General features: G+C 42.8%; 2 protein-coding genes and 1 pseudogene across 3 annotated transcripts; all 3 read right to left on the minus strand.

Moving 5' to 3' along the window:
* Window positions 1–5,291: 5,291 nt before the first annotated feature.
* On the minus strand, window positions 5,292–35,769 carry LOC147444304 (Cox19-like CHCH family protein). Its single transcript, XM_086526975.1, has 2 exons — window positions 35,467–35,769; window positions 5,292–5,462 (listed from the first exon to the last, which is right to left on the minus strand). Exons 1-2 carry the CDS (start codon window positions 35,605–35,607, stop codon window positions 5,388–5,390), a joined length of 216 nt encoding a protein of 71 aa, XP_086383101.1. The 5' UTR covers window positions 35,608–35,769; the 3' UTR covers window positions 5,292–5,387.
* Window positions 35,770–52,362: 16,593 nt separating this feature from the next.
* On the minus strand, window positions 52,363–54,070 carry LOC147444305 (uncharacterized). Its single transcript, XM_086526976.1, has 5 exons — window positions 53,935–54,070; window positions 53,774–53,854; window positions 53,618–53,686; window positions 53,274–53,435; window positions 52,363–53,117 (listed from the first exon to the last, which is right to left on the minus strand). Exons 2-5 carry the CDS (start codon window positions 53,799–53,801, stop codon window positions 53,041–53,043), a joined length of 336 nt encoding a protein of 111 aa, XP_086383102.1. The 5' UTR covers window positions 53,802–53,854; window positions 53,935–54,070; the 3' UTR covers window positions 52,363–53,040.
* Window positions 53,544–58,022, minus strand: LOC147444306 (uncharacterized; annotated as a pseudogene). Its single transcript, XR_015190038.1, has 10 exons — window positions 57,448–58,022; window positions 57,334–57,395; window positions 56,165–56,337; window positions 55,834–55,855; window positions 55,713–55,750; window positions 55,185–55,241; window positions 54,971–55,105; window positions 54,662–54,881; window positions 54,507–54,577; window positions 53,544–54,003 (listed from the first exon to the last, which is right to left on the minus strand). The product of XR_015190038.1 is annotated as an uncharacterized LOC147444306 (transcript).
* Window positions 58,023–72,089: the final 14,067 nt, after the last annotated feature.

Genomic DNA, 72,089 nt, shown 5'->3' on the forward strand with positions numbered 1-72,089 from the left:
GGGCGCTTGGGGTGGGAACCCAACCCAAGGTTGAGTGGCTTAAGGTGTGCAAAAGTCAAATCCAATCCCTAGAAGGAGGGGGCTAGCCTTACAAGAGGTGGGATGAGAGAGCACACACACACTCACACAAGGCATGATTGGTACAAAGAAAGCAAAAGGAACACTTGTCAAGTTCCTCCTCATGTTGCCCTCATGGTGTGCCTGAAGCGTATTGGTTGGCCACCCAAGGGGTCCAATGATAATTAAGAGATTTAATTAATTGATTTGCATTTATCAAGTCCTCTCTCTCAAAGGGGAAAGGGGGACACTTGTCCCAAGGCTATCCTTGTTACTTGATTTATCTCCTGCTTGTGATTGGCTAGGTCTGGAGGGGTCCAATGAGCTTCAAGCATGAGCTACAATGGGGGGTCAACCAAGGAAGCTAGGGGCTTGCTTAGGGGGTATACTCTCCCACACGCACTCACACACATGCTCATTGTGTGAAGTGAAAAGTGCAAGAGTTCCCTCTCCTTCTCCAAGCAAGTAGAGAGGTTGAGAGCCTACACCAACACTCTTGGCTATGGAGTGCAAATCCAACCAACATCATGCTTCAGTGCTTAAGCTTGTCATCTTCTCCATCTTCATTACTATGCTATTATGTATGCTAGCAAGAAGAGTGATGATAAGTAAGGAACTAATTCTTTCTCCTATGAAATGTTTCTTCTTCCTCTTCCCTACCCTCATTCCTTGCTAGCTCTCTCCACCTTTGAAGGTGTTTTGAGGTCTTGGGACTGAGGCTTGGGATAGTTAATGATTTCCACAAAGTTTATGTTATGCTTGTGATGCATGAATCTTTCCATCTTCATTGCATATCCTAGGTCATACGGAACACAAAGATTGTATTGTAACAAGTCTCTCTTGATGGGAGAAATCATAATACAAATGCCTATTGGAGGCGGGACCGGCTCCACATAAATCCGGTCCTCAACTGTTGTCATGTTCTCTAAATTCTTTCTCTTGCAAAAATATTATTCATGCCAAGTTAGCTAAATGCTATGTTTATGTTGCTAATATCAATTATGTTCACCCGCTATGCTCACAAAGTAAATTCTCAAAAGTACTCTCATTAATTTCCACTACTCTCAAGTTAATAGGCCAATTCCATTACACAAAGAGAGGGTGGTGGCACTTTGGGCAGAGAGTTTGGGCACTCATAGCACCCCTGCTAGTAGTGTGACCACTGGACTTACTGAGCTCGGTCGCTTCTTCCTCCAGGAGTCTGCAGCTCACTTGGCTATTGCCAAGGAGTAGGAGAAGCATCTCAGATGGGGCATTGCGTCCTTACAACACATGCAGGAGCGCCACCCTAATAGTCCTTGGTTGGAGGAGCAGATGCAACAGGCTCGAGAGGAGCTAACCACCATTAAGGAGCGGCGTCATGAGTTTTCCTTTCCTCGACAGGCATTTTAGTGGACCCAAGTAGGCATCACCTTACCATGTTCTCAGGGAGGGTTGGGGATCATTGACCCAGAGTAGAGCTCTCCTTGGGAAGCTTGTAGTAGCCAGAGGACTTCTTCCTAAGAAAGGAGCTCTGGAAGGAGCTATTGCTACATAGGATTCGTGTCCCTCATACAAACGGCCCTTGGAGCTTGTCCATCAAGTGGATTTTTACAAAGTTGCGTCGAGTTGGCATGAGCAAGAGCTAGGAGGACCGCTTTGTTGCGAGCATGCTAAAGTCTTTGGGATCATCTACGAAGTGGCCTAGAGCAACACCATGTCACTTGCATGGAGAAGCCCTTGAGACAGCCTCTTGTTTGGAACCCCATGGTTAGCACACAGAGAAGCCACTTGGTTGGTAGTAGGCCCCATGTTTATTAGGGTCCCATGGCAGAGGGTCCCAACCCGCACTCTCACTGACTGGCTACAGTTTTCTAGCCTTCCTGAGGAGATTCAGAGCATCCAACTATGAGGGATGAGGGGGGTGCAGAGCATGTGTCAGGATATCATAGAGGATGTACCAGTGGAGTGGCATATCCCTCTTGAGGGAGCAACTCCCAAATGGATGGGGACCTTCACTCGTCTGGAGGTCCTCATTGGAGTTAGGGCTTTCTCGGATTCAGTGCCCCACATGTTTTCTGAGATTCAGGGAGAGGGTCGTCTTCACAAGTGTCTCAGTGGAGGCACCACAAGTTGTCGAGTGTTGTTTTCGAAGGATCCGAATTGCGGGCATTTATGGGAGGACTCGTGTCATCGATCCTGGCCTGATCTTGAGTCAAGACACTAGCAGCTTTGGGCTTGGGAGAGCCGCCCTCTTGTACGAGTACAGTGGGACCCGGGAGAGTTCTCTTCAGCCGATCACCCAAGGACTCCTTTTTTTCAGTACACAACTCGCTAGGGACAACACATATACGAACAAAGTGAGGCTCGCCCAACTACAACACTTCATTCACAGGAGGGTCTCACAGTCGAGTGTTTGTGGGACAGCACACAGCCAAGAATAGTTACCATGTTTCAGTGGCTAGTTACGCACAGGGCTACAACAGTTGGGAGTCGATTGGTACATAGTGGCTTCTTGGCAACATGTGCAACTTGTGGCCATCCTTTGGAGAGTCAACGTCATTGTTTGTGGGACTGTCCCATGGCATATCAGGTTTGGCTTCAGGTTCTTCGGCTGATGCCAACCCTTTCCACAGTCTGACAGTACACTTGCGATGTTGCAGCTTAATCCACTCTCACGGGCCCAGTGCTCCATTTTGAGTTAGCATGGTGTCATGAACTCATCTACCACCTGACATTCTGCTTCATATAACGGGCCCGTTGCTTTCGCATCTTTGAGGCTCGCCCTATCCCACCAACAGAGACTCTTCGTGACAATTGGTTGGAGTTGATTGATACCTTGAAGGGTTAGTTTGAGAGACTTCAAGGTAGCTCCGATCACATGTGCGAGCACCGAGAGGCTTTCTTGCAACTTTGGCGCCTAGGGCCTTTCTTTACCATGGTTCAAGGTGTGCCTAGATGGCACTACAGGCCACCAATGTGGCTCTTTCCTCCTGATCTAGCCCTCATTGTACATACTTTGTTTTTCTAATTGGGAGAGTCTCCCCATGTTTCTGATGTAGCCCTCTCTCGCAGAGGTGGTTTGTAGCCTTTAGGCAGCTTTATTAACTAATGAAAGGATCTTTTTCTTGCAAAAAAAAAAACCATCCAAATAAAAAGATTTACCATTATTTAGGTATGGGGTAGGTCAAGCCTCAAAACTAAACCAAGAAAATAAACAAGCGTCTATAACTACGGTAGCATGAAGGATGTTGCTAGATTCTATTTTGAAGAAATCTCTAATTTTAGATCACCCGGAAGAAAGAGAGTGTCTTGGTTGATACTCTCATTGGGTTGAATTGCTCTCGAGTACTTTTAAGAGGTGGCCGTTGATTTTTGGGTTATGAGCTTTGTTTCATATTGATGGCAACCCTTATGTAATGCTCTACGGCTGTGTCTTCAATCTGGTTGTACCGACAGACTTGGCACCTTGGGTAGTTGAAGTTTGAGGCATCATCTCTAAGAGAACTTAATCCTCAACAATTTAGCACAATCAATCTCTGTACATATTTGACCTCAAAGCTAAGTTTTGTTCTTGAATGTTTACAAAACTCACCACATTCCTTTTGCAATGAAGGATCTTTGAACCGGAGCGTAGACAATGTTGCAATAGATTAGGCAACAGGGGAGACTACCGTTGAGAGCATGTATCCACCCCCCACCTCCTCATGCATGGCTCGTTGCGTCAACCTATCATTTGCGACCAAACAATTCATTTCTTTGCCCTTGACCACCAAAATGTGTGGTACAAGTTCAGAAACAGGAGCCCCCTTTCAAGTATTCAGTAACGAGATTCGCCTACAGCTTCCTTCTCCTGATCACATATGGTGGAGCATTTCAATGATGGGTACTAAAGTCTTCCAAAGTGAGTTGGAGATAATACACAATACGGGCTAACAACAGACCTTGGGGGACAACCCATTTTCAACCTTTTGGCAATCATTGATGCCAAGCAGCATCTCCAAAAACAACTTTGCCATGCATAAAACGATCGAGAAGCCTGAGAAGATTGTGTCACATTAGAATCGCGCAATGGCCTATGTGTTCAACCCGTATTACAAGGAAATTGTCGAGAGAATGACAAGGTGAACAGCAGATGACGGATTGCCTTGGAGCACCTTGTGCCTGATCCTTCCATTAGGTGCAAGCTGAGAGAGCAGTTCTGTCTATCGACAATAGATGGGCCTTCTAAATTGGCAGATCACTCCAAGATTGCCAACTGCTATGGTGGGAAGATTGGTTTAGATAGGCCTGAGTTGCAATGCCAAGTTGTCCATGTTCTCAACCAAGCGGTGAGTTCCAGTTGCTTAGAGCAATCCAAGCAACTTTGCAGTGTCTAAAATCACATTGACTCAAGGAAGAACCATCCGATGGTCCAAAGGGCTTGGCAAGGGCCTCACGATGCAAGAAAATCCCTTCATGGAGTTGGAGCAAGTCTCAGTGACGGTCTATGTTTTAAGATGTTAAGACTCATACTCCTCGTGAGAGGAATAACTCAGGCACATGATCATTTGTCCCCTTACTGCTTATCATTTGAAGCCCTTGAAGTGTGTACTTATCATTTCGTATCCGTCATTGTGCCGCCCTTGAAAGCTGGACAACATCATGTAGGAATCACCTTGAATTATTACAGGGAATGAAACTCTCGCTTATACGCTATGACATTTTAGGCTACAACAGTTGGCAAAAAGACCTGTATAATTTTCAGTGAAAAAATTATGCAGCAACAAAACCAGACTGAGTGGGCATCTTCAACGATAGCCAAGGCCAGCGTCCAGGGAGCAGCTCTGGTGGTGGTCACTGGGACACACACAGCTGACAAGGCACTTGACCATGCACTCTCTCTCTCTCTCTCTCTCTCTCTCTCTCTCTCTCTCATACAGATAGATCTCCACTTTAGTTTTGTGAGACATTTGTCATCCATTCATAAGGACCAAAAATGCTGCTCATTACTATGAGTTATATTGAAAGCCAGCCAGCATGTTCTATGAATCGCATGAAACCAGTACATGCCTATTTTTTTATGTAATTCCTTACAATGTGATTTTTCAATTCCTTACCAAAAAATTTGAATTACAGAATGTTCAATAAACACCGATCACTGTCCCTGTTAAGTACAGTACCCAAAAAGGAAGACCACATATTATGTATTAAGCCTTCCAGAAAGTGTTTACCTTCACAACATACAAGACGTGCTTACATTAGAGAGTGGAAAAGGACGGTAGCATGTGTACTTTAAACCCAGATACGGGACTTGCAGCTTATTTACAAGCAGTGCCTCTCAGAGCTCTGGAAGTGTTTGCAACAAGAATTCACCCACAGCTAACAACAAGCACTAAAGAAACTGGCGTACCGGAACAAACCCAACCGTTAACTTCCGCAAAATCCTAAGCAAGGATAGCAATGTAAATGTGAAGTTAATATGATCACTCAAAACTCAAGCTCCACGCCATCTCTAAACGTTTAATTAACAAACATACTGGAACAGCAACATGAAATGGGCCATGATAACTTAAAGCTCTTCCTTTTTAAAGAAGAACAAAGTTCCTTTCACTTAAATATACACTTTTTTCTTTTTCGACACACCAGAGGGCCCACATGGGGAGGTGCTTATCCCTTCCAAATATTAGCCATGTTATATGGTCGGGCAAGGGGGCAAGAGCCACGCGAAGGTATCACCATGGCATCAAACTCTAGTTGAGGGATCTTTGGGAAGTGAGAACTTGACTACTTTCTGCAACCCAAAAATTCACAATAAGGAGGGGCCTTCAAAACGCATACTTCAATCATATTAAAAAAACCAAAGTTACATTCTGGAAAATTAAATGTTTTTCAAGAGGAAAATGCTAAAGGTGTCCCAGAATTTAAAGTTCGCTGTTCAACCTTCCTTCAAGTCTCTGAAGACCATGAATCGAACGTATGGAGGGAGCCCCATACCTAGTGGCATCCTTGCATGTGTGCATGCCGTTGGAATTAACCCTCCCAATGTGTGTGTGGGGGAGAGAGAGAGAAAGATGAAATGAAATGAAATGTTATATTAACGTCTTCAAAAGGCCAAAATAACCTATGAGACCAAAACGTTACAACGCGGTGAATTTGATACAATGTCTGAGTACTAAAAACAAAAAAGGAAAAGAGAATCCTAAACTGCTAGATGCGAACCCTGGAACTATGTACGATATGAGTAGGGGGGTGAAAGTAGTGAATGAGGGCTAATACAACACAATGTGGATGTGTGTGGGGATATAATGGGTAAGAGCTAGTACAAGATGAGCAGGGTGAACAATCCCTAAATCACACGAGATCCATCATCGGTCGTTGGTAGATCTCATCAATCTCCTCCATGGTCAGTAGTCTGACCAGGCGTCGTGCATGTCGGGCCAAAGTGATCCGAATCCTCTGATGCAGCCGTCAATGTTGTGTAGTCCTCCACAGTCGTGGGCGTCTAGATCTCCCTAGCTCCGTTGCTCGATCAATCAGCGTGCCGCTGGTGTGAGGAGAATGTGAGCTCTGATGTGGTAGCTGCGCCTTCGGCTGCTCAGTGTCCGCTCTAAAGAAGTCTATGATCCGTCTCTGAGACTCACTAGCCTCTCCTCTCATCAGACTCTCTCTGTGTCTGCGCAACTCGAGAAAAAACAGTCCCAAACATCTCTGATCCTTATACCCCATGACTCTAGAGAGTGGTCCAAAGCCCTCTCTGAACAGGCAGTGAAAGCGGCCTCGTATCTCATAGTAAACTGGGTAGTGGCATGTGTAGTGCAACCCTGTGTCAAGCTCCATGTGACATAGGGGACATGTCTTGGCCTCTGCTGGTACTCCACTATATCTACCAGTCTCGATCCGAAGCTGGTGTAAAGATGTGCGTATCTGGCCAATAGCACATCATATCCCATGAGATAAGTGGGTGTCCATGTATTTGGGCCTCGTCACAAAACCATCCTAAGTAAGCTGTAGAAAGCCATCTTCGTGCCCAGCTCCTGTGCCGCCTGTATCCAAGTCCTCTTGGTATCTACCTGAGTCAGGTCCTGATGGATGAGCCTAGTGAGTGCTCCATTCGGCAGAGTACCGTGCACGTTGTCTTCTAGTCCTTGGTTTCTTGGCCCATTTCTTGTGGCTTTGGATGGTGTGCTCTAGCCAGATGTAGAGGCAGATGATGGCGGTAGCATAGCGGCTTCTTGGGCTAATCATAGAGTGAAATTCAGCCAGTAGATGATGTTGAAATGAGGATGAAAGGGCTGGATTTAAAGGTGTGGTTGTTTTATGAACAAAAAGGGTAAGCTAGGTAGCATGGGGACAAAATCCAACCACATGTCAAGAAATTGATACATGTGTTGACACCCCTCTTGTCGAAGCACTAAGCGACAAGTATCCACCTTCTAAGAGGAATACGACAAGTGTCCTGCCATTTGTCACTTTGTTGTAAACTTACTGGCACGTGCTAGAAACTTCCTTCTAGGACCTTCTAGAATGTTCCTTCTAGAATCTTCTAGAACCTTTTAGAATCTTCTGGAAGCTTCCTTCTTTAGCCGAAAACTGCTGATAAAGAAACATCAATATGGGTATCAAATGAAGCTCTTTTCGTGCATATCACGATTTTAACTTCAAAATATAAAACCAAGATACTTATGAAAACATACAAGCATTCAACCCACATATGCACAATGAGGAATCTTTCATGATCATGCCATTTTATTGATTGTAACTGTCGTTTTTGGTGGATCTAGACGACACTCCAAGACATCGATCCTTTCTATGTGCAACTATGACCCCATATGCATGAGCTACATGTCACAGGCATCCTTTCAAGTTATCTCGGTGGGAGTTGTGCATTATCAATGTTCTAACCCATTGCGTGGACTCACTTTAACTTGTGACTACTCATCGATGGCCATCCTAAGTGCACGACACCACATATGTTGAATTCAAAGAGAAGAGACAATTTTGAGAATAGAAATTATAAGAACACTTGAAAAAGGATACAGATCTGTTTCAATTGAGTTGTGACACTGGAATCCTTGACTTCTGGCTTTCCACTCATCTTCTTTTCTTCTACAAGCAGAGATGCCTACTAATTTAGAGAGAAGAAAATGGGTTAAAGTTGTGACTATGTGATCATAGCTCAGAGAAAGGGATTTGAGTAATACAACAATAGCTATATCCTCGTCATCCTTTAGAGAAATGCCTGCAAGTTGAGTCATAAGACTAAGCCAAAAACATTTAGGGCGCCATTTCAAGTTTGAAAAATTCAATGAGAAGCCGAAATTTGCTTGGGCACCAAAAAGGGTGTCAAGTTGATCCGAAGTCTCATCAGCGGTCTCACATCCATCCAAATGATGGATATAAGTATCATCTTGATGACAGCTTGTGCAAGTTGCCCAAGCAGCTTCTGTAGTTGGTCTTCATGGTTTTCGTTCCTTGCCATTGGTGATAGCCCAAAGCACCTTCTTCATGAGCATTAGTTTAATGCGAGTGTGCGACGTGTGAAAACTATGGCCTTTGAATCTTGCAGCTGGAGCTCTAGAATCTTTAGACGAGGTCAATGTTGCTTGCTTATGAGATTCCCTCTTAAGAGTTTAAGAAACTCGCACTTGAATGAGAAGGTCTCTGTAGCTTCACCAAAGAGAAAACTCATTATAGAAGGAGATTACGGTTGTGTAAATATGCACACAAAGCAGAAATTGCCAACGCTAACATGTTGAAGCTCAACCTGAATGGGCACGCATGAATTTGGAGGCCAAATGCTTGTGTAATAGCCACCGAAGGGCAACCACTTATGGGCCCAAATAGCAACGCAGGGCAGCTATGAAGCTTATGCGAGATGAAAGGGGAGCTCAAAGCTTTAAGGGAGAGTGCTGCCCCCTTAATTGGAGCACTCCTTGAGAGCTTCAAGCTCTCAAGCGATAGAGAAAGGGTAGAGCTTCAAACTCTTAGGCAATGAAGGGTGTCATGTCCACATTGTACTCGATCAACAAAGACATGCTATTGCTACTGATAAGCATCATTCTTAGTATAGCCTAGGATCTAGTTTGGTACTTTGTGAGCCTCTCAAAGGATGTGCGTGACTAGAAAGATCAATAGTGCATACCCCACTTAGGCATGGGAACAGCCACTTAGGACATTTATTACAATAAAAACCCCTTTCAAGTGGAATCATGGGACAAAAAACACTGCTTGACCTCCCTTCAGAATCCTATATACGTGAACCTTTGGGTTCACCCTTGCAGCATATCAGTCGGAAGCACTCGCATGGGCAGCCAGCACCCCATCTCAGCAACCATGCCTCACCTTTAAGAGGGGGATGTCACATGCGCAATCCTATATACGTGAACCTTTGGGTTCACCCTTGCAGCATATCAGATCGGAAGCACTCGCATGGGCAGCCAGCACCCCATCTCAGCAACCATGCCTCACCTTTAAGAGGGGGATGTCACATGCGCATTGCACTTGAGCCATGTGGGCATGCTACTGCTACCGGTGAGGGCCATTTTCCCAAATCCTAGCCATCGTCCTCTTTTCCGCAAGAACCGATCAATAGGCCCAAAGAGAAATTTTAAAAATTCAATTTTTAGGAGGTGGAAATGTGCCACCTCTTTCTCTTCTCTCTCCCGTTTTCTGTAAATGACAAGAAAAGGCTCTCTCTCTCTCTCTCTCTCTCTCTCTCTCTCTCTCTCTCTCTCTCTCTCTCTCCACCAAAAGACGAGGAGGGGGCTCTTGTAATAGACTTGGAAAGTCCAAGCCCAAGATCTAATGCAGCACATGAGAGAGAAACTGAAACAACTGAACAAAACTGGGAGAGAGACGACATGGCACGGCGGAGGTCCGCGTCCAGATATAGCGACCCCAAAGATTGGTGCCATTCTGCGGTATTTCTTTATTTATACTTCAATAAGTACAATGTCTGAGGGTCCTCTCTATGTGTAGTGCTCCCAAGCAAATTTGCCAGAAGAGGAGGCCCTCCCACACTAATAAAGGCCCTCGGCCTGGCTCAAAAGCTGTTACATGAAAAGCATCAGTCTAAAAGCATCTGGAGCCCCAAAAGCTAACGCTCCCTAGGGCTGTCCATACAGCATCCACGTCAGCCAGTCAACGCAATCTTCACCGCAAATTGCGGGCGTGTGTACAATCTGCCACGTCATCAATTGGCTACACAATTTTGGTTCCATGCTTTTATTATTAAAGTTTTAGGCCCCTAGGTCGGGGGTACCATAAGTTGGATATCTTTTGGGTTAGGTATTTACCCTTTTGGGCCCCTCGACAGTAACCAGGTCCTCTTCTGTCCGGGCTCTATCCTTTAGGCCATGCCACATTATCACTTTGTGACGTACCCCTTCTTGCAATAGTTGTAATCGCCCTCGATTACGCTTGCAAAGCAGACATAAGACAAAAACAGTTCAGTAGACACCGACTCTAAGTACCACCGTACCAGACCACACATATCGAGCACTTGCACGAAGATGGCAGTCATCACTGAACATTCACATCACATTCCCGTCACTATCCCCATTGAGATCTTAGCACCCGTGGTAGCGTTGGCTCCGGGTCTTTTGTGTGTGTTTGTGCAAAGAGAGAGGTAGAGAGAGAATGATTGAGTGAGCTATTTTGTGTGTGGTCGAGGCGTGTGTCGCCTCCCTGTGTGAGTGCATTTGCAGATTGGGGAGTTGTATGCATCCAGTGGTGTCGGGATATGATGGTTTGTTGATAGGTTTATGGTACTGAAGTGCTCCTGTGTGGGTGTGGGTAGTCGTGATTGCTCGTAGGTGAGTCCTTGGTGTGAAGGTTGGCAGAAAGTGTGCGTGTGTGTGAGTTTCTGTGTGAATCTCGTTACTTTCATATCCACATTACCTCTCAGGTAAACAAAGACAAAAATGTTGCAATCATTCCATCTTTCAAACATGCACTCAAACAATATACACATCAGAGAGCACATGTAACAAATTCATTTTAGGAATTCCCATTTCAAAGTACTTCTTTACATAAAGTCATTCAACAGAATACAGTCAGCCTGTCGATATCCCTGAAATCTCAAAGAAATCGACGACTTTATTCCATTGAGGTAACCTATGACAAAGGAGCGGAATAACTCGCCTCTTGTGCAGTCCGCACCGCACCGAATTCAACCTACTCATTCAGCGGTAACTCTTGGAATAATCGGTGCTAGACCAAAAGCTTCAAGGTAAAGCTCTAATATCTGAAGAGTATCTGCTAGGTCTCCTCCTTTATCCACTTGGCAACCAAATCCCGATAGTTCCTGAACTTGACCAAATATGAGCGTGTCAGCTTACCTTTCACTTTCCTTTCCTTGTGAGCGAGGACCTAATCTGTAATAAGAATCTCCTCTCCACTTCGGACTGCTCCTCTGGTTTCTTGTCCACCACTAACACTTCACCTTTGAAAGGTCTCAATAGACTCAAATGCAACGCATTGTGAATATTCCAAGTATCTAGTAACTTCAATCTGAAGGATACATCATTTATCTTTTCTTAAATGTGCAAAGGTCCATAGTATCGCATACTTAGCTTTGGAAAAAGAAACTCCTTACCCTTCTATTTCAGTAGGCGTGCCTTCTCAAACCATAGTAGCATCCAATCATCTTCCTTCAACTGCAAGTCACGTCGATGCTTGTCTGCTACCTTCTTATGTCATGCTTGAGACTTCTCCAAAGCCTTCTTTACCTTGTCAAAAACGTGTCCAAATCTTGTATATACTGATCTGTTTCAAAAATCTTATATTTGGTGCTCAGAATAGGTGGAACCTTCTTGACACCCTCAATAATCTCAAATGGTGCCTTCCCTGTGGACGTATGTATTGTGTTGTTGTAGGCAAACTCTACCAAGGGAAAATACTTCTCCAATTGAGTCTTTGATCAGAGATATACGACTTCAAAGAGTCCAAAACCACTGAATTGGCTATCTCCGACTGCCGATCTGTCTGTGGATGAAACACGGACGAGAATTTAAGCCTTGTGCCTATGTTCTCTCAGATTGCCCTCCAAAACAAGCTCATGAAACGAGGATTTCTATCTGAGACTATAGATCCACGCATACCGTGAAAATCTGTGAGACAAACAGCTTAGCCAAGTGGTCGGCTTTAACTGTCTTCTTTACAGGAATAAAGTGGGCTTGTTTGGTGAATCTGTCGATGACTATCCGAATGCCATCATGCTGACTCTGAGTCTTGTGAAGATAAAAAATGAAGTCCATTCCTATACTCTCCCAAGGTCGGCTAGGGATAGGTAAAGATTGTAGAAGACCGGGTGCCTTATGCCGATCAAGCTTGATTTTCTGGCACACCAAACAACTGCGAACAAACTCATCCACATCCTTTTTGAGCCTTGGCCAATAGAAATATTGCTCGACACCTTTCAAGGTGGTGTCGATGTTACGATGCCCCGAAAAAGACGGACAATGGCACTCTGTCAAAACCTTGTTCCTTAATGCCTGAGTACATACAACATTGTTTTCCGCATTGAGTATCCTTCCTTCAGAGCATAGCTTGCAAATGTCTCCTCACTCTCCGACCGGTCAAAGATGTCTGCAAAATCTGGATCTATAGTGTATTACTCAACCATATCCTTGAAGTTCTAATGGTGAACCGCCAACATAGCGGAGCTCTGTGGATTGCGAGACAACGCGCCTACCACCAAGTTCTTATTTTCCTTAACATGGACGGTCTGAAAATGAAACTGCGACAAAACATTGCCCATCTTATCTGTTTGTCCTAGAGTTGTTTCTGGGACAAGAGGTATCTCAAACTTCGGTGATCGATGGAAACTATAAAATCGGCTCCAAGTAGAAAATGGCGCCACTAAGTAAGAGCATGGATGACTGCCAATAACTCCTTTTCGTAAATTTATGCGACCCATCGCGTCGCGAGAACATTCTACACTCATAAGTAGTCTTGAATGCCGCAATCTCTGATGGTCCCCAAGAAAAAGGAACCCCTTTGTGTGTCAAAATGTGTAACAGAGAAGCAATGTCTGCAAACTTTCGAGTGAACCGTAGGTAATACGAACATAAGCCCAAAAAGCTACAAACTTCATGTACAGTCTTCAAATATGGACAATCTCTAATGGTTTCAACCTTGGCCGGGTCCATCTTTACACCCTCCGCATAGACAATGTGTCCCAAAAGTGTATGTAACGTGACACATCCAACCCTATGTGTCCGTGGACAAGCTACTTCATGACCAGGGTTCAATTTAGTCAAATCAGTCTAGAATAGGAAGTGTTCTGGCACTTTTGTGAGTCTGTTCGCAGACCGTGCATGTCCAGGCACTTAAAGTAGATGCATATCCTCTGGTTGCACACAGCATGACCATCAGATTCCATCAGAACCCATCAAGAGCATTTTTACAATGCATAGACCTATTTTCCCTATTTTTGACATTTTTCGCTGATTATTTTTGCTTGTATATATAGAAACCTAGTGCTAGCAATTTCTGGCAAAAGAGGCAGCAGGAGCACCTTGCTCAACAGGCAACTTCTCAACAAGACCCCCACAGAGGCCTAGCGTTTTTGCAAGAAACAGCAGAACCAAGAGTTTTTGGATTCAAGACCAGCCCTGGCGTTTTGCACAGCAGATCAGCCCCGACGACCACAGTAGACAGCAGATCCCCCAACGTTAGCAGATTCCCCAAAAGACAGCAGATTCCCAGCGTTAGTAGATTTCTACCGCAGGAAGTAGAATTCAGCCTAGCGTTTTTGGTTTGCAGATCATCCTCAGCGTTTTGATGTTCCATCGCGACAAGAACCAATCAACAGCATTCAGTTTTCAGCCTTAGCTTCGTCATCGTCGTCTGCACCGTCTACCTCAACATAGCAGTACTTAGACTCATTGCACATTTCGGCCCCTTAGCATTCTCAGATTCAGCCCGTCTCGTCGTCGTCGTCGTCGTCGTCGTCGGCAAGTCCAAGCATTGTAGAGATTTGTGCAATCATAAGTACACCGCTCTCGCCATAGAGAGTGGGGCCTTTGGAGGAGAGTTTTGACAACATTCTGGTGTCGTATTCTTCTCTCTCTATCTCTCAGTCTCATGCACCTTCATTCACAGTGTCATTCACTTTGTTTGTGTCCATTGCACTCTCTTACTAAAGGAACGGAAGGCTCTCCCTTCCGTAAGTAAAAGGAACCCTTGAGCACAGTTCGAAGCACACATCTTGAGCAAAGATCAACATTCACTTCCGCTGCACCTTACAGTGTATCTCTAGCAAGAAAAACTCGCTCTTTTTCCCATTAGCCACCATTCGATGTTGCCGTATTGCCTGGAAAACCCGTAATAAATGGTGTCTGTGCTCTGCCTCACTCTTGGAGAATACAATGATGTCGTCAAAAAAGATATCCACAAATGACCGGTACTCTCTAAAAATCATGTCCATAATCCTATTGAACGTTGCAGGAGCATTCGTGAAACCAAAACGCATCACCAAATACTTGTACAATCCAACGAATGTCCTGAACACGTTCTTGTATACATCTCCAAGAGCGATCCTAATCTAATGATCGCCACTTGTCAGGTCGATTTTGCTAAAGCATGTAGAATCTTGTAACCTGTCCAGTATATCATCGATCTTCGCTATTGGAAACCTGATCTTGATGGTGATTTTATTAAGAGCTTTGTAGTCAATGCACATTCTCCAAGATCCATCTTTCTTTGAAACCAACAACACTAGGGAGCAATAAGGTAATATACTCGGTTGAATTAGACCCTTTTCGAGAAGCTCTTTTACTTGGTTTATAGTTTCCTCAATTTGGCTATGCTAGCTCGATAAGGTGGTTGGTTCGGAAGCGTGCTGCCTAGAATCAAACCAATCGTATGATCTTAGGGTCGCTAAGGAGGTAACTCTCCCAGGTAGCCTTCAAAGAAATAATCGGCTTGAGCTTGCAGAAAATCTTGTCGTTCCTTCTTGAGGTCAGACAAATTTGACGTTTTATTGTCATTTAACTCATTCAAGTCGATCGAGTAAACAAATAGACTAGATTTCATTAATTTCGAAACGACCAAAGTTGATACAAGTGGGACGGACTTGCCCTTTAATTTTACATCAAGTGCTATATCAAAATCCTTTTGGCTTCTTGATCTCGTACTTTGCCCCACGCTCTGCACAGCTCCGTACTTTCATCCATCTGGTCTAGGTCGGTCCTCACAAAATCTGCTACCAGTCCTTTTTTTTCTTTGCTCGCTCCTTCCGGATTTAGAACTCTCTCGCTTGTCCTCGGCCTGATCATTGGACGCTTGTTGGGGCACTTGGCAAGCACATGCCCTTGTTCCCCGCATCCGTAACATTTTCCCTCTTTGTAGTACTCGGTATGCTGTAGGGTAGGTAAGTGTTCCTGCATGTATAGCAAAACCTTGTTTGGCATGTCCCATGAGCCGTTGCATGGACTCAGTCTTCTTCTCCAAACAATAACCTTTGGGGAGTCCACAGCAGAACTCCTCAACTTGTTGCTTGATAGTTATCTTCTTGAAGGAAGAAACAAGTAGAAAAGAATCCCAAAACCTCAGGCAGTAAAGATCCAATGTGTCGTCCTGGTCATCCTCATATGCCACAAAGATGTGAAAACTCACTTGAACTACAACAACTCCGTCGATGCTTCCTTGCGTAACAGTAGAGTAGACCACTATGTATGGGTATTCCCTTTGAGATATGACGTTGCTCTTCGTACCTTGGGAGTGCTTATAGTGTCAGGTGCACCACAAGGGTTTAAGGATTTTAGCTCGGATCTAGTGCTTTGCAAAAACATAAGGTTACTTTACTTGTCACTTGACACATCCCAACCCTATGTGTCCATGGACAAGCTACACCACAGCAGGGTTCCCGTCAGTCAAGTCAAGTTTAGATTAGCAGTGATCTGGCCCTTTTGTGAGTCTATTCGTAGACCGTGCATGCCCAGTCACTTAGCTTAGATACATATCCTCCGGTTGCACACAGCATGATCATCGGAATTCCCATCAGAATCCATTAGCATCATTTAGGGAAATTTTCCAGTGCATTTAGTCTATTTTCCTATTTATTGGCTATTTTCACTTATTATTTTTAAGTGACTTTCCAACAAAAGTAGGTAGGGCAATTTTGCTAAGTTTGTATATAAGCAAACCCAAGTTAGCACTTTCTGGCAGAAGAGGCAACAGGAGCTTCCCGCTCAACAGGCAACTTCTCAGCAATACCCCCTCTCAGCACCCTAGGCCATCCTTGGCGTTTTTCCCGCGACCAGCCACCCTCAACCGTTAGCGTTTTCAGCATTCCCTAGCGCCAGGCAACCGCAGCAGTCTCAACGTTTCCAACCTCAACAGATACAGCACCAGCCAGCGTTTCATGCAAAAACGCCAGCCCCAATTGCAGACTCCAGCGTTTTTCAGCATGGACAAAAACGCAGATTGCAGCCATTGAAAAACGCAGATTTCAGCCCTTTACAAATGCACATTCTTAGCAGAGGAACGGTAGCAAATCAGCCCCGATTCAGTTGCCGAAGTCCCCCCAAGTTTACCCTTGAAAAACGCAGCCCAAACAGTCACTTTCAGCCACCGAAACAGTCCCCGAATTCAGCGATTAGAAGCCTACAGATTTCAGCCATCGAGTAGTCGCCGTCATCACCGTCGTCGTCATCGGCATAGTCCCATTGCATCAGTCCATTGCATTCGCATTGTGTCACAAAACGGGAGCTTACACGAGCACTTGAAAATCTGAAAAATAAAATACTTTGCAAATGTGAGAGAAGGGAGAAGATCGACACGGTATTGGGGACCAGAAGATGGGCTGGTCCCCCCCCCCGTTAAGAGTATTCTTTTATTCAGGGAGAATTCGTATACAAGCACGAGAACCCGAGGAAACCCCTCCGTTCTATAATCTTAGACCCGAAGGTCATGCTTTCCCGTAAAGGGCTTGGGCACAAGGCCGTTCCTTCCCGTAGGGGACTTAGGCGCGAAGCCAGACTTTCCCATAAGGGACTTAGGCGTGAAGCCGTACTTCCCCTAAAGGGCCTTCCCGCAAGACGGGAGATTCCTGCAAAACAAACCACACAAACACGCGACAACAATTTGTATGGCGAACCCACAATAGATACCTGTCGCTCTTGCGTGGGAAAAGCGACTTCCGTGCTTCGTAGTCTCACGATCTCTTGCGGCAGAGTCTTCTCTTGCTGACGTTGGTACCTCCCGTGAGTGAGGGCATGTGGTGCTTTTATAGCTTCCTGGCCACGGCACGAATAACTGCTCGCGTAGAGATCGCGGCCATGTTTTTTTTTTTTTTTTTTTTTTTTTTTAATGCGTTGTTCTACCCGAAATAGGGAGAGAGAATTCGCTAGCTGGTTTTGTTGCTTTATCTTCTAAGTGGCTGCCCACTTATTAAGTGGGTGGCCGGCATATTTTAAAATTGGTATGAACCTGCCCAAAAACTCAATAAAACCTTATAAGTTAAAACCAATGCATTTAACAACACTTCCCAGGCGTCCCTAGATGCAACCACATGCACGAATGCAATGCAAACATAGATTCCTCGCTGGAAAGCGTCTGCCTTCCCGCGATTGTTCCTGCTTTTCGTAAAAAGCTTCATTGAACCCATCTTTATTCTTGTGCTTGCGTTCTTACGCGTATTTTCTTACTCGGTTCGGATTTCCTCCTTAGCCTACGGGATGCCCCCTTACTGATGCACCCGTCACCCATCATGTGACGCATCAGGGACACTCGTAACCCGGCCCTTTCCACCGAACTTACGGAAACTCCTTCACAATGTTTACCGTCACCCATCAAATGACACTTCAGAGTTGTCCGTTCTTGATGGCAGTTCCTGTAGCTACAATCTTTTAACAGTTGTTAGTGCACACAATAAAATATCCTAAAAAAAGTGATTAATCATTAAAAATAAGAAAATAGTCCAATTAGCAACACATTGTACATCTTTGTGCAATCAAAGTAGACCACTCTCGCCGACGAGAGTGGGGCCTTCGGAGGAGGGTTTTACAACCTCTCGGGTGTCGTATCTCTTCTCTCTCCTTCTCTCAGTCTCATTCACTTGCATGCACAATATCCACTCACTTTGTTAGTGATCATAGCACTCTCCATAAGACGGAAAGCTCTCTCTTTCCCTAAAAAACTAAAAGGAACCTTGAGCAATAAAGATCACTAATCTTGAGAAAATACAACATTCATTCCGTTGCACCTTACATTGGTATCAGAGCTTTGAAAGTGTTCTGTATTACTCAAGGAAAGAACCACAAGAATTTTTTTTTTGCTTGTTGCAATCGCACGAACCCAAGTTTACTTGGGCGTGTCGATTCCTAATCGTGTTTTGTTGAAGAGTGACAGGAATCCCAAGAAAGAAGGGCTTGTCCAGCCTCCCCTTGTGTCTCTTTTCACTCATTGAGAGCGGACCGTGCACTTCGCGGCCAACCAATCGACGTGAGGTGGGAAAAAGCAACCTTGGTGTGAGCGCAAGGCCGCCAAGGGGTGCGCCCGCAGAAAGAAGTAGAACTCGGGTGAAGAGAAGATCCTTCTCCAACGCGATTTGCAAGCGAAAGAAAACCTCAAGAACCCAAGACCCTCAAGACTCAAGAACCTCAAGAACCCAAGATTCTCACGAATCAAGGACCTCGAGAACCTCAAGACCCTCAAGAACCCAAGTTCCTCGCGAGCTTAAGACCCCAAGATTATAGTGTATGGTCGTCACCCGAAGCGGAATGGATACTTCGCATACAGATGATGAGCATGAGAGAGGCGACGAAGACTCGTCCCCACCCGAAGATGATTTCTTCAACCCTCCCCCTTCGCCATCTACGCCACCAAGTGCACCAGACCCTATGGAGGCAATGGTCAAGCAGATGATGGCCATGATGGACAGACAGGAAGACAAGCACCTTGCTTTAGAACGCGAGCGCCTTGCTCAGGACCGTGAGCGCGACGACAGAATTGCAAGAATGGCCGTAGATCAAGCAGCCAAGGACCGCGAGCGCGACGAAAAAAACACAAGATTTGCCGCACAACAAGAAGAAAATCGACTTGCTCTCGAACGCGAGCGCGCTGAACAAAATGAACGAAAAGCAGAAAAGGAGGCCAAGCGTGAAGCTCAAAGGGGAGCTTCGCAATCAAAAATTTATTTCCCAATTGCTAGCCTCGAAGACCGAACCACCCAAAGATCGTGGGAGTTCGTCAAGTGGCAAGCCACAACGCGGATTCCAACCATCCAGTTACAGAAAAGTTGACTTTTAGTAAGTATGACAGTAAGATGGATGCTACAGTTATTCATTCTTGGTTGCATCAATTTAATGCTTATTTTGCGACAACTAAGAAGACAGGAAATAGCAAAGTTTTGACGGCAGCTATGTCCATCAATTGGTACCACGCATGGCAAGAGGCACAGCTAGCCGCGCACCTAGAGGCAGCCGACGATTTCACGCCCCTCTTTTAGTTGGGCTGATTTCCAAGACAAGCTCAAGGCGCGGTTTATGCCACCTCAGTACCTTGCACGATTGAAGGACGATTGGCGAGCTCTCAAGCAAAATGGTATGCCGGTTATGTCTTTTTCTAATCATGTTTTGCAGCTAGGTACCCAACTACGCATGTCGGATGAAGAGCGCAAAGAGGCTTTTCTCTTTGGAATTGGACGAGTATATCAAGTACGATGTCGAGGTACTCGATCCAATCGATCTCAACAAGGCGGTAGCGATTGCTCTCGCACAGGAGATGAAGCACAACAAGGGAAAGCCTAAGGAGAACAAGACTTCCACAAGTACCTCACAGACTTCTCAGAACCCTCAGAACGATAAGAACGGTAAGAATGGTAAGAATGATAACTCTTCTAACCAATCTTTCAACAGTCTCTCATCAAAGAATTCTTCCAATGAATCAAAGGGTAAGGCTAACACAACTGCTAAACCTAAGCTTACTCCAAATGAAAAGGTAGCACAAGGAATTGTAGGAGGATACATCACGTCGAAAGAACAAAGCACTTATTCTAAGGAAGGTCGTTGTTTTCATTGTCACATTAAAAGTCACATAAAAAGAACATGTCCTAAGCTTGAATCGAATGAATCTAAAGAACCCACAGCACCCACTACATCCGTCAATGCAATGAATGATAACACGGGTGTGCCCAAAGTTTCTCAGGATCCTCCCATTGATGATTCTCTCATTAAAGGTTATGGTCGTACGTCGGGGCACCGTTTTGTCATATTGTTTGACCCACGTAGTATGCATGATGTGATCAGCCCCTCTCTTGTTGAGAGAGCCCGCCTCGAAGTTAGTCCGAGATCTCCTATTGAGGTCTCTGGCTTTCGTCCTGGTATGGACGCTCTCATCACGAAGGAGTGCCTTGATGTGTTGTTTGCAATTCAACAGACTGCCTTCACTAGAAGATTTGTTGTTTCTCCTCTCTCTGGATGTGATATGATTTTAGGCATGAAATGGTTTCGTGAAATAAACCCTCTCGTTGATTGGGAGGCTAACACTTTAACTCTCAATGCCAAAAGTGATTCTCCTACTGTCTTTCATGGAGAGGACATTGCTCCTTCTCCATCTCTCATTGCTAATATGCAGGACAAGATTGAAAGGCTTCGGGATAAGGAGATTCTCTCAATCTCTTTGTCTTCACAGCATGACACACAGGATTTGCATGATTATGAGAAGCATGACGATTTGAATGATAATGATCTGCATGATGATTTGGATGAAAAAGACAAGCATGATGAATTGCATGAAGATGATGAGATTGTTCACAAGGATGATGTGTTAGACCATGGTTGAAGAAGGGCACATCCTAGACCATGGTTGAAGAAGGGCAATGGGTGCCAGAGTCGCACGAAAGCCTCTCTGCGCTCTTGCATGCGGTCGGAGCTGCCCTGAAGTCTCTCAAACTGACCGTTGAGAGTATGGATCAACTCCAGCCAAAAGTCTCAAACAATCTCTGTTAGTGGGACAAGGCGAGCCTTGGAGATGCGGAAGAAATGGGCCCACCAAATGTGCTTCCAGGTATCAAATCAATAGTGTGATCCTCAAGACGAGACCGTGACAACTCGCCTGGTAGGCCCTCAGAAAAGCAATTGCCATGAGTGTGGAGAAGATCTTTGCGTTTCTTATCAAGTTCAGACATGTTCGTTCTGTGTTCATCATTTAACTCTTTCAGGCAGATCGAGTAACAACAAAGAGACTGGATTTCATTAATTTGGAAATGGCCGAAGCCAATACAATAGGCATAGACTCGCCCTTCAGTTTTACATCAAGTACAATTTTTTGGCCCTTTTCATTTGTCAATGTCGCTTTCTTTGCCCGATAATCGACCACGGCGTCATTTTTATGGTACCAAGGGACTCCTAGGAGGACGTCACAACCTTCCAAGGGCATTATGTAAAAGTCCTCGTGCCCCAAATACCCTTGACAATGCAACCGAAGTTTGTCAATGACAAGTTTAATGGCTATGTCCCATCCGGGTGCCGCTAGAACTGCCTCTGTTGGTGGTCCCATCCTATCGTGTGTAATCTCGAGCCGCGTCGTCAATTCGGGTTAAATGAATTTGGCCTTGGCTCCTCCATCAAAGAAAATCAGGGCTTCTTGATCTTTCACTTTGCCCCAAGCTCGCGAAAGTTCTGTACTTCCATCAATCGTGCATGGGTTAGTACCCATGCAATCTGGAACCAGTCCTGCTTTTATCTTGCCTTTTCTGCCACGTTCCTCTGCTCCTCTCGAACTCTCTGGCATGTCTTCATGTTGTTCTTGCTGTGCCTTTTTGGGGCACTTCGCGGAGACGTGCCCATGTTCCGCGCATCCAAAACACTTCCCTTCTTTGATGTAATTGGCCCTCTCTCGAAGAGTGAGCCGGGGTCGTGTATCCTTATCTTTCTTTTCTTGGAAACTCTTTCTCTTTCTACTTTCATTGTGAGAGGTCTGTTGGGTTCTCTGAGTCAAGATCTCATCAATGGGGTAAGTCAAATTTCCCAAATGTATCGCAAAACCTTGTTTCGCATGACCCATCAATTCTTGAATAGAATTCGACTTTTGTTTCACGCAATAGTCCCGGATCATTGTAGGGAGTCCGCAGCAAAACCGCTCAAACTGTTCCTTAAAAGAGACCTTAAATGAAGAGATTGGTATAAAAGAGTTCCAAAATCTCTCGCAAAAAACATCGGCAGAATCTCCCTTGGTCATCCAAAGATCATTCCAAGCGGTCCGTATATTTCGTTCGTACTCCCGAGTCACCCAAGAAGAAATAACGAGCCTTCTGAATTTCAACCATTTAACTGGAGCTTCCTTCCTCAGAAGAAGAGTGGACCACCATGTTCGAGCATTTCCTTTGAAGAAAGATGTAGACCTCCTAATCTTGGAGTGCTCTGAGTAATGCCCTCCAGAGAAGGCTACATCAAACTGCTGAATGAAGGCCAAAGCCCTCATAGCATCTCGGAACCCAGAAAAGGATTCAAATTTAATCGGCTGTCCACCTTCTTTGAATTCTTTTACTTTCTTGCTTTTGTCTTCGAGAAAGTCATATAAGTTAGCTCTGTAAAAATGCTGCTTCTTTGCGTAAAACATGTAATCGTCGGAGTCCAAACAGTTAGAGGATGACTCCTTTGTAGAACTGTCAGAAACTGGGTGAAATCTAGGTTTCTTTGCCTTTTTCTTGCCCTTTCCGAAGCTTCGCTTTTTGCTTCACTTTTTACCTTTTCTGTCCTCCTCACTCGAATCAGAAGAGCTAGAAGAACTGTAAGAAGAAGAAGAAGACCCAGTTCTTCAAATTGTACATGCTTCTTCTGCTTTTTTGCCGATGCAAAAGAAGATTGACGACCCAAATAACCTGAGAAGTCAGTCCCTTTCTTGTGCTTTTTCTCTTGCTTTTTGGATTTGTTGTTTGCATCCAAAAGCCGGTTGATCTCTGTCTAAATCACCTCTTGTAATTCTTGCTCTGTAAACATCCTCGGAGAAGGAGATTTCTTGATTGCCGGTTTGATGGGTGGTTATGTGGCTTTCTTCCACTGGGTGTGCACTTCTGTGATGGATTGTTGAGACAAAAATTTTTCAAGCTGCGGATCCTTCGCAATTTTAATCATCTGCTTTGTGCACTCGTCAACCTGCTGTCGACATTCCATCTCTTCAAGTTCGTACTGAGTAGGCCGAGGTTGCCCGTACTCTTCCTCTGTTTGTTCATCAAAATCTTCTTCTGATCTCCTCCCGCATTAGCAGATGCAGAAGAAGTCGATTGATTCTTGTTGGAATCCATAAATGTCGCGAGAAAAGGATCGGATTTCCCTATAGAAGAGAAATCGGCCGCGCTCTGATACCATTGTAACAACCTTGGACACCCCAAGTCAAGATTCTACCGCAACACGACAGAGATTCACTTCAAAATAGTTCACAAAGATGACATGGCCCGGCGTAATTCCGTGCCAAGAGGTGTTGGCCCCAAAGACTGGCGTCCCTTTCGGTAATTCTTTTTATATTAATCTGTGTGCAAAGTACAAAAAGAGCCCGCGGGTGCTCACTCTCAAACTCTGCGTCCAGATGCTCTAAGAAGTGAGCCCCAAAGGCCACTTATAAAGAATTTACAAGGGATGCTAAAAGCAGCCCCAAAAGCTTCTCCAACTCAAAAGCAGTAATCTCCAAAAGCTTTTAAAATTTAAAGCATAAATGCCCAAAAAGCTTCTCAACGTGATTACCAGAAATCCATACAACTGTCAACGTAAAAAGCGAAACGTTCGTACTGTTGTCCGTACGGCCTGCCACGTCAGCATGTCAACGCGTTTTCCGGCAGAATTTTTGATGGCTGCCACGTCAACCTGTCGGTGCATTTTACGAGTCCTGCAGGATGCCACGTCATCAGTTTGTGACAGCAGCTCTTGCATCCTTTGTAAGGAAACAATGCCCCGTCGAAAACGCTTCTCCTCCTCCCTCACTACAGCCAAGCGAGTTACAGACTCCTGAAGGAAGAAGCGACTAAGCTCTGCCAGCCCAGAGCCCACTCTACCAACAGGGGTGTCCTGCATGTCCAGGTTCTCTGTCCAAAGTGCCTCCACTCGCTCTCTAAGCTCTGGATCCAGCAAGATCCTCTCGGGGATGCAAAGCATCGCACCCCCCCTCCTCTGTCTGTTTGTCACAGTGAGAATCACTGGCATGTGGTCGGAAAAAGTAGTCACTGTCAAGATGCAAACATACCTCCCCATGTCACAAATGTGGGCACTGGCGTAGAAGCAATCTATCCGAGATAGATTCACTCCTCCTACCCTGCGGTCAGAGGAAGAGAAAGACAGGCTGTTTGAAAAACTTGGTTCTTGTCTAATAGTGGACTTCTCCATACCTTGAGTAGACCAAATTGACAAGCTTTATTTCTTTCCAAACCACGGAGTGTGACTGTAGATAATGTGCTGTAGAAAAAAAAAGATCCATTCTTTAGCAACTTATGCAAACATTGAAGCAAATTAGCAGAGTCAAAATTTCATAATTATTACCGTGTAGTGTGTGAAGTGGTCTGAGCTCCAAGCACTTGTCATAGCTTTCTTGAATCTGTTCAACTCTTTCTTAAAGTTGGAGAGGTCATTCTTTCCCCAATGACTTTTATCATAGTAAGAAAAAACTGCATCCAGGGCTTCCTACACTTCTACCTTTTCATTTCTTTCTCTGCATCCAGTACCAGATTCCATGGCGTTTTCAGCCCTTGCTTGATCGCCCTCATCTCCCAAGTCCCCTAGCGTTTGCAGATCCACCCAGTCTGCAGCAGAAGTACAAATTGACCTAGCGTTTTTACTAACTCTCAGCCCACAGTCCAGCGTTTTTGTTTTCAGCCTGCTCTGCAGTAGAATACTCAGCGTTTTCAGCATATACAGGAGGTAGCAGATTCAGCCCCAGTTGGTTGCAGAAGATCCCCCATTTTCAGCCATGAAAAGGTAGCCAAAACAGTCATTTTCAGCCACCAAAACAGTACCGAAATTCAGTAGATAGAAGACCACAGATTCCAGCCCTTAGGTCGACTTCGTCATCACTGTCGTCATCGTCGACATAGCCTAGACTTGCATCAGTCTCATGCATACCATTTGTACCAGATTGTGCAATCAATAAGTAGACCACTCTCGCCGACGAGAGTGGGGCCTTCGGAGGAGGGTTTTACAACGTCTCTGGTGTCGTATCTCTCTTCTCTCTCTATCTCTCAATCTCATACACTTGCACGCACATTGTCCATTCACTTTGTTCGTGATCATAGCACTTTCCATTAAGAACGGAAGGCTCTCCCTTCCATAAGAACTAAAAGGACCCTTGAGCACACTTCGGAGCACTCATCTTGAGCAAAGCGCAAACAATCATTCCACTGCACCTAACATTGGTATCAAAGCTTTGGTAGTGTTCAGTATCACTCAAGGAAAGAACCACAAGAATTTTTTTTTGCTTGTTGAGGTCGCACGAACCCAAGTTCGCTTGGGCATGTCGATTCCTAATCGTGTTTTGTTGAAGAGTGACAAGAATCCCAAGAAAGAAGGGCTTGTCCAACCTCCCCTTGTGTCTCTTTTCATTGATTGAGAGCCGACCGTGCACTTAGCGGCCGGCCAATCGACGTGAGGTGGGAGAAAGCAACCTTGGTGTAAGCGCAAGGCCGCCAAGGGGTGCGACCGCGGAAAAGAGTAGAACTCGGGTGAAGAGAAGATCCTTCTCGAACGCAATTTGCAAGCGAAAGAAAACCTCAAGAACCTCAAGATCCTTAAGAACTCAAGAACCCAAGAACCCAAGACCCCCAAGAACCCAAGTTCCTCGTGAACTTAAGAACACACAAGAACCCACGACTTCAGAATGATCATCACTCGAAGCGGAATGGATACTTCGCTTGGAGGTGATGAGCATGAGAGAGGCGAAGAAGAATTTTCCCCACCAGGAGGTTTTTCCGACCCTCCCCCTTCCACATCTACGACAAGGATTGCGCTAACTCCTATGGAGGAGTTGGAACAGGAAAGAAAAGCAGAAATAGAGCGTGAACACAAAGAAAGAATGGCAGCCATAGAGCGTAAGTACACAGAAAGAATGGCAACCATAGATCGCAAGAACAAAGCAATAAGGCAAGAGATGTTGCGACTCTTTTCTTGAATGCAGGCACAGATGCAACAGGATCGGGAAAAGGAGACTCTCTCAGTCTCTTCTTCTCCAAAGCATGACACACAGGATTTACATGATTGTGTGAAGCATGATGATGATTTGATTGACAATGACTTGCATGATGTTTTGATTGACAATGATAAGCACAATGATTTGCATGATGATAAGCATGATGATTTGAATGACAAGCATGATGATTTGCATGATCAAGATGTGATTTCTCACAAGCATGATGAGTTGCATGAAGATTATGTGATTGTTCACAAGGATGATGTGTTAGTGGATGCTTTTTCTAGTGCAGCTAACCTCGTTGTAGATTTGATCAATCACGAAGAACCGATCTTGGCTTTCGAGTCAAGGTCCAAAGAACCCCCACAGGACGATCGATCATTCAGGAAGGATCGATCTTGGCTCTCGAGCCTAGGTCCAAAGAACCCTCACAGGAAGCATTATGTGTTCGTTCAACTTCGCATGATTGATACGCACGCATTGTTCGAGTGTTTCATTCGTGATCGTTTCCTGTATTTTAGTCAGCATCGTTATGTGATCCCTTTTACTAGGCATGACATATTGTATGTTGAGCACGTTTCTGTCATGGATGAGCACGAATGTATGCGGATTGTTCATGAAAAGCTGAAAAGTATGCATTCAAGGACGTCACATTCCATGTCTCTTCCTTGGCATGACACAGTTGTAGAAAGAGCACATGAAAGTGTGAGCACCAAGCATGGGCATTTCCGTTGTGAATTGCCACAGTTGATTGCTCTAGATCAGAAGAGAAAGATTCGATCTCATTGTTTGCATGTGGTTGATGAACGGGTTGTCACTCGGTCTCTATGTTCATCTACATTGCATACACAGTCTTTAGAGAAGACAAGATTTCTTTCCTTCACTTTACATGGAATGGGTATGTTCATGGTTTTGTGTAGGAAGTGGTTTCAGGAATTTTCAGCCATGGAGATTCTTGAAGAAGAAGGAAGCATGACTCTCAACGAAGTTGAAGCATTGAAGGAGCCACAGAAGACTTTGTCGCTTTCGGCGCGGCCCAAAGAAGCAAGCATTGCAGACCTTTATGAAGTTCAAGTACCGCAGGACCCACACATCAGAGTGGGTCGGAAAAGAGTCCATTCCAGGATTCCGGATGCTATTGGCGCTCTCTCTCGACGCCATACAGTTTGGTACCAGTACCTCACTTTGAAAAGGAGGGGATGTCAAGTGACACATCCAGCCCTATGTGTCCGTGGACAAGCTACAGCATGATCAAGGTTCAGTCAATCCAGTCAGTCTAGATTAGAAGTGATCTTGCACTTTTGTGAGTCTATTCGTAGACCGTGCATGCCCAATCACTGAGTGTAGATGCATATCCTCTGGTTGCACACAGCATGATCATCAGTATTCCCTTCAGAATCCATCAGATTCAGTCAAGGGAACTTTCCAGTGCATTTAACCTATTTTTCCTATTTTTGACATTTTTCACTTATTATTTTTAAGTGACTTCCCAACAAAAGTAGGTAGGGCAATTTTGCTAAGTTAATATATAAGCAAACCCAAGTTAGCACTAAATGGCAGAAGAGGCAACAGGAGCTTCCCGCTCAACAGGCACCTTCTCAATAGGAACCCCTCACCACCCCTAGCATTTTTGGATCCCCATCCTCGCCGGGCATTTTCAGATCTCTGGCGTTTCCATACTTTGCATGATCGCCATCACCCTCAGCATCCCAATGTTTGCAGACTCCCCATGATCGCCATCACCACCAGCTTGGTAGCGTTTTTGCATTTCCTCGTCAATACCAGATTCCATGGCGTTTTCAGCCCTTGCTTGATCGCCCTCATCTCCCAAGTCCCCTAGCGTTTGCAGATCCACCTAGTCTGCAGCAGGAGTACAAATTGACCTAGCGTTTTTACTGACGCTCAGCACAGTCCAGCGTTTTTGTTTTCAGCCTGCTCTACAGAAGAATACTCAGCGTTTTCAGCATATACAGGAGGTAGCAAATTCAGCCCCGGTTGGTTGCAGAAGATCCCCCATTTTCAGCCATGAAAACGCAGCCAAAACAGTCATTTTCAGCCACCAAAACAGTCCCGAAATTCAGCAGATAGAAGACCACAGATTTCAGCCCTTAGGTCAACTTCGTCATCACCGTCGTCATCGTTGGCATAGCCTAGACTTACATCAGTCTCATGCATACCATTTGTACCAGATTGTGCAATCAATAAGTAGACCACTCTCGCCGACGAGAGTGGGGCCTTTCGAGGAGGGTTTTACGACGTCTCTGGTGTCGTATCTCTCTTCTATCTCTATCTCTCAGTCTCATACACTTGCACGCACATTGTCCATTCACTTTGTTCGTGATCATAGCACTTTCCATAAAGAACGGAAGGCTCTCCCTTCCATAAGAACTAAAAGGAACCTTGAGCACGGTTCGGAGCACTCATCTTGAGCAAAGCGCAAACAATCATTCTGCTACACCTAACAACTGGACTATAGATGAACCCCTATCCAACTTTCCATGAAATCCCAAGAATGTTATGGCCTTCATCCCACCAATAGAAGCTTTCCTAGGGACATTATTTCCACCAGATGACCTTTTGGGGTCTGACTCAATCACAACATTCCCCATATGCATGGAATTTGGTACCAGTACTTCACCTTAAGCAGGAGGGGATGTCACATGCACATGGCTCTATGTGCCATGTGGACATGCTTCATCGACTTCTGCAGCCGTTTTTCCACTTCTTCCTAGAATCCTAGGAGGATTAGTACCGCAATTTTGTGTGAGCCTGTTCGCAGGACCTGCAAGTCCGGACGAGTCCATTAGATTAGGTTTTCTAGTTTTGGAACCCTCTTGCATAAATGGTTTGTACATATGTTTTGACTGATGTTATTACACTACGGTGGGCATCTAGCATGGCGTGCATTTAGTTCTAAATTAGAGGAATTCAACAAGCCATTCCCCATGTCGATCGGATCCCCGGGTGGGCAAATGTGCAACAGTTTCACCAAGAAAACTAACCCCCTGACCAATCTTAAAAAACCCATTTTTATGATTTATTTTGATGGGTGGTTACCTAGCCTAAGGGAGTTTATAACTCATATTTCAGCCCTATTAAGGGAGCACTCAGCCTAGCATTTTATCAGCAGATTCCTAGAGCTGGATTCAAGAGCATCTCAGCCCAGATTTTGCTCTCATTAACCGTAGCGTTTTCGGAGATCCAGATCAGCTATGGCGTTTTTGGCAATAACCAGCCAACGTTAGCAGATTCAGCCCTAGCGCCATTATTCATGTAGTTCAATCTCAGCGTTTTCAGATTTCAGCCCTTCTCCCTCGCGTAGCTGGCCGGAATCTGGCCTCGCAAGTCTTTGTAACAGACTTGGACACTCTAAGTCAAGAATCTACCGCGACAGCACCAAATAACCACTTCAAAACAGTTCACAGTACACAATTTAATTCGACACTGGCCCGGCGGAGTTCCGTGCCTAGAGATAATGGCCCCAAAGACTGGCGCCCCTTTTGGTATTTCTTCTTGTATTAATCTGAGTTCAAAGTACAAGAGTGCGGGCAAGCGCTCACACTCGGACTCTGCGTCCAAATGCTCTGAGTTGTGAGAGGCCTGCTCACATATTTAAAGTTACAAGGGTTGCTAAAAGCAGAGACCCAAAAGCTGAAATCAAAAGCTTCAAGTAAAAGCTTTGAAAATAAAGAAAAGTTCTTCCTCTCTCTTTCTTTTAATAAATAAAGCAGAGAGGCTTTCTCTTTCTCTCTCTCTTGCTAAAATAAAGCAAAGAGGGTTCTCTCTCTCTCTCTCTCTCTCTCTCTCTCTCTCTCTCTCTCTCTCTCTCTCTCTCTCTCTCTCTCTCTCAACAATTTGCATAGAAAAAGCAATGCCAAAAAGCTGCCCAGCTTTCCGTGGATCACGCTGATGTCCAGCAAATCAGGGTTAGGGTTAGGGTTAGGGTTAGGGTTAGGGCAGAATTAAGGTTTCTGGTTTTAGGGTTAGGGTTTTAGCAAAATTAGGGTTTTTGGTTTAGGGTTAAGGTTTCAGCAAAATTACGGTTTTTGGCAGCCACGTCATCACTTTGTGACATACCCCCCTCTTGAAAGCATTGTAATCGCCCTCGATTACGCCTACAAAACAGAGAGGCCATTAACCGTCTTAGCAGACACTGACTATTAGTACCTACGTACTAGGAACACACATCTAGCACATGTACCAATCGACAGTCACATCACAAGACATCACTAGAGATCACACGACATCACATGACATTCAACATTCATTCGGATCTTAAACCATGATTTATCGGCAATGTAGTTAGCAATCGCATCTAGATCCAGTCGGGACCTCTTAGATGCCCGATTGACTAACCCCTATTGCAACCATGTCCATTCGAGATCATTTAGACCAAAATGCTGCAGTCATTTTGTCTATCAGTTCTTGCAATTAAACAAGTCAAGAACAAGTCAGTTTCATATTTTCCGGAATTCCATTTCATAAAGTCATCCAGCAGAATACTGTCAGCTCTCAATATCCCTAAAGCTCAAAGAGACATCAGTGACTCTAGTATTTGAAAATCGAGGCATCTCTTGACAAAGGAGCGGAGTAACTCCCCTCTGTGCAAACCCACTGCACCAAATCTCCGGCCGAGCTGAATTGTAGGTTCCATTTGGAATAGACTATGCTAAACCAAAAGCTTCAAGGTAAAGATTCACATTCCAAGGAATACCTGCTAGGTCTTCCTCCTCCATTCGCTTCGCATCCATTGCGAAGTAGGTCTTGAATTTAACCAAGAACCGTCAGTTCGATTTACCTTCTTTCTTTCCTTTTGTGCCAATTTCTGTTCTGGAACGAGTATCTACTCGTTTTCGTCCAATTCGGGTTGTACCTTTGCCTTCCCATCATCGGGCACGTCGCCTTCAAAAGGCTTTAAGAGACTCACGTGAAAAACATTGTGAATCCTCCAAGTATTCTGGCAGCTTCAATCCAAAGGAGATATCATTTATCTTTTCGAAAAATCTGGAAAGGACCAAACTATCTCATGCTAAGCTTTCAAAGAAGCCGCTCCTTTTCCTTTTTTTTTTCTTTCTCGAGAGTGCCTTCCCATAATGTAAGAGCACCCAATCACTCTTCTTCAATTTCAAATCGTGACAATTGCGATCTGCTGCCTTTTTCCGTCCTTTCCCGAAATTTCTGCAAAGCCTTCCGGGCCAAGCCCCTCGTGAACTGGTCGGCTTCAACGAAAAATCTTATCTTTCGTGCTAAGGAAGGGTAGAACCTTCGTAGCAAATTTAAAAATCTCAAATGGCATCTTCCCCATCAAAGAGTCAAACGTGTTTCTGTAGGCATATTCCACCAAAGTTAAAAACCTTTCCCAAGTAGTCTTCTGATCCAACCAGAAGACTTCAACAAAGCCAGTACCACTGAATTAGCAATCTCTGATTGCCCGTCAGTCTGCAGGTGGAACGAGAACTACAACCGCGTGCATATGTTTTCCCAAATAGCCTTCCAAAACAAACTCGTGAACCTGGGGTCCTGTCGGAGACAATCGTCTCAGGTATGCCATGTAATCTGAAGACCTGGGCAATAAACAACCATGCCCACGCTATGTTCTTGGGAGATGAAATCCATTGCAATACTTTCCCGGGGCGGGTGGGTATGGGTAAAAGGCTGTAACAATCCCTGTGCTTTATGCCTGTCAAACTTGACCTTCGAGCATACCAAGCAACTGCGAACAAACTCGTCCACATCCTTCTTGAGTCTCGACCAAAAAAAAAGTATCGCTCTACCTCTTTCAAGGTGGTAGCAATGCATCGGCGACCCGTAAAAGGCGAACGGTGGCATTCGGTTAGAACCTTTCCCTTCAACGGCTGTGTAACGCACAACATGGTTTTCTTCATCAAGTAGCCATCCCGAATGGAATAATCCGCTACTATCTCCCCTTTCTGTATTCAATTGAATACATCTGCAAAATCTGTTTTGTGACGTACTGACCATAGTAACAAGGAATGGCCATTTTTAGGTTCCCGTTTCCCATTCCCATCCCAATTTCCCGTTCCGGATCCCCGTTCCGTGTTTTTCCGAAACAGGGAATGGCATTTCATGCATGTTGCCGTTCCCCGTTCAACGTTCCGATTTCCCGTTCCGGGTAACTATGGTACTGACCGACCATATCCTCAAAGTTCCTATGATGTATCGCGTAAATAGCAAGAACCAACGGCTTTCGGAACAAAGTATTTGCCACCAATTTCTTCTGTCCCTACACATGGACAATCCGGAAGTAAATCGTGAAGAAGTTTGCCCACCGCATCTGCTTTTTCCGATAGTTTCTTCCGTAACAAGAAGTAGCGTAAACTCGCATCATCTGTGAAAATCGTAAAATCGGCTCCGAGTAGGTAATGTCGCCACTGAATAAGAGCATGAATAGCCACCAAAAGTTCTTTCTCACGAATCTGTGCTATCAATTCTAGCCTTGAGAACAATCGGCTCTCGTAGGCATTGACATTGGCCTTCTTGCATTAAGACCGCATCCAGACTATGACCACAAGTATCACAATATACTACAATCGACTTCTACAAGTCCGGCAAAGTCAAAACTAGTCCCGTAGTCAATTTCTCTTTCAAAGTCTGAAAGGCAGTCACCTCTGTGGGTCCCCACGAGAAAGGGACTCCTTTCTGTGTCAAGATATGCAAAGGGGAAGCAACCTCTGCAAACTTTCGAATGAACCGCCTGTAGTACGAACACAGTCCCAAGAAGCTTCTAACTTCCTGGACATTCTTCAAATCGGACCAATCACGGATAGTCTCTATCTTGGCCGGATCCATTTGCACTCCTGTTGCTAACACAATGTGTCCCAAAAAGTGTATCTCTGGTAGGAAAAATTCACTTTTCTTCGCATTAATCACTAACTTGTGATCTCGTAATGCCTGAAAGACCTGAAGCAGATGACTATATGTTTTTACCTCATTCTTGGGAAAAACAATGATATCGTCAAAGAAAGTACCAAGAAATAGCCTGTACTCTCAAAAAATCATGTCCATCATCCGGTTAAATGTCGCAGGAGCATTGCCAAAAGGCATCACCAAAAACTCAAATAACCCAAAAGTCGCTCGAAAGGCTGTCTTGTAGACATCTCCCGACGCAATTCGGATCTGATAATATCCACTCTTCAGATTAATACTGCTAAAACATGAGGATCCTTGTAATATGTCGAGTATATCATCGATCCTAGGAATCCGAAATCTGTTCTTGATGGTGAATTTTATTGAGAGCGCTATAATCGATGCACATTCTCCAAGATCCGTCTTCAAAACCAACAACACTGGAGAGTGATACGGTGAAGTACTAGGCTGGACAAGACCCTTTTCCAAATTCATAATCTCTTCGTTTTGTGCTCGGCTCACACTCCAAGTCAAGAATCTACCGCGACAGCACCAAATAACCACTTCAAAACAGTTCACAGTACACAATTTAATTCGACACTGGCCCGACGGAGTTCCGTGCCTAGAGATATTGGCCCCAAAGACTGGCGCCCCTTTCGGTATTTCTTTTCGTATTAATCTGAGTTCAAAGTACAAGAGTGCGGGCAGGCGCTCATACTCACACTCTGCGTCCGGATGCGAGTTGTGAGAGGCCTGCTCACATATTTAAAGTTACAAGGGTTGCTAAAAGTAGAGCCCCAAAAGCTGAAATCAAAAGCTTCATGTAAAAGCTTTGAAAATAGAGCAAAAGTTCTTCCTCTCTCTTTCTTTTAATAAATAAAGCAGAGAGGCTTTCTCTTTCTCTCTCTCTTGCTAAAATAAAGCAAAGAGTGTGTCTCTCTCTTTCTCAGCAATTTGCGTAGAAAAAGCAACGCCAAAAAGCTACCCAGCTTTCCGTGGATCACGCTAATGTCCAGCAAATCAGGGTTAGGGTTAGGGTTAGAGTTAGGGTTAGGACATAATTAGGGTTTTTGGTTTTAGGGTTAGGGTTTCAGTAGAATTAGGGTTTTTGGTTTTAGGGTTAGGGTTTCTGGCAGCCACGTCATCACTTTGTGACAGTCTTCCCTGTTGTGGTCCGGTACTTTGGCAGGCCATCGAGCCTCCCCTCGGCCATTCGCTTGCCGGCATCAAGTGTTCGCATTACTATCCATGATTGGCATCAGCAAGATCTACATTTTCAAGCTTGCTTTACGCGAGAGATCCGCTGCGTTTTATGCTTCAGATCTGCATTTTTGCAACCAGTTTTCAATCCTTCATTCCTCTCACACCGGGAGCACAAATCAGCCCCAAATCTACCCCTTGATGGCAATCCGCAATCCCACATCAAGAAGGATCCAAAGATGCATCAAATCAGCCCCGGAGGTGCCTCGTCTTGAGGAGTTACTACAGAGACGATCATCATTCAAGTCAATAGTGTCTGCACTTGAGGTATTGCATGTGTGTACATTTCATTTACGCAAGCAAAAGAAAATACCACATCAGCAACGGTGTGGGGAGCTCTTGAGAGGGTTGGTTAGGATTCGAGAGTTATTCTTCTCTTTTCTCTCTCTCTCTACTTTCTGTTCTCTTTTCTATCAGTTGATTCCCTTGCTTCTTTGTCAAAATGTCGGCCGTTTTCCTAGAATTGAGAAATCTAGCCCTAAGAATTTTGATAATAAGAATTGCATAAGGAGAAACTTATCCCCTATTACAAAATAGGAATCCATGTTTTCACTATCTCATACCCAATGCTTCATCATGAATAAGTACATGCAAATTCCTTGCAAACACAATCGCATATTCATCGTACATGCCCATTCCTCATAATACACATTCAATGCATATTCATCAAAGGCTACAGAGTGGATTGTGTTTGGGTCAATGCTTAGATGCTCAATCACACCTCAAAACAAGCATTTAACCCACATCTATAAAACATCAATCCATTCATCCCCATTCAAGTTCTATAGTACCCTCTACCCTCCTGTTCTAAAACGTATTGTTCATCATCACGTTCTCTCTTATATGAAAAATATATAAACATGAACTCGAACATAAATAACCATAAATTATTTAAGCTTGAACTCTCATTTGTGAAAGACTACGGATAATCACAAACTTTCAACTGTGTACCCTGTAGATCATTTCTGTAGGATGGATATGTCCACATCGTGTATCTGCTTTCATAAGACAATGAGGTCTCATCCTCTAGAGAAACCAAACCAGTAAAGATTGAACATCCATTTATCATGACCCAAGAGAGGTGATGACCACCTTAGCTCAAGTATCAAAACAAACCGCATGGTAAAACTCCTTGCTTGCTTTCAAAAATGAAAAGCATGCTCTCTCTCTCTCTCTCTCTCTCTCTCTCTCTCTCTCTCTCACCTTCTTCTCAATGCAGGATCGGAGCGCAGAAAGGAGGGCAATGCACTTGTCGGCATCATAAGGGGAGGCGGCAACACAGTTCAGTAGGGCGAGGGCCTCTTCGCCGCAAGGAGGCTTCAGATTGGGGCTAGAGTTCGCCATGCACGGAAACGCGGCTTCTTCAGATCAATGGGAGCAATTTACTTCTACGTCATGATTGATAGGCCTGTGTGAATGCTTAGCTTCATTTAGAAGTGATGTTGCAGCCAACAGAATGTGGCAGTCCACAGGGACACTCAAGATTTAGCGTGTATGGGTGGACTTCGTACATAATATATTAAATATATTATGTACAAAAGCTTATGGCCAAAGTTGTTAAGGACTCAGGAGGATCTTGGCTAGATGCTCTTCTTTGGCAAGGGAAAACGGAACGTGTAGGGGTGGGCACACGTAGAGGTGTTGTTGTGCACATGCATGTACATTGTACCCACCAAGGCAAGGCTTCTCTTCGGTTGTGGAAACGCGAGACGCACACGCACGCATACACACGTGACATGTAAGCAGTGGCTAAAAGTAGTTGAAAGCATCAGTGCAATTGCAAATGTTGACGAGGGGAATCAACACAGATGAGAGAGAGAGAGAGAAGAAGAAGAAGAGTATTTTAACGTCGTAGGAAACTATCGCAAGAGACCTTAAAGATCTATCCGACGAGGAGAGTTGAACTCAAGACCTGTTATTCAAGAGGGAAATGGCATAACCAATCTACCACACTTGGGTGGTAGAAAGGTTATACCATTTTCCTCCTTTTATTAGCACATACCCACACACACACACACGAGAAGAAGAGTATTTTGACGTCGTAGGAAACTATCCAAGAGACCTTAAAGATATGTGCTTAGAGAGAGAGAGAGAGAGAGAGAGAGAGATATTTGTTTGCCATGTGTGGGCTTTCTCTCTGTGCTTGGAGCCCACTTCGCTAGGGTGAAAACAGGGTTACACACACGAGCATACACACAAAGCGAGGACGAGACTGAGTGAGCGGTGTGGTGGACAGAAGAAGAAGCCAGGGGGGGATGTGCATGTAGAGGTCCAACCATGGGGAGCGCGAACAAAGGGGGAGTGCGGGGGTTCAAATTTTATCAAAGTGAGGGTCAAAGATGGAGGAATCTCCATGGCTAATTAATAAATTGTTTTTAGAAATAGCCAATATGTGTTGGAATTAGGGTTGCAGAGAAACACACACAGCTTGGAGAAGACGAAGGAAGCTCAAGGCACACAATAGAGAGTGTATTCCTTAGTGTGCAATGGAAAGATAGATAGCCCTAGAGTGATGGGCGTATATACAATGCACGGGGGAAAAAACCTCCTAAAGAGGGAAAAAATGCCCCGGCGGTCCTAGTGTGTTCACACACATCACTACCACATGTATATGGTAACAAATCCCCCCTGGAGTGATGCGGTGAACGAGAGCTGGCACATGAGTAAAGGGAAGTGCCATGCCCTGAGGACAGGATCAGTCCACAAAGGGGAGTAAGCCCAAAGCTTTGCGGAAAGCTTCAAGCTTCTCACGAGACAATGCCTTTGTGAAAAGATCTGCAAGGTTGTCCTGTGTTGGCACATAAGCCAAGCTGATCTCTCCTGCTGAGAGCCTCTCCCTGACATAGTGGTAATGCACCTCAATGTGCTTTGTGCGAGCATGAAAAACTGGGTTCCTCGCAACTGCCAATGCGCTCTGACTGTCAGTGTAGATAGTGTTGGCAGTGTCCTGTCCAACACCCAAGTCAGCCATAAGGCGTCTGAGCCATACACACTCAACCGTAGCTGTGAAGACTGCCCTGTACTCAGCCTCACAACTCGAAGTGGCCACAGTAGGTTGCTTCTTGCTCAACCATGATATACATGAACTGCCAAGCATGAAACAAAAACCACTTGTGGACACTCGCGTGTCAAAACAACCAGCCCAATCTGAGTCCGAAAAAGCATGTAAGTCTGGCGGCAATGATCCCCCCTTGGGATAAAACAAGCCAAGATGTAAAGTGCCACTAAGGTAGCGGAAAATCCTCTTGACAGCCTGCCAATGCTTAGACCCTGGGCTATGCATAAATCTGCTGACCTGCGAGACTGCAAACTGAATATCTGGCCTCGTGTTGCATACATAAATGAGGCAGCCAACAGCAGTTTGGTAAAGAGTGACATCAGCAGGATCGCCAGCATCATGTAGACTCAACTTCAAACCTGTTTCCATGGGAGTGGTAATAGGTTTGCAATCCTCAAGTCCAAACTTACATAGCAATGTCTCTATGTAACTTTTCTGACACAAGGCAATACCACCATCACACTGCTTAAACTGTATACCCAAGTAATGATGCAACAGCCCCAAATCTTTCATCTTGAAAGTAGCATTCAAATCAGCCTTAAATTCAGCAATATGTCTCTCATTTGGTCCAGTGATCAGCAAATCATCAACATAAAGAACCACAATGAGAAATACATCATCCTCACGCTTTACATACAATGTGCTTTCTGTTGGACTGTTACGAAAGCCTCGTTTAACCAAATGAGTGTCAGCTTTCTCATACCAAGCACGAGGAGATTGCTTCAACCCATACAAAGCCTTCTTACATTTGCACACTTTGTCTCTTGTCCTTTTATGACAAAACCGCGAGGCTGCGTTACATAAACTTCCTCAAATATGTCACCATTCAAGAAAGCAGTAACAATGTCTGATTGATGTACATCCCAACCAAAATGAGCTGCCAATGCACATAGAAAACGCACAGTAGTCATACGACAAGTGGGAGCAAAAGTCTCTTCATAATCTATGCCTTTTTGTTGTGCATAACCCTTTGCAACAAGTCGAGCCTTATGGCGATCGATCTCACCATCCGGCTTGCGTTTCAACTTGTAAACCCACTTCGTACCAATGGCCTTTTTGCCAGGAGGCAAATCACATAAAGTCCATGTGTCATTCTCTATAAGTGCATCATATTCTGATTTCATGGCAGCAATCCAATTTTCTGAATTCTGTGCTTCATCAAAAGACAGAGGCTCCTCAACATCATGTAAACTAGACACAGCCAAAGCATAACAATCTGATGCATAAGATGCATGGCGAGAGCCTGAACGAGTACGACTAGATAAAGGTGCATCCAATTTACTGTCACGCAAAGTGTGCACCAGCCATTTTGGCATACCTCTAGCCTGCTCATTTTCAGCCCTTTCCTCATCAAGTACATCATGTACATCTGCATCAGTAATAGGTTGTTCTAAAACATTTTCAGAAACCCCCATAGGCTGTACATTTGCCTCATTGGAACTTACATTCGTATTTCCACCACTGAAAAGAGGCAACAAAGTGTCATAAATGTCCTGTGAGCTTACATTACTGTCTCTAGTACATGACAGCAAGGGTTGAACAGAATCTTCCACAAACACTACATCCCGTGAAACCAAAATACGTTTTGTTTGCGGATGATACAACCTGTAACCTTTGCTTTCAGCACTATAACCAACAAAAATACATTTGACAGCCTTATCATCCAATTTTCTGCGCTGCACTTGTGGCACCAAAGCATATGCCAAACAGCCAAAAACACGCATGTGCTCAATAGAAGGTTTTCTATCATGCCATGCTTCATATGGAGTAATAGACTGCAAAGCTTTCGTAGGACACCTGTTAAGTACATAAGTGGCACACATGATGGCCTCAAGCCAAAAAGAATGCGGCAAAGCTTGACTTTTGACCATACATCGTGCCATTTCCGTTAGTGACCTGTTTTTCCTCTCAGCAACACCATTTTGCTGAGGTGTATAAGGCACTGTACATTGGTGTTTTATCCCACGACTAGCCAGAAATGCATTAAATTCATGAGACATATACTCCCCCCCTCGATCGGAACGGAGGGTGCCCATAGTACATTTTGAGACATTTTCAGCCATAGCCAAAAATTGTTTGAAGCACATAAAAACTTCGGACTTTGCTTTAAGCGGGAATACCCATGCATGCCTGGAGTAATCATCAATGAAAGTCACGAAGTACAGGTAATTGCCCAAGGACGGAGTTTGCATGGGCCCACAAACATCACTATGCACAAGTTGCAACCTGCATGTGGCCCTAACTGAACCATCCTTTGGAAACTTAGAACGCTGCATTTTACCCAGAATACAGGCTTCACAAACATGTTTGATAGGTGCTTCAAGAGGCGGCAAAGAAGCAACCATATCAGATTTCTGCAAACGCAGCAAACTGGCAAAATTCAGATGACCAAAACGTGCATGCCAAAGTTTTGCATCTGAAATAGCCCTTGAATCTACAACAGCATTTGCAAAATTTTGTCCACACTTGTCATACAAAGTGAGCTTATACAGCCCACGGCACAAAAGCCCAGATGCAACAATTTCATCACCAAAATTGAGATCATGAACTGTACATCTGTCATCCACAAATTTGACTACAAGTCCAAGTCTAGCAAGTGCGGATACAGACAATAGATTCTTCTTGATCCCAGGTACATAAAGTGCATCAACAAGTGTGAAGGAACTGCCATTAGCAGCAGTGAGCACAATCTTTCCAACTCCCTGAACTGGATAAGAGGCGTTGTTGGCACAAGTGACTGAATTCCCATGAGGGACAGACTCGAGAGAGGTAAACAATTCACGATGTGAGGTAATGTGCTTTGTAGCACCACTGTCGAAATACCACACATGTGAATCTGCAGCAACTGACAAGCATGCATCATGGACAGCAGGATTGTAAGTGCACTCTGCGCTAAAAGCCCATTCTGCATCAACATCAACATCACAATCTCCTTTCACAGAAGACTCAACAATGGCTGCATTTGTAGTGGAACCAGCATTTGCAGTGGAACCACCCTCTTTCTTCTTAGCCTCTTTGGCCTTCAACTTAGGACACGACTTGATCAAGTGATCATTGGCTTTACAATAATGGCAACGCATCTTCTTTTTGCCCTTATCACCAGAATTGCCAGACGAAGTGCTGCCAGCAGAAGCATTAGGAACAGAATTTTTGCCACTCGCAGCAGAACCATAAGAAGTGGCTGCATTACTGTTACCACCCTTTCTTTGAGAAGCAATAAAAGCCTGTTCAACTGCACGCTGCCTAGTCCTGTTTTTTCTAGAAAGTGACTCTTGCAACAGCAATGTGCATAATGCATCAAACTTGACAACTTCAGGATTTCCTTGGGTCATCAGTCTCCAAGTACTAGCAAAAGTCTGGTAGGAATCTGGTAAGGCATCAAGAACAGTCTGCACAAGGGAACTGTCAGAAATGACTTCACCTGCAGAAATGAGTTGCTCATTGATATCCTTGACACTAGCAAGGAAAGTGTCCATATCATCTTCCTCATGCATAATCTTCGACTCTAGCTCTTTACGCAGCAAAGCAATTTTAGCCTCATTGCGGCTTGCATAAAGACCTGCTAGAATATCCCAAGCCTGTTTTGCAGATTTTGCTGAACGGATGTGAGGAATAATGGTGCGCTTCACAGACAACGCAATCAATGCATGAGCCTGCGCATCCTTAACATCCCAACGAGCTTGTTCTGCTGTAGGCAAAACAACTCTAACAGCTGCAATCCTTGCAGCAAGACCTGCAACATCCTCAATATCGCCTACATCTTCAGAACCAGGACGTACATCAATGCCCTGCACAATGTTCCAGACACCTTTTGACACAAGAACGTGTTGCATCATATAAGCCCACATAGGGTAGTTGTCCCCATCCAACCTGTCCTCAGCAGCAAACATCTTGAACACATCTGTGTTGTTGTTGTCAGCCATGGTAAATGCTGCACCTGATGTGAAAACTGCCCGAAAATAGGAGAAATGGAGTGGGAACAACTTGTGCTATATAGCACAAACCGTAGAAGACTATAAGGCACCTGTTATGCAGAAAACGGCACTGACAGAAAATCTGCACAAAATGACGAAATAACCTGTGCAGTACTGCCCGTAGTGGAAACGGAGGCCGAAATGAGCCCAAATCAAAATTCTGAGCAGACCAAGCTCTTCGAGCTTTCCCAAAATATTTGTCGACCTGCGAACGCTCGCCAAAGCTCACTGAAATCGGAGAAAGTGAGCAGGCGTGTGCTGGAGCAGCTGGCGACTAAGCCCGGGAGGACGTGACCTGCTCTGATACCAATTGTTGGAATTAGGGTTGCAGAGAAACACACACAGCTTGGAGAAGACGAAGGAAGCTCAAGGCACACAATAGAGAGTGTATTCCTTAGTGTGCAATGGAAAGATAGATAGCCCTAGAGTGATGGGCGTATATACAATGCACGGGGGAAAAAACCTCCTAAAGAGGGAAAAAATGCCCCGGCGGTCCTAGTGTGTTCACACACATCACTACCACATGTATATGGTAACAATATGTTTGTATGTCCGTACGATGAAGAAAATGCTTTATTAAGGGGAATCTTGGCTAAATGCTCTTCTTTGGAAAGGGAAAATGAAAAGTGGAGGGGCGGTCAAAAGCAGAGGTGTTGTTATACGTATGCATGTACCCACCAAGGTAGGGCTTCTCTTCAACTGTGGAAACACGAGACACACACGCACGCACTTGCAATATGTAGGCAGCGATGCTCTTGCAAATGTTGACGAGGGGAATCAACACACATGAGAGAGAGAGAGAGAGAGAGAGAGAGAGAGAGAGAGAGAGAGATTTGTTTGCCATGTGTGGGCTTTCTCTCCCCCTTGGAGGTCTACATTGGTAGGCATCCCGTGCTCCTACTCTTGAAGGCGGGGTTGATGTCCAACTATTAAGGCGAGTCTCGTGAAGAGGGGGAGGATCGCTTTGTGCAACCGATGCGTAACATGTTGATATCGAGTAGCCTTGTGCAGTTGATGCCTGACCTGCTTGTGCCAAGAGCAACACGTAGGCACACAACCGAGCATACACACAAAGCGAGCATGAGGCCAAGTGAGCTGTGTGGTGGACAAAAGAAGGAGCTAAGGGAGATGTGCGTAGATAGTCGTAGTCATGACGAGCGTGAGAATGAAGGGGGAGGACGGGGGTTTGATTTTTTTTTATCAAAGTGAGGATTGGAGATGGAGGAATCTCCACGGCTAATTAATGATTTGTTTTTAGAAAGAGCAAATATGTATGTGACCATGATGGTATGTCAACAAATGATCATTCTCCTAATCTACTTGTTCGAAATAAATTAGTAAATATTGCATCAAAGTAATAATACATACCCAAGTTGCAACCTTGGTGTGCAATGCCAAAGCCCCATTGTTCGATGTCTACATGTGCAATCTTCTCACTCGTTCATGTAATTATTTATATGTTTTGATGCACACGTAAAACTATGGATTTAGATTAGATTATCCTTGTAGCATGTACTCCGTTCTAATGGCATATTTTGATGCATGCATAAAGCTATGGATTTAGATTAGATTATCTTTGTAGCATGTACTCCATTTTAATGGCATTCTTTTTCAAGTTCTGAATGAATCTTGATCATTGAAAGTTGGAATGGCTGGAAAATTTGGACATTTTGCCATTCCATGTGGATTGGCAATCCTTAAATATGAGTGTCCATTAAAATTATAAGGTGCATGTCAAATCCCAACATTGTCAATAGGGATAACTAGAATGTCTTGCTATGAAGGAATTATTGTGACCCTTTTGGCCAGTGTTTTAAAAAATCCAATAAATAGTTAGATCCCCCCCCCCCCTCCCCCAACAAAAAAAGTGTCCTAGCCCCCCCTTGTCACCCACCCCTCGACAGCAAGCATGATCTCACCCAAGGTAGCAGTGGTGAAGGTAGCACTACAAAAACTCTATGTGGCAGCCTACACCAAATGTCACATGCACTTTGTGCCTCCTCCCCACATCCCCTCTTCCCCCTCTTGGATCCCCACCTCTTGAAACCCAATAGGCCTTGACTACCTTCTTTGCGAATTGCTAAAAAAGAGACTCTATGTCTCGGTAGCCCCCTTCACAACTGCTCAAAACATCATCGCGGACCTCTGGTTTGCTAAGCCAATGCGCCCGGGGGGGGGAAGAGATACACGTCCTTTGCTACAAATAGCACAGAGAGAGAGAGAGAGAATCTCACACACCTGTAATTTGTCGAGCACATGAGAGAGAGAGAGAGAGAGAGAGAGAGAGAGAGAGAGAGAGGGGTGGGCGGGGGTAAGAGAGACACATCCTCTGTTGTAAATAGCAAGGAGAAGAAGAGAGAGAGAGAGAGAGAGAGAGAGAGAGAGAGAGAGAGAGAGAGAGAGAGAGAGAGAGAGAGACGGGGGGCGGGGGGGGAGGGGGGGGTAAGAGAGACACATCCTCTGTTATAAATAGCAAGGAGAAGAAGAGAGAGAGAGAGAGAGAGAGTGTGTGTGTGTGTTACGAAACTCAGCACCCTCTTGTTATATGTGATTAACTACAATTGGGATTTATTTTGAGCAATAAATAAATTCCTCGATCATTTTATATTTGCATAGTGTTTTTAAGAACTAGCCCTAAAATGGTCATGTAACAAGTGATATGCTCAACTCATGCTAAAATGGACTAAGTGTAAAAGAGGGGCCTCCAATTTTTGGCACCAACAAGTAATATCAAAAATTAAATACCAAACTCCACAAGAGGTGCCGTGGAGTTTGGGGTTACAATCTTTTAAGCCATTCTTATGTAGATGCTCTTAAATTTTCCCATTCCCCTCTCTTAATCTATGTCTTGGGTTATGTAGTTGTGTCATCTTCTTGTGTAAGAGTGTATCTCTTTCCTTCCTTGTTTTCTTTGTGTACTATTATGTGTAGATATGTCAACATCTCCATCTCTTTCTTTATGTGTCAACATCTTTCCCTTCCATCTCTCTATTTTCCCTTCTCCATCAAGGCAAGGTCAAAGGTTATATTTCATGGCCAAGGGTGGAAACCCACCCTTGCTCCCAACAGTGGTATCAGAGCTTTTGGTTCAAGAGAATCGGCAATCGAATTCAAATTTTAAGGAGAAAATTGTGGATTTGTTGCATCAAGTTTAGAAATTAAAGCTCAATCGATGAATCGGTAAATCGACGATCAAATTCCGCTTATTGTTGATAGACAAACTTGGAAGGCTCGATCTCGGCAACCAAGAAGCTGATGTTAAGAAGGCTATAAGGTAAATTTGATTTTGCTAATAAAATTTCACTAACTAGATCAATGGTTGCAAAAAAACAAGGGCCTTGGTTGAGGTAATGGGCAACGACATTATGCAAGATTGAATTTTCAGTTTCAAAGTTCGATTAACTTCAACCGAATTTATTATCGACTAATATTGTGCAATTTTGATCGACAATCATCGAGAGAAAAAGAAAAGTTTTAGAAGTGGTTTGAGAGAAGTTGATTGAAGCTAAGTTAAGAAAAGCACAAATGAAGGAATCAAGAAAAAACAGATTTTCAATGAGTATTGGAAGAGCCAATCTCGGATGGGGAAGAGAAAAAAAATTTATGAGGCTTTTGAAAAGAGTTCGCAATGAAGGTTGCCCATGGATGCAAGCCTCACGAGGAAATCCAAGCTTTCTGAAATTTGAAGTTTGACTACTACTCTTACTCAAAGTGAACTTACAGGGCAAAGAGAAATTGAGGGGGGACTGGGGAGATAGAGAACTCTAAAACTTTATGTAACTCCCTTGCAAATCGGTTCAAAGCGGTGGGAATCATCGCTTATACACTCACTTCCATGGAGTTCGATCATCATCAAACTCTGCCCAGGTTGCATCAAACTAATTGCACAGCAGTTGGGAATGAATTTCGCTTCATGCATGCAGGTCGAAACTGCTCTACTGCAGGTCCCCATCTACCCTTTAGGTCATCGCACACTCGTTATCTAAGAGAGAGTTCACTGCCTCACGTTTTTACCTCATGCATTTTACACACTTTTTTTGATTAAAGGTGTGGCCTTAAGTCCGACCGCCCACTACATGTCACCCATTTAATTTAGCGGTCATTCACCCATTGGCTTCACCTCTTTGGTCAAGCTGTAAAAAAAAAAACTCCTTTGGCTGTCCCATTTTAGCCACTCTTGACCACCCATTACATGCCTAAGCTAAGGGGAAATTCACCCCTCCTTGAATCCCTCAGTTGGATGTATAGTCTTAACTCCTTTGCCAACACCCACCAACTTAATCCAACACCTTAGGCCGCCTATCATCAACTACCTTGGCCACCCATTTCCAAGGGCTCCCAAGTCATTGGCCGCACATTCTCAAGCTTTAATTTTAGCTTAAAAGATCAAAACACAAATTCGTTTGTCCATTTCGCATGCCTTGAATTAGATCTCTTGTGGCTTCAAAAGATATAATTGACACATCAAAAAACACATTCCAGTATTCTAGAGCTCGTGATCGCCATGGTTTCCAAAACCCCATTAGCAGTCGAATATTATCGAGCTTGTGTTAGCCATCACCAACTTACCCTACTCAACAACAAGGTAGATCAATTTAAACTTACTACATTTTGTCAAATTTTCCTGAAAATTTTGTAGACTAGGTTCCAAAAGAAAGAGAAAAGAGTGCATCAGCTACTACAGAAAGTTTGTACACCGCAAATGAATTCAAACGCTGATCTCTTGCTAATGGGATGATACTTCTATCCATGATTTTAAACAAGTTATATTAGATGAGCTTTGTACTACTAACCCTCCATGGAGTTTTCTCTATTTGTAAGTTGCAGAGATGGCACCAAGAAGACTGTGGCAGAATCCACTAGACACATGTCCGTATTTGAAGCCAATTGGACAAATTGACCACCAATACTCAAATTCCTCTACTAAAATCAATCAAATGAAGAGCTTGAGCCAACATGACTAGGATACGAATTCCATGCAACTGATATAAGTATTTTCTATCCAAATTAAAATGTCATAATCACTCTTCTATATCTTTAATTAGCATAGTTTTCAATAGTAGATACCTATCAGTAGAAGAAATTTGTGCTTATTAAGATCTTGATATGTTGTCGATTTTGATTTAGTTATAAGTAATAACTTCAATCAACTCCTATCATCTAGAATTTGAACTTTGTTAAGCTTATTATATTCTAGTTTTGATGCCAATTGTAAGCAGGTATCTTGAAAGTCTATGCCGACTGATCCCACCTTATCACGATCACAAATGCAATCACTTGTTAGTACAAATTCTCTCACGGATTGTGAGCTTCAAACTCCAACAGATAAGTATCCAATTTACAATGATTTACACTTTTTTCAAAAAGCCAAATGCCAAGTTATTGAGATGTGATAAAATTGCATAATTAATTTACTACTTATGTGCTCTAGCTTAATTCAAGGATACAAAGATGTTTGTATAATGAAATAGACCAATTGTTCTATAATGAATTTAATTATTTTATTCAACACTGCATATACTACCACATCTCTTGAATTGTTTACATCCAGACATCGGGCTTCCTAGCCCTATGAGGTACTAATTTTCAAGTGAAGTTTTATTTTTAGATATTCACACTTGTGGCCACTCTATGCGCCACTTTCTATGGATTTTATTACAAAATATACTAGGCAGGAGGAATGTTAAGAGTTTGTTTATTCTCTATGCCCTCAGCTCATGCTTAGAGAGTCACTATGTTTTGGCTCATGGTGTAATGCCCAAGCATATTTGAACATGATACCTAACCTTGTCCTGTGTTTTAATACTTCATTTCTCTTCTCCCAGACATAGTCACAATGCATTCCACATAATCTTTTAGAATCTTTCGAGGACCCCTATCTACACTTTCAGATCAAGAAGAGTAACTCATCCATGACCAAATACTTGATCATGAGACCACCACTACATGCATGGGAATGGTTTATAATCGTTACCTTTTGACTTTTGAAGGCCACCCTAGAGAAGATGCTAAATGGATGCCTGAATTTTTTTTCAAACTTCCCAGCTCTTCTCCACACATTTCATCACTCACGGTCCAAATGATTCTCTATTGAACAACTAAGGACAGTTTCTATCCCTAGAGGGTGGGATATTACAAGACTGGTAACCCTCCTATTGTATGTGGTTAACTACAATTGGGATAGTTGGAGCGTAATTGTTGATTATTGTGCTATCTTTCTATTTTTACTAATGGTGAGTTGATGACTTGTAGAGTTCTGGGAGTTGAGGAGAAGGCGCCATCAATAAATACATTCCTCAGCCATCTCATATTTGCATACCGTTTTTTAGATATTTTATCAATAAGCCACTATGGCTGCTTTGTAAATAGGATGGTGAGAACTCACCCTAACATGGTCATGTAATAAGTGATATTCTCCACTCATACTAAAGTGGACTAAGTGTAAAAGAGGGGTCAACAAATTTTGGCACCAACAAGTAATATCAAAAATTAAATACCAAACTCCCCAAGAGGTAATGTGGAGTTTGAGACTACAATCTTTTAGGACATTCTTATGTAGATGCTCTTAAAATTTCCCTTTCCTCTCTCTTAACCTATGTCTTGGGCTATGGGGTTTCCCTATGTCATCTTCTTGTGTAAAAGTGTGTAAGAGTTTGTTTCCTTCCTTCCTTGTTTTCTTTGTGTACTATTATGTGTAGATTGTCAACATCTCCATCTCTTTCTTTCTGTGTCAACATCTTCCCCTTCCATATCTCTCTTTTCCCTTCTCCATCAAGGCAAGGTCAAAGGTTATATTCCATGGCCAAGGGTGGATTCCCACTCTTGCTAGAGAGAGAGAGAGAGAGAGAGAGAGAGAGAGAGAGAGAGATTTCATTATGTCATCTTCTTGTGTAAAAGTGTGTAAGAGTTTGTTTCCTTCCTTCCTTGTTTTCTTTGTGTACTATTATGTGTAGATTGTCAACATCTCCATCTCTTTCTTTCTGTGTCAACATCTTCCCCTTCCATATCTCTCTTTTCCCTTCTCCATCAAGGCAAGGTCAAAGGTTATATTCCATGGCCAAGGGTGGATTCCCACTCTTGCTAGAGAGAGAGAGAGAGAGAGAGAGAGAGAGAGAGAGAGAGAGAGAGAGAGAGAGATTTCATTATCGCCCATCAGACCAAAAGGAGTCCATTACAACGAGGTTTTTAGAGAGATACATATCAATTAAGGATCGAGGGTCCATTGGAAGGAAAAAGAGGAAAAGGAAAATTTCAAATCCTAAGCGGGGTAACGAGACAAAGGTGTCAGTTTAGGAGCTTGAAACTTTTAGATGATGGCTTTATCGCCTTGATAGATAGCTGATTTACCTTGTTTACAAGCTTCATGCATCTTCTTGAGATTGTTTTTCTTAAGCTTAAGTTGATTTGGAGTCAATTCCTCGGCAATCCAAAGTGTTCTTCCCTTGAGGAGGTGAGATTGTTGTAGTAGTTTCATCCACGCTTCTTTGTCCTTGAATGTAAGAATACATTGTTGGGATGGCACTGGTTTGTTTGTATCATTGATCCAAGAGACAAAATTATGCTTGGTGTGAATTGGTTGGAGAACATCATTGAGCTTGGTGATGGCTTCTTCAAGTGTGTCTTCCTCGGTGCACCATGGGAGGTTGAGCCCTCCAATCCCGACCTTGAGGCCAAGAGACTCTTGCAATTGGTTTTCTTGTAGTGCTTTTTGTATTTGAGTTTCAAGCTTCTTGTGTGCTCCCTTGTGCATTTCTTTTTGTACCGCCATGAATGTTCAATGAGGGAAGCTTCGACTTTGTGAGCTTTTGCAAGTAGAGCTTGACTCTCTGTTTCCTTTGCTTCCTCAAGAAAATGCAGGCGTTGCTTAAATTACTCGTTCTCCTTGATTAGCCCTTGGATTTGTGTCTCCAGGATTGTAATCTATGCATCTTGACGGGTACATGGAGGGAGAGAGAGAGAGAGAGAGAGAGAGAGAGAGAGAGAGAGAGAGAGAGAGAGAGAGAGAGAGAGAGGGGGGGGGGGGGGGGGGGGGAGGGAGAGACACACATCTTCTACTATAAAGCCTATCTCAATTTTTCTCTACAACCGATGACAATGGAAATTTTGTTGTTGTCTGCACACCAATCATGCATTGAATGGTGTTGGAATAGCAAGGAGAGGAAACTGGAGAGAGAGAGAGAGAGAGAGAGAGAGAGAGAGAGAGAGAGAGAGAGAGAGAGAGAGAGAATATTTTGAAGATTCAAAAGATTTTCTGTTTCTCTAATTTTGTTGAGATCATGGGTATGTTTGTATGGCCATATGATGAAGAAAAATACTAAGGGGAATCTTGGTTAGATGCTCTTCTTTGGAAAGGGAAAACAAAAAGTGGAGGGGTGGGAAAAAGTAGAGGTGTTGTTATACGTATGCATGTACCCACCAAGGCAGGGCTTCTCTTCAACTGTGGAAACACAAGACACACACACACACACACACACACACACACACACTTGCAATATGTAGGTATCAATGCTCTTGCAAATGTTGATGATGGGAATCAACACACTGTTGGGGTAAGCCCAACTTGTGGTGACAAAGTGGTGTCTATCTATGAGGCTTTCATAAATTGGTTAGACCGGAGGTTCCTAATACCTTAAGGTTTTGGGGTTTGGATGGCTAGACCAATTTGTGGAACGTCATAGTTAAGCGCATATGCGCGGAAACAGTACTGGGATGGGTGACCTCCCGGGAAGTTGTTGCCCCCATGACCTACAATTGGTATCAGAGCCATGGTTCAAAGTCCAACCTCTGAGTCCATGGAACGGGACATGTTGATGTTGACTTCAACCTCTGAGCTAGCTCCCGGCCACGTTGAAGCTCTCAACCTCTGAGCCTAGAAAAAAGGCGGAACACGTTGGTACTCAAGGGACGGGAAAGTCCCAAGTTTGGCTTCAGGGGGCGATTGTTGGGGTAAGCCCAACTTGTGGTGACAAAGTGGTGTCTATCTATGAGGCTTTCATAAATTGGTTAGATCAGAGGTTCCTAATACCTTAAGGTTTTGGGGTCTGGATGGCTAGACCAATTTGTGGAACGTCATAGTTAAGCGCATATGCGCGGAAACAGTACTGGGATGGGTGACCTCCCGAGAAGTTGTTGCCCCCATGACCTACACACACATGAGAGAGAGAGAGAGAGAGAGAGAGAGAGAGAGAGAGAGAGAGAGAGATTTGTTTGCCATGTGTGTGTTTTCTCTCTGTGCCTGGATGAGATTCAAGGCCCCTTAGAGGTCGACACTAGTAGGCATCCTGCGCTCCTGCTCTCGAAGGCAGGGTTGATGTACAACTATCAAGGCGAGTCTCGTGAAGAGGGGGAGGATCGCTTTGTGCAGCCAATGTGTAACATGTTGATATCAAGTAGCCCTGTGCAATTGATGCCTGACTTGCTTGTGCTAAGAGCAACACAGAGGCACACAATCAAGCATATACACAAAGCGAGCATGAGGCCGAGTGAGTGGTGTGGTGGACAAAAGAAGGAGCTAAGGGGGATGTGCATAGATAGGTGCAGTCATGGCAAGCGCGAGAACAAAGGGGGAGGACGGGGGTTTGATTTTTTTAATCAAAGTGAGGATCGGAGATGGAGGAATCTCCATGGTTAATTAATGATTTATTTTTAGAAAGAGCACGTATGTGACCACGATGGCATGTCAACAAATGAGCATTCTCCTAATCTACTTGTTTGAAATAAATTAGTAAATATTCAATCAAAGTCATAATATATACCCAAGTTGCAACCTTAGTGTGCATTGCCAAAGCCCCATTGTTCGAAGTCTACATGTGCAATCTTCTCACTCATTCCATGTAATTATCTATATGTTTTGATGCACACATAAAACTATGGATTTAGATTAGATTATCTTTGTAGCATGTACTCCGTGTTAATGGCATATTTTGATGTATGCATAAAGCTATGGATTTAGATTAAATCATCTTTGTAGCATGTACTCCATTTTTATGGCATTCCTTTTCAAGTTCTGAATCTTGATCATTGGAAGTTGGACATGGCTGGAAAAATTGGACATTGGTCATCTGTGACAAGAATTTGTGACAAATGTTGTTTACATTAGATACACTTCAAAATTTTGCATATAATTGCTGGCTAGTTCCTATATTGCTACTCATTGGAACGGAATTGCTAGATCTAGAACTCCATGTCCGCATGGATTGCTAGAGAGAGAGAAACAAAAAGGAAAAATTAGTAAAGGACATAGAAGAAAAGGAAGAGAATTTTTAACGTTGTGGGAAATGAGAGAGAGAGAGAGAGAGAGAGAGAGAGAGGGAGTGTCAAAATGCGATGGAAAGAGGAGAGGTTTTCTTATAGAATAAGGGGCCTTGTTGTTGGCAAGCTCGTTAATCATTAGCAATACATAAGAAGAAAGATGGGGGTGAAATCTATGGCATACTCATTCATAGTATTGTTGGCCCTGCTTGAGCATGATGCCTCATCCGGAGTAAGGACCCGTTTTGAGGGTTTTCTCTTTATGCTCTGAACCCTTGTTGTCCTCAGGCTTTTTTCCCCTCGACTATTTGAGGAGAGAGAGAGAGAGAGAGAGAGAGAGAGAGAGAGAGAGAGAGAGAGAGATTCCAACCTGACAAGCTTGCCATCGACAAGGCCTAATATGCCATCGACAAGACCATTAATCTTGCAACCTTGAACCATGCAAGAATTTTATAGACCAAAATAGTTTTTATTATCAGAAGAGTACGTTGCAAAATCTGTAAATTGAAACTCCTAGTTCTAACTTTGTAGCACAACAAATTGATTTAAAATAGACAGATATAATGCAAAAAAAGACAATTTCATTAATCTTGCAACCTTGAACCATGCAAGAATTTTATAGACCCAATTCATTCTTTATTATCAAAAGAGTACATTGCAAAATCTGCAAACAAAAACTCCTATGAAGAGTCACATTCATCGTCAATAAATATGTTGCGTATACGAGGTCGCTCACGAAGCTACAAATCAAAGCGACCATCTGACGCCATCCGTCTCGCCTCCGCTTCAATATACATGGGTAATGTACTTCATAAAAAAAACAAAAAATTATAAACTAGCCAATGAGTCTAATGGCAGCTTTTTACAACCAACAAGACATAGTGATAGATTATTAGACACACAATGGCATAAGAATACCAAAACACATATATGATAGAAAAAAGTATGTAAAAGGTCCAATTATGGAATGGGAGTCTCACTAGTCATCAAAAAGGTTCCACCCATAGGCCTATCACCCTCATCCTCTAAATCAATAGGCGCTGAAGCCTCCTCCCTGCTCCGCTTTTTGTGATGAAACATAGACTGCACAAAACCTGTAATAATACTATCATCATAATCCAAAGAACCACACACTCGACCCGAAGCTGCACATGCCGCCAACACAAGTGCAGTTCCGCATCCAAACTCCAAGCAAATGCCTCTACTCCTGCGTAACAACTCCACAAATGCCCCCAAAAATGTAGAGCTCCTTGCAATGTTCCACGCCAAGGCACTCCATCGGTGGCAATGGATATCGAGGTATCGGGAATATAGTGCTACATGATAGAATCTGTAGGCCTCACGCCAAGTGCTTGAAAAGAAGACATACTCTCTGCTATGTAAATAGGCGGTGTGGAACCCCGTCAATGCACCAAGTAAAACATCAAGGTGTCAAACTACACACATATAATACCAAAAAAATTATTTTTAGAAAAAGGACACACCTTACATAAACTACAAAAGAGAAATACAAGCTACATGAACTCGGTCTCCTCTTGCTTCCATGAAGCCGTAGGGAGTGTGATGAAGCACTACTATCCATCGATAAATATGCGTGTCAGAAGCAATGTAGAACCTTTTGACCCATCGAGGTGTATCACTTTAATTGCAAAACAACACATGAATGATTTGTATACTTCAACTGTGAACCTCAAATACAAACTTTAAAGTGGATAGAGACTACAAACCTGCAAAAGAGGCCATGATTAACAACCAACCGAAGTCCGATAAAGTGTTCCATGCAAGATGAATTCCCGCACGGACATCATCCTCTGTGATTGTATCCCACATGGGCAGGACACCATAGCCACTCATCAATCCTCCATATGGAAGGTCGAGGAAAATAAAATCTGCAGCCCAAGCAACTGACTTGTTGTTTCGCCTATAAACAAGATCACTTGGTTGGGCCTTGAGCATATGCTCATGAATCATAGCCCAAGATGGAGACCTTACTCCCAATGAAAAATCTCCAGAAATGAAAATGTAGGCCCAGTGACACCAATACATTGATCAAAATCATGTCTAATATGACCATGCATAGAGACATTATCTGGATACTCAAATGAAAAGACACGATGCAATTGACAAGATCCACCAATATCTGAGAAGCAACGACACAAAATTAGACAAAGAAACATAATAATTGACTATAAAGTGTAATGATGTTATTAAGTACGAGAAGTACTACCATGTGAGGATGGCATAGCCTTCTCCATTAACTCATCTACAATAGTGTCTGCTATAGCTTCCTTTACTTTTCAAGAAATCCCTTCTCAATGAAAATACTTTAGAATTACCAAGCTTATACATTTCAAGGTTAAAGATGTGGATAAGGTTTTGTATCTCTACCTGAAGATGGTACTCGTACTTGTGTAGCCGGTCTAGGAGGAAGCCCTGCACCTACGGCTCCCGATAAACCTGGCACATAACTACCTCCAATCGCATCTCTGAGATCTCTCTCACAAGCTAAAACATGGCCTTTCTCTATGTCTATCCACCAAGGGCAAGCTTCAATTTCCCATGAAGAAAGCTTATGTAACTTCTCTGAATACATACATGAATCGGGTATCTTCAATTCTATCCACTTTCTAGCAAGTAGTGGAATCGAAGGAAGAATCTTTCGCGACACCAAAAAGTTCTAGAATCTTGACAAAAACGACAATGATACATTATTCTTAAACTTCTATAAATAAAATTTATTTATTTACATACTGCCTTGGAAACAAAAATACTTGTATGCCAATCTTGTGCAGCCATACACAAAGTGTCAAGCTTTATGAGGGCTTGTTTATCAACATCTTGTGTTCTCATTTCCAAAGATACCTCCAAAGGAAAGAGATGTGGCTTAGCCTCAAGCTTTATCTCCTCAAAGTAGAACATAAGGGTTCAGTCAGGTGACAAGACAATGTCTTCACATGTACCCAACATATCTGTCACCAACTGTGAGGCTCTATCATAGACCCTAGCCAAGAAACCCTCCCTATGAAGCCAGCTTGAGTGGACACAAAAAGAAAAATGAAGAAAAATTTAATACTTGATTCAAATCATTAAGAGATAGTTAAAAGAAAAGTCTCACATTCTATAAGCAACATCTCCTTTTTTGATGCCATATGCTGTCTTAGTGAGATTGTCCGTCTCTAAAAGAGATAACCATAACAACTTGTTTTGTATTGGAGCATCCACATTATCAATTAAGTTAATCTTCTCTAATGTTGCCCAACTTCCAAGAGCCCACTGCAATGACAAGACTTTGCCACCCAATCCGAACCCAAGTGTGGATCCACAATGTTAAGAAGCTTACAAAACAAAAGAAAATGTTCATCAGATGTGTGTAACTAAAAACCATACCATGAACACAACAAAACATACATACATAAAAGAATACCTTTCCAATCTTGTCACTATACTTTGTAGTGAGGTCGTGATAAATTTTCTCCTCCTCTTTCTTTAAATCCTCTTTAGCCAAGCTTTCACGAGAGAGCTGATCAACCCTTATGTTATATTCCGTGGCCATTTGCACCTATCGAAAGCTTAAGGAATTAACAATCATTGCAAAATTGAATGTTTTGAAAATGAAAGAAAGAAAAAATTCTACTCACATCATACACAAGATGTGCAAGGTATTTTTGTGTCAATGGATACCAAGGATCCTCACCCTTAGAGTAATATTTTCTGACATCTGCAATCAATTTTTTATCTCAGGGATTTTAAGTATACATTAGGATCACCAACACAAATGTGAGTCAAATTCACAATCTCATCCCGAAGATGCGTAGTGACAAGAGAATGGAAATTCATGCTATTCACACCAAAAAAAAAAATCATTCAAAATTTCGTAATTGTGTAAAAGACAAGGAAAACACTCAAGTTCTCACAAAAACAACAAAGAGCACTTACAAGTTCATTCTTTGTAGACTTCTGAGCAAGGCAATCTCTGACACTCTTGTAAGATCGATAATAGTACAAAGAACTTTGTAATGCTTATCTTTTGATGTGGAAATTTTTTCTTTAATGGCTTGAGTCCATGCCACTGTTCGATGATTTCCCTCCCAAACAAAAAACTTGTGACCAACAAAATCTAACAACTTTGGGTTATTTTGCAACTCCATTTCGAACTCCTCATTGACCTCATTCAACTGTGGATCCCACTCCTTCATAATCTCATCTACATAAGATTTACTATTCAAATACATAACAAAAAATAAAATGCAAGTAGATTGCAAAGCAAAATTAAAAAGTAATTCTCACCTGTGACCTTTTTTTCTTCTTTCTAACATGTCCACAAGGAAACAATGAAGGACCCCTTTTCTTGCATGTATCCTTCTTTAGCAAAAGCCAACTTCAAACCACTTAAATCGTCTCTTAAACCACAAACTCTTGCATATGGATAAAGACAACAAAGAGGGATAGTGGGGCACTCAAAGCAGCTAAAGAGTCTAGTGGAAGCCAAAATATCTGCTCCTTTATGTGTAAATGCATTGGATTCATATTTTGGCTCACTAGCTGCAATATCCACATCTCTGATCTCCCAAGGAACTATCTGCAAATTACTTTCTTCAGCCGCTAAGATGGGATCTACCTCATGTAATGAACCTTGTTCCATCTCTGATGACATCACATCGTCCTCGAGCATATCCTGACTCGTTCCCATTTTTGTGCCCGACACATAGCTGATTTGGTCTGTTGAATCATATGTTCCAATTGGCAAGGTATCAAGTAACTCTCCTGCTGAAACGACCTCTAGATCTTGGACTGCAACAATGCCATAACGACACAAAAGAGTTTAGAAAACCAACACGGATATAAGTTTTAGTGAGCTCTAATAATAAAAAATTGGCCATAATCTCCTTTGTATATTGGACAAAATTTCAAATAGTATATAAGGATTCTCAGTATCCACCTCACTTGAGGATTTAAAACATTTAGAAAGCTTCAACTTAATCACAACTCAAAAGTAAAAGAGGTTCTTATACTGACTCAAAAAGCTCTTAACTGACTCAAAAAGGAGCCCTTGACCCAACATAGCAAGCAAACACCTACAATCTCTTAAAGCAGAGAGCAATGTTGCACACAACTTCCTTATCAAACAAATAATTGATCCAAATAACTCAAAAAAAAAGGGAATGTCCCAACAAAAAATGCACATGATAAAACACTTTATATAGCACTCTATTTGCCAAACATGTTCAATATCTTTTTTCACACTTTGAGAAGCATATGGGTAGCTATGATGCAGTCCGTAGGGATCTCTGTTGACGCAGATCCTTGGACACCATCAATAAAAGGCATATTTTCTCAATATATTAGTAGGCCAGTTGACTTTGAAATCCATTTCTTCTCGCAGCACAATAATGAAATGCATGGTCTCAACATACTTTAAATTATTCTTGATGTTAAATTAGGCAATATACTCTGTGTTCCATTCATGTTATATCAGGCAGTACGATAGTTTGAATCGGCCAAGACGCTAAACCGTTTAAATCAGGCAGGACACTAAGCCGTTTAAATCAAGTAGTAGGACACTAAGCGGTGTGTTTAAATTAGGCAGACAAGATGTTTAGATTATACAGATACTAAGCCGTTTGTTTAAATCAGGCAGGAGGACACAAACTTAGACACTTAGACAGTTTGTTTAGCTTACTGATGCTGTTAAATCATGCAGTAAGACACTATTTTAAGACAAGGACTAATGCAAGGCGAGAGGATCTGCGTCCTCGGAGACTAAGGCGCAACAAACAATAAATGTACCTATACAAGTCTCGAGCTCTGCTGTGCGCCACAAACGAGCTGCTGTACTCGTGCGAGGGGATCTGCGTCAATACAAATCCCTTGGAGACTTAGGTACCAAACCGCGAGCTGTACCCGTGCAACCAAAGACGAGCTGTACGCCTGTTGATGTGCACAAAAAAACCAAGTTGCTGTACCCGTGCAAGGGGACCTGTGTCAACGCAGATCCCTTGGAGACTCAGGTCCCCCATCGACAACAGTCGAGCTTGGAGACTCAGCTTTACCCGTGCGACAACAGCTGAGCTGTCCACAAGTTCCTGCGGATGCTATGTCTCTTGGTTTGGCAGATGCGTGTAGCTCCAGTCTCGGAAGCACACAGTGCCACTCACAGGCTTTTTTGCCGTGCACATAGTGCCACTCACAAGCTTGAATTTGCATGGAAGAGAACCCAGTGAGGCCCCAATCAATCCAAAGGGATCCGCGTCGATGCAGATCCCTTGGACTGTGTGTATAAGCGTGAGGACTGAGGTGGTCGACTGGACGATCCCCGAAGACGGGTGGACGACCTGGGGGGAGCTTGGGAGCGATCTGCCATAGCTTTTGCACTTCTGCGACACTCTCCCACTCTCCACTTCTACAACACTCTCTCACTCTCTCTATCACTGCCATAGCAAGACAGTAACGATATCTGCCTGGAAATTTAAGTCCAGGTTTTTCGGCTTGAATTTGACACATTCGAGTGTATGCAAGTTGAGGGGGCCACTATTGACACCGATTGCAGCTGGCAATGCACGAGGGCTTTTTCGGCATTAGCAAAATATAAGTAGGTACTTTTGCGTATCTCTATGATTGCACCGGAACCTCGATCTTTCCACAGTCGCTGGCGCCAGTACTCAAAATCAAAATTAGCTTGTTATTTATTTTGAGGGGAAAGACTCGAAATCAAAACTTACTTGGACCTAGCTTATTTCGAGGCTCTAACTTTAATTCATTTTGTTCTAGTTTTTTCTTGCAGATGTTTTATAAAAATGGCCGGCTCAAATTTAAACAATAAGGTTCTCAAGCTGATTCAAATTATGGAGTTTTTAGTTATAATATGGAATTTCTTGTGTGATTATCCCTTTCAAATTTAGAGTTAGCCAGCTATACTAAAAAATCTTATTTCGGCAATCAAAAAAGATAATGTCCTAAAACCTCAATAATAGGAGAATCCTCTTCAGAAGATACTCTGCTCTCGAAATTGAAAAAACGTTCTTTACTCATCATTTTGAGAAATTCAAGTCTTCAATGCGGTGCATTAATAAGCCAAAAAGGACAAAGGTTTTGAAAATAGTGTAAATTTTTTAGTCTTCTTTGAAATATAGCGAGGCGTTGTCCTAAGGACTGTTAGTATTCTTCACAATGTCTAGGCATATTACTGTTTTTGGCCCTTCTAAATCACAAAAGCTTGTCATTATATCTGATAAAAGACATATTGAACTTTCCATTGCTAATATTAGAAGCCATTTTCCATTGGATACATTAATGTTTAGCCTTCATCCATTGACCCTAAGTGAAGTTAGAGGCAATTGCAACCAGCACTGGAGAAGAAGGGTATTTGCTTGATCATGAATACTGTCAGTTCTACAAAGTTCTTGGTGCCGGTAGCTTTGAGGCTCCTATCCCCTTAGATTTAGATCTAGATGACCCTCAAAACCTATCACAAGTGTAATAGAAATGATCCGAGCACTGCCTAGATAGAGTCGATTGTTTCACTCCCTTAATAAGATCAAAAAGATTGTCAAAGTAAATGAGCTACCTACTTATTATGATGGATATGTGGCATTTGAGCTTCAAGCTGTTGATGACTCTTCTGGAATGACAGGGATGGAACAACGACACGATAGCCATATATGGACAGAGTACGTCACTTGTAGTTCGGATTCATTTATGGGTGCTGTGCAATTCAGCAGATGTTCTGGACATCTCAGATGTGTTAATGTGGACTGCCCATACTACACGGGATTCAAGATAAGTAATGAAGTTCATTGGAAAGGCCAAGTATTAAAATCTCCACCATGTGGACTAGTATCCCAAGAATACGGCACTTTGAGTTGTATGCATAACTCTCAAGTGCCAGAGTGTGTTGCTATTTGTCCTGCCATGATCTACTACTGCTTGCCAAGAGATAAATTGAATTCCACAAGGTGTGTTCTTCATTTAGGGGAACACAGACATCCTTGTAGAGAAGGGAAATGCAGAGCTTCAATGATTGAAATTGATGCACTAATGAAGAAACGTGCTACTATTGAACCATTCACAACTGCAAAGCAATTAGAGCGCATGACAACACAGGACATTATTATGGATAAATTAGTTGTGGAAGGTGACCCTATCTCAGATGCCATGGGTGATGATGAGTTTGCTTCCTTCTTGGATACAATTACTCCATTATCCAATAAACGAAGGACTGAAAGAACATTGGAGATTGCAAAAAAATCAAAGAACATTACTGCAAAAGGTTTGGAGGCTGTTCTTGAGCTTAAAAGTAAAGTAGGTATCCTTACATTCAAAGTGTACTATTTCCAGGACAGCTTGGGAAAGATCAACAGCCACATGTTTTCAAGATGTCAATGAAAGGTCCTGGAAGCGGGGTTGACTTGGTTAATCAAATGAGATCAGGTGGCAACCTTAAAAATATGTGGGTCCATTTTGATCACGTTCATCGTGTAAACGGATGGCCAACAATGTTTGCACATGTGTACGACCCATCTTTTCGTGAATTAATGACCATTGCTACTTGTGAATTTACTGTAGAGAGTAAGTTTGCTCAAATTGAATTATGGAAAATTCTTAATAAGGTTGTTGAGGATGTAGGCTTTGACAAGCGAGAGTTCAGAGGCTTTATGGTGATGAAGCAAATGCTAACTAGATTACAGTTCGTACAGTGTATTTTGGAGGTGCAAAAAAAGTCACACCTGATAAAGAAAAATCTTGTGCTTTTCACTGGGAGCAGTCCATGATACTATACACAACCAAGTGTATACGTCCTTCTTCTCAAGAAGAGCACAAAATCTTATGCCGCAAGTGGAGAAATGCCCCTTCAGAGAATCAAGCTGACATTTGCAAAGGGGAACTACGTCAATTTTGGACCGATGGTCATGCAATCCATGATGAGATTCCTTGTTTAGAAACATGGCTGGCTTGGTGGGATGTTAGAGTTTTTCATTAGGGTGGCAGATTTGTGTCCCAAGATGAGTCCGGTATGTTTGTGCCTATGGAAATCTTTCAGAGACAAAGCATGCAAGCATGCGAGCATTTATTGGATATAAGGAAAATCTAAACTTGTATGAGGCAGCTGGTGCGGACATGGCCATGGCAGTGCTGCAAAGTGTAAAGTATAATGCATATCTTAAAGGTGTTCGTACCTTTGTGGGTCCAGGCTTGGAAAACTTGGTGGAGCGCTTCATGCATCGTACTTTTGGTGTATCAAATGCAAAAAACTAGCTGATTATGTTAATGGTTCTACGGAGGATTCCCACAAGAGAAAAGAGCATTAGGAAAAAAAGATCTATCTTTGTTGATGCAGAAGTGCAACTTGATGAGGACAGCCACATGCCAGAATTTGTCACAGAAATCGTTGACATTGGTGGTTCTCATAAAAAAAGAGATGGAGCTCGTGATGTGACCAATTCTTGGCCTGAGATGACAGTTGCCAAGAGTATGTGGGCAATCAGACGAACAGAGCCAAGGTCCAAGGTCACATGCTTTGGAGTGGTTGGTGGACAAAGTAATCGATGCGGTCGATTCATAAATGATGATTCTTTTAATATTAGAAATGGAACACCAGCCCTTGCTTTTGGGGGCGGAGACAATAGCCCGGCTCCAGCTCAGATGCAGGTGGAGTTAGAGAAGGATATATTTGGTTTTGCAATACCATTAATGTGCACATATGGAATGTTCATGAGATGGTTGTGTGACCTCCTGGACCGGCTCCCAGAGTGTGGCCTCTGGTGCAGAGAACAACATTGAGTTTACACAAAGTGAAGCATCTTCAATCTAGTGGATTTGTGCTTCATGACACTACAGAGGGCGTAAAAAATGACTAGTGTGCTTTTTGCCCAAAATACAGAGAGGGCAAGGTTGTTAAGTGGAGGTCCAAGTTGACTAAAGAGTTCCAATGCAGGATTGACCTCGGAAGGACCATGTCAGCAGAACTAGTTAGAGAAGTAATAATTGTTTGTAATGAGTCACACATATTCTACATTAATACGGATGGGTCATTGGCTAAAGGGGTGTCTTATTCTGTCACGCTGTCTGCTTTCCCACGGTGCACATGTGAGGATTTTCAAAAGCGTGAGAGTAAGAAGCTTGGATATATACCATGCAAGCATATATATTATGTGTTTCTTCAGGTGCTGGGGTTAGATGCAATGGCCCATGAGTTTATCCATCAGGAAGCTTTGAACAAAGTGGAACTCTTTCAGGCTTTGGGGGGTGCACGAGTAAATATCCAAAACTAAGAAATAAGAAGGGTGCTGCAATTTTGATGTTTGTCAGTGCAAGCTATTTAATGATACTTTAGATAGTTGTTATTTTTGTCAAGGGATCACAAGGTAATACTATGTACCGAATGGTTGGTTTTGTGCTATATCTTCCTTCAATTTTTTGAGGCACCTCTGTCAAAATTTCATTAATATTTTCTTGTGAGATGGACCAAATTATTGCTGATTTGACGTGGTTTCTCTCTTTCAACATTTTGGGGTGATCATATATGTAAATGTGCTCAACATTGCCTGGCCCAAGACATTTAGTACAATAATAACAGAATGTAGTTGAATTCATGATTGTAAAATAAATTTATTTGAGGGTGTTGCTTCCATACTTTTGGTGTTTAGGGACACCTTTATATGTCAATGTGCTCAGAGTTGCCTAAGTCAACTCATTTCATATTATATCAGCAGAACATAGTGAAAATTATCCATCAACATTTTGTCTGGGGAAGCTCATATTATTGTTGATTTCTAGTAGTTCCTTGTTTTTTATGTTGTGGGGTGATCAAAGAAGTGAAATTGCTCAACATTACCTAAGTCAGCTCATTTAATATGTCAAATTATTTAGAAATGATTTTTGTCTGAGCGAGCTCGAAAAATAGGTTTCTCGGAGATATTTGCTCGTATTTTGGGATTTCTCTTGTAATGGCTAATTTCCATTCCATGTGGATTAGCAATCCTTAAATATGAGTGTCCATTGAAATTCTAGGGTGCATGTGAAATCCTAACACTGTGAATGGGGATAACTGTAATGTCTTGAAAAAATCCAATAAATAATTAGATCCCCCCCCCCCCCCCCCCCCCAACAACAACACACACAAAAGTGTCCTAGCCCCCCCTTGTCACCCACCCCTCGGCAACAAGCATGACCTGACCCAAGGTAGCAGTGGTGAGTAGCGGTGTTTAAGGCAGCACTACAAAAACTCCGTGTGGCAGCCTACACCAAATGTTGCATGAAATTTGTGCTCCCACATCCCCCCTTCCCCTCTTGGATCCCCACCCCTCGGAACCCAATAGGCCTCGTGTACCTTCTTTGCAAATTGTTGAAACCGGACTCTATGTCACGGTAGCCCTCTTCACAACTGCTCAAAACATCATAGCAGAAATCTGGTTTCCTAAGCCCATGTGACGAGAGGGAGGGAGCGGGGTGGGGCAAGAGATAGGCATCCTTTGATGCAAATAGCAGAGAGAGAGAGAGAGAGAGAGAGAGAGAGAGAGAGAGAGAGAGAGAGAGAGAGAGAGAGAGAGAGAGAGAGAGAGAGAGAGAGAGAGAGAGAGAGAGAGTTAGGAGCAAGGTAGCTCATGTAACAGGTTTCGAGAGCTTCATTTAAAAACACTTATTCTCTTGATAAATGTGGAATATTGTAATTCCTATTTGACGAGTGGATATTGTAATTTATGAGCCAAAGCTATAAGCTTCCAGATTGTATCAATTAATCCTTGGATAGAGCTTCGAGATGATTTGTTTTTGACTTAAGGAACCTTGGCTAAGGTGTAAAAGCCAATTTTGTAAAGTTGTTATTAAGTTTTTGGATAAAAAATACATAGCGTGAACTTACGGTGCTCTCTTCTCTCCTTCTCTTGCTTCTATCTCCCTTGTTGGTTGTCACATTGCAGTGCCGTCTGTTGCATTGCAACCACAGGCAAGAGCTCTACACATTGACATAGACATATCATGCTAAATCGTAGCTTTTGACGTCGCCAACACGCGACCTACTTTCATCATAAGTAGGAATTTAAGCTAGGAAATCACAAAGTAAGCATAGGCGGGTATTGGGGCATCATTGCTAAGCATTTAGATGCATTCGGGGTCAGAAATGACTAGGTCAAAATCTCACTACTGTTAATAATTGCATTTTTTGTCCATCATTGAAAGTGAGATTTGAGACCATAAGCATGTGTACTTAGGGCTTATCTACTTGTCTTAGAAGTTTCATAGCATTCGGATGTCGTTTGATGCTGTAACGATCATGGTTTGCTTGTTGATTAACGACTAGCTTTTGATGACTTAGGTCATTTGAGTGTAGCTTGAGTTAGATGCGAGTTGTCTATTTTTGCCCAAGAGATTGACACCCTCTTGTGGCCTCCATGCACTAGTCGAGTCAGATTCTTCCCATGGACTGACAATTATGTTTGTGGTTCACGCTATGTCTGTAATAAGATAATAGTGAGGTTAGAAAACCCATCCACATTTGGCACCGCTGCCGGGGACGAGTAGACCTAAACTAGGAAAAACAAGAGCGTTTAGTGTAGTTGTCCTTTAACTTCCTCTAGGATCACCTAGAGTTAAACTAAAACCGCATAGCTTAAGAGTGTCGTCTTTTGCTGTGTAGAGGAGCTTGGGAGTAGATTATACGTGCTAAGTACCTTATAGGATTGTAGGATTAGGTTGGGATTTTGAAAATGATTGATGGACAAGACAAGTCTTAAGATCAATGCTTCAGGAAACCATACACCTTCCACAACCCAATTTCAACAGAACCTAGGAGTAGGATAAGTAGAATCCAAGGTGGGATCTCAAATCATTGCTTACTCCAAAAGAATCATGTGTGAGTTGTTTATGTGAATTTACAGAATTTCCGGTTTACGTCTTGAAACAACATCAAAAGACTGTCAACCACTGAAAGCGGTTGGAGATCAGCTCATATAAGTTGTATGAACCAGTGGGTAAGCATAAGGATACAATTGAGGTAAATTTTTAAGAGTTGAAAAAAACTCAGATTATTTACATTTTCTTGAGAATTTAGGCCAAATTAACTTTTGACTCGACTCAGAGGCTTAAAACATGTCACAAAAAGACAAATGATTCATTTTAGGCCAAAAGTAAATAATCGTGATTATTTACATTTGGCTCAAAATTGATCAAGGTTGATACCAGAGACTGTGTGCATGATTGCAAACATCTTCTGTGAAGGCTCATAGAATTTGGATAACAAAACATACCAAAATTTTATAAAAATTGAAATTTGTACTGATTGTCGAGAAATTGAGTTTGCTTGATAAATCTTGTTCAAATTTTGTGAAACTTGACTCAGAGGCTGAGTTTAAAGTATTTAACATGTGTGTATACTCAGATGATAAAAAATATGCTAAAATAATTTGACAATCGTAAATAATTATAATTATTTACTTTTGTCCAATTTTCAAGTATTTTTTGCCAACCAAGCATACCACAGGTTCTATCACATTGTATTGAACACTCATACCAAATTTGGTGAAATTTGGATCACAAAAGAGAGACTTAAGCCATATTCTTGAAAATAAAGTATGCGGACATTAAATAGTTGATAAATTGGACAAATCTTGTTCAAACTTAGTGAAACTTGTCCAGAGACTTTGTCCAGAGACTACAACAATGTGTCTATATGGCAAAACAAGCCTAAAAAGTGTAAAAACTAAGAAAAGTAAATAATTGTAGTTATTTACTTTTGGGCCCCTGAGACAAGATTTTGGATTTTTGAACTTGTGCAGTGTTAGAGCAACATAATACAAGGTTACTGGTCAAGTTTGGGTTCCATCGGATCAAAATTAGTATATGATAACTCAGTTTCCAGGTTGCAGATTAGTCCTTTAGATCTTTGCAAGGGTAAAATCTGGAAGTCTCATTTGCTGACTTGCTTAGCTCAGATTGAAGTGATATACACAAACCAATCACAATAATTAGCAAAAATTGTATAGTCTTTGAAAGAAAACAGCTAACTTGGTTAAAACTGACACATGAACTAGGTTGCAGGCAAATAATTGGGAGCTTGACAGGAGTTGAATTCAAGTCAAGTGGAAAAATAGACAACAATCCAATCTGTCGGTAAGTACTCTATCCAGGGATTAACAAGTCTATATGAACCTTAGATCTGGTCATATACTAGCAAATCAGGGCATAGTTGGAGAGACCGCTAGTAGGGTATCCACCGAAGAGAGTGTGAATCAAGGTGATCAATTGGGCACTATCTTTGAAGAAGTCCCAGACACTTATTTCGACTCAACATCTGAAATGTTTTCCTATTCAACTCAGTCAAAAACTGGAACAACAATGCGATATACGCACATACTCACCTTTTATAAGACTAACGTCCATGGAGCTCATGTTTACTTGATCCTAATGAAGAGTATGCCATTCGCATTGATGACCATGACATAGAGTTTGAAGAGGAAATCAGGGCAAACAAACAAGAAAAAATATATATGGCTAAAAATGGGACTCAACACGTAAAAGTTAAAAATCTTGAGTGATAGACAAATGGGGGTTAGAAGTAAATAAAATAATTCCGGATCTGGCAGCAAAAGAAGGTCCACCGACTTTAGAATTCAACGACTACAATCAAGTTGATCCGAAACCTTTGAAACGGCTTAGCACTAATAATCCTAGGATTGGAGTCTATTGTTGGAAGGATAGGAATGTCAAGGATCTTTTGTGGACCTCTCATGCCAAGCCAGGGCAGTTAACAGCCATGAAGATCATCTATAGATCAAGGACAAGTGTTCAACAGATCTACCATCTTACCTATTTAGGGATTGTTATAACAATAACTTTGTTATGATGAGTCCTGAGGAGGTAGAACAGACCGGATACCAAGGGTATTCTATAAGAGATTGGATATTGGGCAAGGACCTGATCCTATTCCAAGAGAGGAACTCCGCAAGAAATCTTTTGAAAGAAATGTTTAAAAACCCAAACCTACCTCATCACGGAGAAAACCGAGTGACATTAGAGCCAGTGCAGGGCTACATGAGTTACTATTTCCAACAAATTGGTTTGAAGGACTCAAGATAGGACTAATTGCAAGAAGATTTGGAGTTGATATGAACATACATGTCAGACCAGCCGATTTTAAAAAATGGATCAAAAAATATAGTGGATTTGGGGATTCATATGACCACTTAGCTAGATTCAAGCAAGTGCTAAGAGTAGAACACATATTTGATTTCCACACTCAATTTGAGGGTTTTGGAATGACTTTAGAAGGAAAATATTTGACATGGTTCTAAAACATTCCACCAAGGACAATCATGGATTTAAATACATTAGCTCAGGGATTTGTGGCTGCATGTTCCAAAACTGGGATCAAACATAACACGATAGCTCAAATCTATAGCTTCAAACAGAAACAAGGTGATTCTGTTAGGGATTGTGCAACTAGGATGAAGCAATACATTGCAAGATGCCCATGATTAGAAATACCAACAGAAGAAAGATTAGTGTCATTGTTTCTAAAAGGATTGCTAAACAAAGAACTTCATGCTATACTGTATAGCAAGAAGCATATGACGCTAGAAGAGTGTGTATCAAATGCTATTGACTTGGGAGAAAATTCTGATATTTTCAATGAAAGAGATGTCCCTAAGGATACTCAGAGTGACAAAACAACATCCACAAAACCAACACAAGTGGGAATAGCTACTGCAACATCACTTATAGACATAGAAGACATGCTCAAAAGGATGAACGAAATGAGGCATAATTTGCAGAAACCTCTTATGAGAGGACCTGGGCAAGGAATACCTCAACATGGACAACCAATTAGGCAGTCGAAAGCTTCATTAGAGCTACGCTTTAGGAGTTGTATTTTTTCAACTCCACTTTTGCTAAAGCTACAGGCACAACAGGTTGTTCAAAGATTATTTTGGGATGGTATATAGTCACTTTATGGCTATTATGTGCTATTGAGATGGTGTTTATGGGTTGATTAGGAGCACTTTTTGGCATCGACATTGTCTTGGGTTTTTCAGGCATCCATCTCCTCACAGGTTCTTGCATACATATAGGACATCTAGGTTTCTTACAGGTTGCAGTGTTTAGCATCAGCACAGATTTCAGTGGGAGTATTTGATGCAAATATCCATTGTTTTGGCACTTTTTGATAGTGCTTGAGCTCTTTTGAGAGCGGTTTTTACTCCCGCAGGGATTTGTTTACTGCTTGCACATTTTGTTTGGCGCCTGTTTGAGCGCGTATACTGCACCTTGCCGTATTGTTGACAGTGGATGTACGTTGAGTTGCAGAAATTGCCTTATGTACCTTTTATGGAGCCGATTTGGCTTGTTTCTGGTAGTCCCGACCATTTCTGAGACTCGATTCGGAGACCCTTTCTGAGACTGGATTGGTTTCTTCTCTGCATAACCTTTTGTGAGGTCGATAGCGTGAGGTTTTCTTGAGCTGGGGGATTCTCGAATGTTGAGATCCTTTCGATGATAAAGGTTACTGGAGTACCCCTTTTTTGTGGCCTCGCCATAGGACATGTATAGAGAGGGCTAGGTGCATTTGACGCCGTGTTGGCATTCTTGGGTCAGCTTTTGACTTTTTATGCACAGTTAGTGGTTGATGCGCCTATCTTATGCTCTGAGAGCATTACTTTTTATGCGTTACTAATCTCTTGTGACAGTTTTGGATTGAGATTCTGTCAGTTTTTTAGGGGAAACTCTGTCGAATTTTTCCCAGAATTACTAGTGTTTACCGCCAGATTATCTTTAGCTTGCAGCCATGTCATCTAGCGGTGAAAAGGATATTTACAATATTCGGAAATTTGATGGGATGATTTTTGCTATCTGGAAAGAGAAGATTCAAGATGTTCTTATACAAAAAGACCAGCTGGATCCTATCATGGAGCGCCCAGACGGCGAGTATACAGATGTTGAGTGGGAGAAACTTGATGCTAAGGCCAAATCTACCCTTCGTTTGCATTTGGCCGAATCTGTGTACTTTACTATAGTTGGAGAAAGAACTGCTAGAGATGTACAGGATAAGTTGTGTTCCAGTTATGAGAACAAAAGTGCCACTAATAAGGTTTTCTTGATGAAGAAGCTGTTTGACCTTTGTATGAAGAAAGAGGGCACTATTTCTACTCACATTAATGAGTTCAATATCATTTTCACTCAGTTGACCACTCAGGGTTTGGTCTTTGATGAGGAAATCAAATGTATCTTCTTGCTATGCAGTTTACCCTCGTCTTGGGATACGTTCTGTATTGCGATTAACAACTCAACACCTGGTACCAGTCTAGTGTACAATGATGTCCTTGGGAGTCTGTTTACTGAGGAGATTTGTAGGAAATCTCTCGAAGGAAAGAAGGATGGTGATGCATATGTTGCTAGTGATAGACAGAGGGGTCGCACTCAAAGTCGTGCCAAAAGCAAAGAACGTGGGGGCTTGATACTGTTGCGCAATATCAGATATTGTTACAGAAGATGCGCATTATGCACAGAATTGGATAGTAGATTCTAGTACGAGTTTCCATGTGATACCACATAGAGAGTGGTTCTCTACTTATTCTCACTCTTCTGACAAAGTGAGACTTGGTGATGCTTATGAACTAGACATTGAGGGTGTTGGAAATGGCAAATTGCATCTAAGGAATGGCACGCACTTTACTTTATGTAATGTCAGGCATGTGCCCAAGTTTACTAAAAGCTTGATTTCTGTTGGTCAGCTTGATGATTTGGGCTACAACACCACATTTGGCAATGGTTCGTGGATAGTGCACAAAGGTAATCTTGTTGTACTCAGAGGTCAGAATCATGGTACCTTGTATTCCATGCATGTATCAGATGTTGGTCATGATTACATATCTATAAACGAGCTGGCGTCTACTGAGTTGTGGCATTGGCGGCTAGGTCATATTAGCCAAAAAGGAATGAGAACTTTGACTTGTTTTGGCTACTTACCTGTCTTGTCTTATGTTGACTTTCTTGTTTGTGAGCACTCTATCTATGGCAAACAGACTAGGTCCATGCACTTACCATTGGGTCAAAAGCGAGCTGAACCTCTAGATTTAGTACGTAGTGATGTTTGTGGTCCTATGTCAACCAAATCTCTAGGGGGGGCCAGCTATTTTTTGACATTCATAGATGACTCTACTCGAAAGGTGTGGGCATATCCTTTGAAACATAAGGATCAAGTCCTTCCTGTGTTCCAAAATTTTTTAGCACTCGTTGAGAATCAGTCTAGCAAGAAACTCAAGAGGTTACGGACTAACAACGGTGGAGAGTATGTCTCCAAGGAGTTTGACAATTTTTGTGCAAAAAGGGGGATTAAAAGGTAGTTTATTGCACCATACACACCAACTCAGAATAGAGTTTCTGAGTGCATGAATCATACGATTCAGGAAAGAGTCACAGCCATGCTTTCTAGAGAAAATCTCACACAAGGCTTTTGGGCACAAGCCGTCTTGACTGCAATGCACATTATAAATCGTTCACCTAGTATGCCATTGAATTATGAGATTCCAGAAGAGTTATGGTCTAAACGTAAGCCCCACTATGACCATCTACGTGTTTTTGGTTGTGAAGCTTATGCTCATGTGCCTAAACAACTTCGACAGAAGTTAGAGCCAAAGTCACACAAATGTATTTTCATCAGATATGATGCAGATGGAGAGATGGGATATCGTCTCTGGCACCCGGAATCTCATCAAGTCATCCGTAGTTTAGATGTGATCTTCAATGAGTCGAAGATACATAAACAAACTATCAAGGAAATAGAGATTCAGAGAGTCACTTTTGAGGATGTTGTCTCGGAGACAGTGAAATCAACTCAGCGAGCTAGTGATGTACCTTCCACTAGCAATGCTCCAGAGGGAGCGGATAGCAATGGTCAAGGAGTGAGACGGTCTACTAGAGTCTCTCGTCCACCTGTGCGTTTCGAGCCAGGTCTTGATTACATCATGTTGACCGATTGTGGTGAGCCAAGCTGCTACCAAGAAGCCATGATGATAGATGATGTGGTGAAGTGGGAGCAGGTTATGGAATCTGAGTATAACTCAATTCTGGCTAATGACACTTGGGACTTGGTAGAACTGCCAAATGATGCGAAAGCTTTACCTTGCAAATGGGTTTACAAGAAGAAATTTACCTCAGGTGATCCAAATCCAAAGTACAAGGCTAGACTTGTAGCCAAAGGGTTCAAACAGCAAAAGGGAGTCGATTTTGATGAAATCTTCTCGCATGTGGTCAAGATGACAACGCTTAGAACCGTACTTGGTCTTGTAGCGATTGAGGACATGGAGCCTGTCCAAATGGATGTGAAGACATCATTTCTTCATGGGGATCTCGATAAGGATGTTTACATGCAGCAGCCTGAAGGGTTTGTTCAGGAGAACGCATCTCGTGAGGAGCTAGTATGTAAGCTCAAAAAGGCCCTTTATGTCTTAAAGCAGGGTTCAAGGAAGTGGTATCATAAATTTGATGCATGTATGAGGTCTCAAGGTTATAAAAGGTGCAAACAGGATCACTGCTTGTACACAAGAAAGCTAGATGATGGCTCGATGATCATTCTAGTTTTGTATGTTGATGACATGCTTATATCTGGGAAATCTATTGTGGAAATTGCCAACTTGAAGGAAACACATAACAATAATTTTGCGATGAAAGATTTGGGGGATGCTACACACTTTCTTGGGATACGAATCAAAAGAGATCACAAACGTCATATTCTTGAGTTATCTCAGCAAACATACATTGAGAAAGTTTTGCAGCGTTTCAATATGCAGGGGGAAAGCATTGAGTACCCCAATGCAAGCATTCTTGAAACTCAGCAAGGAAGATGCACCCAAGTCTGATGCTGAGCGAGCTGAAATGGATAAGGTACCATATTCTTCGGTAGTGGGCAGTCTCATGTATGCTATGGTGGCCACAAGACAAGACATTGCTTTTGCAGTGGGAGTGGTGAGCCGATATATGGAAAATCCTGGTAGCAAGCATTGGGAAGCGGTGAATCACATTCTTAGGTACCTCAAAGGTACGGTTGGCATGTGTTTATGCTTCAAGAACAGTCATGCATCCATCGTGGTTTATGCGGATGCAGACTATGCGGGTTGTGTCGACAATAGAAGATCGACATCTGGCTATGTATTCATATTTGCTGGAGCAGCAATATCTTGGAGGTAATGTCTTCAAGATTGTACGTCGTCTTCCACTATAGAAGCAAAGTACGTTGCATTGTCGGATGCAAGTAAAGAGGCTGTATGGTTATCTCGCTTGGTCAGAAATCTTGGCATTGATGAGACTCTAGTGATATATTGTGATAGTCAAAGTGCTCTTGCATTGGCTAGGAATCCCGTGTTTCACCCCAAATCAAAACACATTGAAGTCAGGTATCATCTTGTGAGAGATTTCTTGGTCAAAGAGCTCATTGATTTGGTCAAGGTACAGATTGACAACAACCCAACAGATGCTTTGATGAAAGGCTTAGCTTTGGAGCGGTTTACACATTGCAGTGAGTTGATGGGTAAAGGTTGAAGCCACTAGATTTCTTC

Source organism: Adiantum capillus-veneris, chromosome 13, assembly GCF_014529385.1.
Source record: "Adiantum capillus-veneris isolate H3 chromosome 13, ASM1452938v2, whole genome shotgun sequence".
NCBI lineage: Eukaryota > Viridiplantae > Streptophyta > Polypodiopsida > Polypodiales > Pteridaceae > Adiantum > Adiantum capillus-veneris.

Coding starts and splice junctions, on each gene's coding strand:
- LOC147444304 (XM_086526975.1), bottom strand. CDS start 35,607: ATGGCGAACTCTAGCCCCAATCTGAAGCCTCCTTGCGGCGAAGAGGCC. Junction 5,463..35,466: donor GATCCTGCATTGAGAAGAAG/GTGAGAGAGAGA, acceptor ATCCTTGCTTAG/GATTTTGCGGAAGTTAACGG.
- LOC147444305 (XM_086526976.1), bottom strand. CDS start 53,801: ATGGAGAAGGCTATGCCATCCTCACATG. Junction 53,687..53,773: donor GGCTATGCCATCCTCACATG/GTAGTACTTCTC, acceptor GTTGCTTCTCAG/ATATTGGTGGATCTTGTCAA. Junction 53,436..53,617: donor AGATAATGTCTCTATGCATG/GTCATATTAGAC, acceptor CTTGGGCTGCAG/ATTTTATTTTCCTCGACCTT.